This window comes from Oreochromis aureus, linkage group 5 (assembly GCF_013358895.1).
Source record: "Oreochromis aureus strain Israel breed Guangdong linkage group 5, ZZ_aureus, whole genome shotgun sequence".
NCBI lineage: Eukaryota > Metazoa > Chordata > Actinopteri > Cichliformes > Cichlidae > Oreochromis > Oreochromis aureus.
This window is the reverse complement of record NC_052946.1, coordinates 12,724,742-12,796,830: the sequence shown is the minus strand read 5'-3', so window position 1 is coordinate 12,796,830 and position 72,089 is coordinate 12,724,742. Positions and strand designations below refer to the sequence as shown.

The following is a 72,089-nucleotide window of genomic DNA, read 5'->3' as shown; positions in this document are numbered from 1 at the left end:
TTGCATCAGAAAAGTGGTGCAGTTCTCTTTTTACCACATCTCCAAACGATGCAGGAACATAACATCTGTTTATTTGTAACCTTTTCAAGTTGTGCAGATCTTCTTTCCAGCACTGCCATCGGGGGTTGAGATGTTCAGGGAGTGGATCATCCCAGTCTGTACCTTGGCGGCACATTTCCTGTAGGATTCTTTTGCCGTTGAGAACGTGCGAACAATGAAACCCAGGGGTCAAATATTGCTGCGACTGTGGACAGGATGCTGCGTCTGGTTGGGGATGGTCCTTTACAGCTATGTTGAATGTAAAACAATCCTTTTCTACATTCCAATACATACCGAGTGCTCTTTCTGTTTGTGATTCACTGAATGTCAAGTCCTTTGTTTTTGTGTCTGTTGCATGTTCTGAAGTAGGAATGTCTTTGAGTGCAACACTGTTGTTAGACACAAACTTATGTAACCTTAGTCCACCCTTGGCACATAGCTCACGTGCTTCTCTTGTGAGTTGTACAGCATCTTTCACTGTCTCAACGCTTGTTACCCGTCATCGACATAGAAGTCTCTGGTTATAAACTGTGCCGCTACGGGGTACTTGGAGCTGTTCTCTTTGGCTAAACGTTTAAATCCGTAATTTGCACAACCAGGTGACGAAACAGCGCCAAAGAGATGTACAGTCATTCGATAAGCTTGAGGTGGTTTGCTCATGTCTCCTCCTTTCCACCATAAAAAGCGCAAGTAGTCGCGATCGTTTGTATTGACTTTGAATTGGTGGAACATTTTTTCAATGTCACACATTAGCGCCACCTGATGTTGTCGGAAACGGACAAGCACGCCAGTCAAGTTGTTTATCATGTCAGGGCCATTTAGTAAATGGTCATTAAGGCATGTGCCCTTGTGTCTGGCTGAACAATCGAACACCACAGCGTGGCCGTTCTGGTTTCTTTGGGTGATAGATGCCGTGGTGCGGTATGTACCATGTCTCACCTTCAGGTCCATTATCATCAGTCTCTTCGGCATCACCCCTTTGTATAATGTCATTCATATATGTGACATAGTCCCTCTTGTATTTTTCATCGCGCATTAGTTTGCGTTTGAGCTGATTGAGTCTGCTCTCGGCAAGTTGTCTGTTATCTGGCATTTGTGGCCTTTCTTTAAATGGCAATGGCATTTCATAATGTCCTTCTCTGTTTGTGTTATGCCTTGTTCAAGTTTCTCAAGAAACCTAAGGTCGTCTTGAGACACCATCTTTTCGTTTATTTCGTTTTCTTTAAAGTCCTTTTCTAGTGCACGTATTGCATCTGCGGGGAGTACATGGAGGCATTTCTTTAACAGTTATTCTGTGACAGAGACTCCTTGTTGTCTCTAATGCATTGCATGGCACTGAGTTGCCAACTATGCTCCATCCTAAATCAGTTTGGATGGCATATGGCTCATTGTCTTTACCTAAGAGTACTTGTCTGGGTGCCAGAGCTTGGGGACAAGTATAACCAATCAGGAGACTCACCTCACAACTGAGGAGTGGTGGGATCTCCTCTACAATGGGCGACAAATGACTCCACAGTTTTGCCGTGTCACATGTAGGTATGTGTTCTCTATTTGCGGGTATGTACTCCTTTGTGTAAGCAGTTGGGAGCCTTAGCACTGTTGCTGAATTGTAACCTCTCACTAGAAGATCACACACCTTTCCGCTGCTTACTACTGCATTTTTACCCATCATTGTGGTTAGTCTGAGTTTTACAGGGCACACATTTGCTTGCAGTTTCTGCGTTACATCCTGATCTATAAAAACAGTGTCACTCTGTGTGTCTAGTAGCGCATAGACTAGTTTTTCCTTTGTGGATTAGCAGCCGTTGAGACCCATACTGGGACTATCATGGAGGTACTGACTGTGTGTTCTGCTCTAGCGACATTTAACGCCATGGCTGTTGCACTTTCGGGTGAGTTCCCTTGTGTTGCGTTGTCCATACTCACTTGATCTTGCCTTTCTCTTTGCAGACTAATGCTGTAGTTCTCATCGTGAAGACAGGTCGGTGTCTCTTGGTGCATGTTTCACAAGTGAGGCGCCGTTTGCAGTCCTTAGCACTATGACCTTGCTTTAAACAACCATAACAATGTTTATTATCCTTTACATGTTTCCTTTTCATTTCCAGGGTCATTTGCAGGAAGTTTGGGCATTTTATAAGTGGATGCGACTCTGGGCACAGTGTGCATGAAGAACTGTTGTGTATTTTAGTCTTTGCATCTCGTTCAGTTGTGTTAATGTTGAATACACTTGCCTTGTTTCTTTTGACTTCTCTTGTGTTTCTTTTGTCATCATTCGTTTCCGTGAGCCGAAGTGCATGTATGGAAGTGACTGGGTTGCATGCTACTTCTGCTTCAAGTGAGAGAAAGGAGGCAAATTCACTGAAGCTGGGGAATTCACCACCGTCCATGAGTATCTTTGTTACATGCCTGTTCCATCTTGTGTTTATCCAGTCTGGCAGTTTATGCAACAGTTTCTGATTTTCTTCACAGTCATTGAGTATTTGTAGTCCTTTCACATGAGGCATGGCAAGTGTGCATGCATTCACAAAATCAGCAAAGTTCCTTAGCCCATCAGCATCTCTCGACTGTATTTTAGGCCAACCAGATAACTTCTCTCTAAATGCCCTTTGTAGCACAAATGGCTGGCCATACCTTTGGTTTAACTTTGTCCAAGCGTCGTTATATGCTTCTTCATCATTTCTGAAGAAAGTCCTTCAAGGCACTTAAGAGCTGAGCCAGTTACATACCTTTTAGATAGTACAGTTTATCTGCTGCTGACATGCCAGTTTGTTCAATAAGTGACATGAAAGTGGATTTCCATTCAATAAATTTTATTGGCTCACCACTAAACATTGTTGGTTCTGGCGTGGGGAGTCTATTTATTCTTATGCTGTCTTGTACCGCCTGCGCAAGCTGGCTGGCCTTCTAGGAGGGGCTGTTGGCGCCGGTATGGTGCATGATGGTACAGTGTGTTTGGGTGTATGCTCTGGGTTCACCCTTTCCGTCTTTACTGAATATGCATCATCAAGTTGCGATAACTCTCTGTTGTAGACGTCCAACCTGGCGCGGCGGCTTCCACCTCCTTTCGGCTTTCAGGCGTTCCAACTCTGATGTTTGAACTGCCATTTGTTTCTTATGCTCCTCTTCTAGAGCCTTTATCTTTTCCTTTTGTCTTTGTTCCTCTTGTACAATCTTGTACTCTGCTTCTTTAAGCTAGTTTTGCTGCTGCATCTGCTCGTTTTGAAGCAAGATGTGAGGCTGAAGACAGTTGGCTACGTTTCGATGCTGCAGTTGAACCATAGATGGATTGGGCATAATCATGTTCTAATAGTCTGCGTGACGTTTTCTTTCATATTCTGCATCAAAGTCTCCATCTACACCACTTATTCTTTCCAGGATGACTTTCACAATGTCATGAGTAACTGCTTCACATGCATCGGTTTTTCTTCGTATGTCTGATGAAGGTGCAATGTGACTTCTCATTTCAGTGTACAACTTTAGCAGTTCATCTTTTCTTTGCTCTACATCATCTGCAAGATCTGCCATTTCTTTCTCTGAAATGTCCAACTTTAATCTTTCTCTTGTTTCTCGACTCGTATTTTCCATTGTTCATAAAGAGTTAATAGTCTTTTTTCTTTTTTACTTATCTCTTCTCTCTGATAAGTTAGCATTTTTTCTGTTGGCACCTTGGCTCTTTCTGAACGCCTTGGAATCGCGGAGTCGCTTTGAGCTTTATCTTGCAGCTCATTTAATATTTTTTCTTTGTTTGCAAACTGTTCGTTAATGTCTTCTTCTGAATCCTCCATTTTAACTTTATTTTCCTTATGCCTTTCACCGCTTTTATTCTCTGACCTGCATCTGCCATCCGCTGGACGTCGTGGGAATTGTCGTTAAACCTTGAGCCTTTGTGGTGTAGCAAAATGGCGGCGGTCAAGTTCTTACTGTAGCATCCAGTCGAACTGAGAAGGCCAGAACTGATGGTTGTTGAATGACCTTTATTGTTCCTTGCCGTGTATCAGACAACGAACCAACGTAAGAGCTAGACAAACAAATAAAACAATTGCCATGTTATTAAGGTAACACCATTTTAACCGCTCATTACGCTGGTCTAACCGTTTTCTATTAAACTATACATGTCATGCGTTTCACATTACTCAAATTAAATCATGTACATTACAAACCTTGTTCCCCTGTCGACTGTAGCTAGAACCATTGATTTTATACAGTTTAACCGTGTCCTTCTCTCCCTTTTCTCCGTTAGCATTAGTTTTCCGCTTTCTTCCGTCTTTTTGTGCATCAAGCTAGTTACCGTTACATCGTTCACTTCCGGTCACACAGGAAGTTACCACAATAAAAGCACAAACGTTATATTACGTGTACATGAGCTAGCTTTACATATCCGCCGTTACAAGAAACATGAAATGAAAGTAAAATTAAAGTGCGCAAAAATCTCTCCCGGGCAGGATTATCACTCAGTGTTGACAAACTTACCAGCTAGTAAAAAGGAGCATTACCCTTTAAAAATGAAGCTAAAGGACTACTGGATAAGTTAATATATGTGGTTCCGACTAAGCTTCAGTATGTATAATGCTGGGATTGTAATAAGAGAACAGATGTTTATACGTGGCCTTAAAAGAAAAAGAATCCGGTTATTCACAGCTTTAAGCTTTCCTCTTCAGTTTGCAGTCTTATCTTTCCGCTGTAACTATCTCATTAAATGCTCGAGAAGCATCCCAGCAGTACATAAGTAACCAGTGATTCCCCAATGATGGGCTGGGTAACAAATTAACACAGCTATTGATCTTCTTTTTGAAGGCAGAAACGTCCTCTCATTATTAAATAACTGGACTCATGGAGAGAGCAGACTCTGTTTAGGCCAGTTTGGCAGTTTCACAGTTTTATTGATGTGATGTAGAACTACTTTAAAATTCAATGGGTTCTTCCTTTGTACATGCTGGAAATAAAATTCCAAAGTTTCACTTGGTAGTTTTTGTGTAAACGTGCCGACAAGCAGACAGACAAAACCCTGCAGTCGACTTGCTGAAGAAAAAAAACAGAGCCTTGCTGAACCTGGATGTAAAGTGTGAAATTGCACCAGGTCAGCAAAATTCATATTTAGCAAAGGATGACTGACAGTTAGTTAAAGCTCTGGAGCTGACAATGTAAAAGTGAATGAAAGAAGAAGGCAATTAACCTCTTTCTTTAGAAGGGAATGCTGAATTGAAGCAATATACAACCCATAAAGGAGCAGCTCTGAGCTGATAAGGTTCAGAGAGAACAGAATAACAGCAGGCAACAAATCAGATTTCTCTTTCACTTTTTTTCTTTCATTGTCTTTCTTTAATTCTATCAGTCATCACTTTAAATCATATAATCCCCATATTAGACGAACGTCAGCCTCTGGGTTATGACTTCACTTTTGTCACATATCCTTTGTATTTTGCCTAAAGCTTTGCCCCTTTTTCAAAGTCCATGCTTAAAATGGATTCACACTAAAGGAATGACTGAACTGAACTGAACTTTATCTTGGATTGAACAGTAATTAACGTCCTTCAGCAAAACAAGATTTTTTCTGTTACTTAATTTCTTCCAACTCAGAGAATAAATAGGGCACCTATAAATAAGCAGGCAAAGCTGGTATTTAAGAACGGTTGAACACAACCCGTCTTGAATACAACACCAACTTTCTGAGTTCTTCTTCTAAATTCTGAGTGAAGCACACTTTTGCTGAAGTCAGAGTGGAAGCTCCTCTTGAACAGGCCCAAGGCAGAGAGTACCACCTGAAATTGAAGCTGTTTGAAGTTTTGCATTTAAAAGTTGTGCACCTTGACCTCCATTAATTCCGTTGAGGACTGCGGAAAATATTACAGTCATGTAGAATTTGAAGCGATGGGAAAAGATCGGTGTCCAGTGCTTGAAGGCTTTTAGCCAGCAGACAAGAAAGATATCTGTTGGTGTGGGGCATTGGAAACATAACAGCCGCAGGCAGTTTCAAGGCTACTCTTAAGTCCTTTGAATGAAGTTTAAGTCAAACCTCGAGGTCTTTTGGACCAGGTGGGAGCCAAGTTTCCATTCAATCTCAGAATCATAATCAGAGTCAGTCCCTAGTGTTTAAATCCAAGCACTAAATAGAACAGATGAGTTAAATAGACACATTTTTCACATTCCATCAATGTCTAAATAAAAATTATGAATGCACAATGACCCAATGTCTTCTGTTTTAATGAGATGGGATTACACCAAGTTTTGAGGTGAAGAAGATCTCACAAACTCTTCAGTTCAATTCAAACAAACTCCTATGCCGATATGAAAACCTTCCAGTACTATCCTTGTGGTGTTTGGTAATGTGTGTTTTGCAAAATGACAAAGAAGAATAATCTTAAAATGAAAAATTTTGTTCATGGTTAGGTTTAATTATGTTGGCAGCATAATGCAGAAACAACAGCCTTATGCTTCTAGGCTAGCCAAGAACCCAGATTGACATTAGCTGATTGAATGCCAACCCCTTGTTATTTACTTTGGAATTTCCAGCATCATATGCTTCATTTTAACTAGCCTAGCATTCATGATTTTTAACCATTAGATGGCAGGTCCTAGGCCAATCCATAAAAACTGACAACAGTCAGGTGAATAATGTATTCTTTCCTAAAAGATTCCCTTTAAAAATAATTCAATTATGAGTGATTCGGTAATTTTATGTGAAATTGCAATCAAGATTTTAACTCAAGCTGCCTGCATTAATTATATCAAGTGAATAACTGCAGTATGTTTTGCATAGAATTTCTTGTTTGCAGTAGTGAAGCTGTGTCAGGGGTATAGCAACAAAAAGTAAGTCTTTGGCACCAAAAAGCACGTAAAAAAACAAACAAAAAAACCAAACCCTGATCTGACTTATTCTGAAAACAGCTTTACTTTACGTAAAACCTGAAGTGGATTCTTTTACAGAGGCAGGTGGTGGCTATTAACATCTTTTCTGCAGATTTTATTTTCTTATTTGGGAACTGTTACCGGTTGACAGAATTAAAAATCTGTTAACCCTACTTGCAAGTAATTATTTACTTATTTAAATTGGTTATTTTACTTGTAAATAAATGTAACAGTGTTGCTACATGGTAAACGTCACAAAACGGCCGGAGGCTCAGTACCAAAACCAAACCCAAGTACAGAGGACCCAAAGCAGAGGCTAAGGAAAGGTTTTAACAGTGTTTTATTAACCAGCACAGAGATGATATTTACAATAGCACTCGACTTAAAGCTTGATAAACGGGGCATGGGGACTTGGCTTGGAGGGAGGAGAAAAAGCAGAGTGACAGGTCCAAGGAAGCAATCAGAGCTGGACTAGTAATTAGGTAATTAGGAAGAGAGGAGAGCAGTGTTAAAATGGTAGCCAGTGAGGTGTCTTGGAGAGAGTGGATGCTATGAATATTTTTGTCTTACTGTGCAGGTGGGAAATGGAAGCACTGAAGGAGAGGTGCAGTCCGGGTGGGTTTGGTGGTGTGTGTCGGCTGTCCTGAGCGTTGAAGGTTCCGTGGTAGTGTGAGGGCAGGAGGGCAGGCAGGTGAGGCAAGGAGATATTTCCGAAGAGCAGGCAGGTGAACCAGATTTCCAAGATGAGTAGTTCAGTGCCATGGAGTATCCGGGAGCAACTAGAGCACAAAATCACAAGGTAAGTAAAGCACTTGAGAACTAGAAAAATTTGCATTTCCTGTGATAATGCTGTGTGGATGCTGTAACGCTGAAGCTGTCTGCTGAAAATAGCTGAAAAGTTGCAAAAATTGTAATAACTTTGCAGAAGCATAGGAACTTAGGAAAAATGTAATTACTTAGCAGAACTGCAATAACGAAGAGGAAAAATAATACTTGGCAGAAATACAATAACTTAGCAGAAATATTTTAACCTAGAAAAAGTTGCATTTCCTGCGAAAATGCTGTGTGAATCCTGAAAACAGGTGAAGAAGAAGAATTTTTGCTGAAAAGAGGCGAAAAGCCAAAAATTCTGCTGAAAAGGGGTGAAGAAGCTGAAATTTGTACTAAAAAGAGGTGAAAAAGTCTAACTGTCTGCTGAAAAAACACATTGCTATGAGCAGGTTTCAAACCCGGGCCTCCTGGTCTCAAGGCAGCTACTTATCTCACTGAGCCAAACTGATTATCAGGTCGTTGAAAAGAGGTGAAAAAGCTGAAAATTCTGCTGAAAAGAGGTGAAGAAACTGAAATTTGTGCGGAAAACAGGTGAAAAAGCTGAACTTTCTGCTGAAAAGATGTGAAAACACTGTAAAGAAGCAGAACGTTGCGCTGAAAAGAGGTAAAAAAGCTCAAGTTTCTGCTAAAAAACAGCTGAAGAATCTGGAATTTTTGCTGAAAAGAGGTGAAAAAACTGAAAATTCTGCTGATAAGGGGTGAAGAAGCTGAAATTTGTGTTGAAAAGAGTATAAAAAGTTTAACTGTTAACTGAAAAAAATGTTGCCATAAGTGGAATTCGAACCCTAGCCTCCTGCTCTGAGAACAGCTGCTCATCTCACTGAGCTAAAACACAGCTCACCCCGGCAAGCAAAATCAGTGACCACACCGATAATGTGGTCCATTCATTTCAATGGGACAAAAAAATTGCATTAACAAATTTAATGTCTCAAAAAGTATAGAAGTTCACACAACTACTAGCATGAAGCATGAGACCTGGTTACCAACAGAGGGCCATTGACAAACTGGTGAGGAAGCAGTGTCAGCGAGGAGCTTAAATCTTCAGCCTAATTGCCTCAATCAGCTCCAGATGAGGGAGGCTGTTGGCCCTGACCATGGGCAGATACCAGGGAAGCTCAGACATCCAGTGGAATTTTACAGCCGCACACCCGGACCATGACAGTAAGAATGTAACAACAGTGTTACTGGGTTGAGAATGTTGTTAACTGGGTAAACTGGGTTAAGAAGAATGACAGCAGGGAACACTACTAAAACTTTTATGAATATTTTGTTTCCAATCCAAGAGACATGCAGCCTTATCTATATTACATAAAATATCCAAAAAGCAACATCACTGCAAATGAGAACAGTGTCTATATCAAAAGGTAGAGTGGGTCTTCTACTTATTGGAAGGTTGGTGGTTTGATTCCCTGCTTCCCCCAGCCTGCGTATTGAACTGCAAAGCATAGAAAAGTGTAGAGAAAAGCACTTGTATGAATGGGTGAATGCACCTTGAAGTAAGAAAGCTCTTTTAGTGCTCAAGTTGATTCAGTAGCGATGGTAGCAAGTAGTAGCAGTAGTATGTTTAGTAGCACTGAAAACGCAACATTCAAGCTACTTTTGTACTGTTTTTTTGTTTCCTCCTTTAATTTGTCCCTCATTACCCATCACAACTCTCCATTTGGGTTTGTAGTCTGATGCAGTTGGCCTAAAGATACAGCAGATTTCAGATTTCTAAATGTCTTGTTTTCCAAATACATACAAGGAAAAGAGAGCCAGCTCATTAAAAAAAAAAAAGAGACCCATTAAATATCAAAAAGCACACCCAGAGGGTTTATCTTGTAGTCCATTAATGCAATCTTGGATGCAGGTTGGATGTGAATTCTTAAGAGAGGAATCTTCTTTCACGCCCACAGCAGGAGCATTTAGAGAATGATCCCTGTGGATCATTTTGTAGGGAAATATGGGCATTATTATTTTGCCTTAGAGAACAGTGACTTTGTCTTGTGAGAACAAACAAGAAACAAAAATTACAAAGTTACATTCGATCACGTGGGGTGACGGCTTACAGTGAATTGAAAGAGGACACAAAGTAGCCTCCAGGATCTCAAGAAGCTGTCACATTGATGCAGTACACTCAGATAAAAACATTTTGAGCACATAACTCCCCGGCCTCTAAAGTTTTGTAGTGTGGAAGACACACACACACAAAAAACTTTTAAGTGCAACCAATCACCAAGAGGTTTTTAATGTGGAAAATTTTACCAGAGGCATCAGATGCAGCCCGTTTGATCTTGTGAGCTGTGTTCCTGTGCTGCTTTGTTTGTTTTTGTGGTTGTGTGTGTGTGTGTGTGTGTGTGTGTGTGTGTGTGTGTGTGTGTGTGTGTGTGTGTGTGTGTGTGTGTGTGTGTGTGTCCACGAGTTTGTGCATCTCTGGAGGATGATAAGCAAGGGATTTAGGCCATGGATTTCTAGGTTATACCTAAAAGCCACCTGTCTGTCTAAAACACAGTTGGACGATTTAAAATATTAGTACAAAAATAAGTGTTCATGTGACTGGAGAGGAAATCTCTTTCTCTCTCTCTTTCCCTCTGTGTCATCCTAAAAAACCAAAATAACCTACTTTTCTCGCAATAAAAAGCCAGAGCCCGCTGCTGACTGTTGCCATCTGTCCATTTAATTTTCCTAAGTAAATCTTTAAGTTATTCAGAGATGCAGGTTTAACATTCATCAAGGTCTTTTAGCGAAAAATGCTGACACACTTCAACTCTTACAGTGACATGAAAACCAGCCATTAAAATCCCGCAGAGCCAAATGAGCCCATGAAAAGCCTGTGTGGCAGTATGTTATTTAGACTCATTCACAACAAACTCCATCTTCGGATTTTAAGTGACAGTCTAACTTCCATCTTTTAGTTTTAGCATAATGATAACTGCAGGGTAGAATATTTCAGCCTGCTTGTTTGATCGGCACAAAACAGTTATAAAGAAGCAAAGCTAAACTCAGCGCTGGTTGTTGTCACAAAATGCCTCATTATCCCATAACTTCTTCAGCAGTCAAAATATTACACCCGCAAAGGAGACGCTTCAACTGTGGGCCTGCAGTTTATGGTTTATTGTGCACATGTAAAGGGTAAATTTAAAGAACCAAGAAACCAGCTGTATGATTGAAAGTGGTCTCACATTTTTTTGTTTTAACATTTTTACATAAACAGAGCGAGCACAGTGTGTGACAGTCTGCTATGCTACTGACAGGTGAACTGCTGTCTGTGTCTCTTAGTGAAAAGAAGCCTTTTATTTCAGGTCATTATTATTTGGCTATGGTAATGCTTTTGTGCTTTTGTGTATGTTTGTAGGTAGAGCATGTAACTTCATCCCTCGCACTCACCAGGCCAGTAGTCCCTTCTCTGCTGCTTTCCAGAATGTGCAGCCTCCTCATCTGCAGAAGTCCAAAGAGAGCCAAATCCTAACCACTAGAATACCAGGGAGCTATGGGAGACATCACCCAACTATGTTTAGTGGAATATCTGGAATTTATAGTACGTAATGAGTGTGGTGCAGGTTCAACTCACTGGAAACTTTATCAGTAGTGGGCTAGACCACTAAAATATGGTTAGACTGTGGTCCTAAAGGGATGGACATGGTCAGCACCAGTACTGACTTAAATTGTTGTGTTTAAGCCAATAAAAATGCCTCCCACACCGCTACACCATTAGCAGCCACCTGAACTGTTGATGAAAGGTAGGATGCATCCACGGTTTTATGATGTTTACACAATCAAAACCAGGCAATGCTTTTCCGACCTTCTGTTGAATACATGCTGGTCTTACACATTACACATACTATTATAAACAGTGTTGGGAAGGTTACTTTTAAAATGTATTCCATTACAGAATACTGAATACATGCCCCAAAATGTATTCTGTAACGTATTCCGTTACGTTACTCAATGACAGTAACGTATTCTGAATACTTTGGATTACTTAATATATTATCATGCTGTTTACAACTACGTGAATGTACTATTGCTGTGATTTATTACTGTTACTGAAGGTCCGCGGCTCCGAAACGTAGTAAAGGGACCTCTGGCTAATACGGTGGGTTCATGTCGGGCTGGTAGCCGAAAACTAGCTTTACTTTGTTGTCTGGGTCAACTTTGCTTGCCAGAGACAGAGAGAGGCGTTGAAAGGCTGCTCCAACGGAACTTATTTTTTCCGGAGGAAAACACGAACACAGTGTACAGTTGAGTCTTAATAGCTTACTTACAAATGGGCTCGTCAGGCACTCTTCTTGGCTGCAGTGGTTATTATTATATTTGCATGCTTCCAGCTCCCGTTTTTGCACCGTGACAGCTCGGACTTTTCCTTTCTCTCCCTCCCTCGCTCACAGACACATAACGGGTATGGTAGTCCATTCTCGCTGCAGCACGGACTACACTGCCCATCAGGCTACATTCTTTAGAGCCATGCCTGTAGCATTCTGCCTATTAGCTTAGCACAACAACAACAACAAAAAGGCGCTCTCTCACCCAGGAAACACGCAGAGAGAGAGCGTCACCCTGTAACCATGGCAACCGTAACGCTGCCGCCTGGAACAACAGAACATAGCTGTCAAACAAACCCAAACAGTCCTGACCCGCGACAATATGAAACAGGAAGTACCGCCGTATTCCATTTATTTCAACAAAGTAACTGTATTCTGAATACCACCTTTTTAAACGGTAACTGTAACGGAATACAGTTACTTATATTTTGTATTCTGAATACGTAACGGCGGTACATGTATTCCGTTACTCCCCAACACTGATTATAAACACCTATTATAAACACCTACTTACATTTGCATTGCTATGCAGATGATAACCAGCTATGTTTATCTATGTAGCATAGTTCTCATAAATTCAGACAGAATTTAGGTTATTTGGCTCTAAAAACAAACAAACTCAGCACCACATGTCTTAACAGATACTTACTTTGGATGGCATTACCTTGGCCTTGAGCAACACTTTGAGAAATCTTAGGGTCATCTTTGATTAGGATATGCAAATATTAAACAAATATGTAGGCCTTCTTTCTTTTATCTGTGCATTATTGTTAAAATTAGAAACTTCCATTCAGAAAAATGCTGAAAAACTAATGTGTGCATTCATTACTTTTAGTCTGGACTGCTGGAGTTCATTACTATCAGATTGTTCTAAAAGTTCCCTGAAAATTCTTCAGTCAATCCAAAATGCTGCAGTGGAGAGGCGAGACAAACTCTGTCTCTCTAGTTTTAGGTTTAAAACTTTTCTTTTTGATAAAGCTTATAAAGCATTCTCCAGTTATACTGCTAGAGGGTCAGTCTGCTGTAGGACCGGCCACTTTATCTCCACTCACTTTTTTTTTCACTCCCAGGTGTTTATATTACCACTGCAGCATGCCATTAAATTTATGTCTTCTCACCTTCCTTAGTCTCTGTTTTGTTCTGTCACCCTGTGCACTCTTTTTTCCCCTTTCCCCTCATCGCTCAACCAACAAGTTCAAATTTTTTTTTCCACTTTTTCACATTTTATTCTACAAGTTCTCACATTTTGTAACATATTTAACTATATACTCTCAATCTTATGGGCAGACCTCTCTGTGACTAATGAACAGATTCTCTCTGCTCCCTGTCAGTGGGGCAGTTGGGATTGGGGTGTTGCTGCTCATCATTTGCACATTTCTTTGGTTAATTACTCTTTAACTTATTACAGTCTGTTTATTTATGATGAGATGCTAAAATTTTATGTGACATTATTTATGTGTTTAGGTTGGAATAACACACCAGAACAAATGCCAGAAATAGACATTGTTTAAAGCCCCTTCTGTTGCTTTAAAAAATGTTTATGTTCATGTACATATTCATGCACTCACATGTCAAAATCTAAAATAAGTCACAATAACACAGTAAAGCCTTAGGGACAATTCTTCATGATGCAAAATAATTATCGATATAATTTATAGCTGAAAAGGATTTTAAAAATTGTGTGTGTTTGTGTGGGGTTTCCCCTTCACCAAGCCTAATAATTTATCTTTCTTTTTCATCACTAGGTCCTCAGGTTCCCGAGACTGTTTACAAAACTGTGCAGTGAACATAACACTGATCTCTATAGTTAAGGAAAAAGTCTAGACACTGGGATTTGCATTGCAAATTTCCACCACAGGATCCACTGGCACACCTGTCAAGGACACCCACCATCAGCTTAAACTGATTAAAATTGTATTCTCTCTCCACTCATTTGTTCTGCCAGTGGTGGGCATCTCACAGCACTGCTTTTGCCACTCTGTGCAGTGTAAAAGCCAGATGTCAGTTTAACTCAAATGTAGTGAAAAAAAATCAAATTTGTTGACATAATTTCTGGAAGGCACACTCCACCCGATTTCACCACTTGCAGATATAATGAACATTTTAGTGCACAGGCATAAAATAGGTTCTTCCAGCCATACAGATCTGAATATTCTCCAGGATGGAGAGTTAATAATCTATTACAGACTGTGAAGTGTTTCAAGAATTTCAAGGTGAACAGGTGGCCACTTCACATTCACATTTATAGACTAAGGTTTGAAATAGTTTAAAGAAAGGCATATTTGTAGCTCACCCTCAACACTGCATGGAGAATGTAGCAGGAAGCAAAGTAAAAAAAAAAAAAAAAAATCTCTGAGCTGCCAGAAAAGCTGTAACGAAAATTCACTGAAGTGCCCAAAGTCAATTACTGCAGTGAGACATTCAAAACAACAGTCTAACGGTGCAACAGTTAATCAAATGTCAAACTAACATCTGGCAAACAGAAATTTAGCACCATGAAATGACTGATTAGCTCTGGGAAAGCATTTCTATATACCTAGCACTGCTGTCAGTGTGTTTATGCACAGAGGGAGGTATAATTAATAGGAGCTATATTGGTATTATGGTTTTTAAAATAGCAACAGTTGTGCACCACTAATGTGCACCTGTATAGCAGAATGGAGACCAGCTCTCATAAGATCAAGGCTGAACTTGAAACACAAACACAAATGAACTTACTATTAAAGAGGTTAGATGATACTATTTCTTACAATGAAAATACAATGCAAATTTTTACACTGGCAAGACAATAAGTACCTTGACATTTTGTAAGCTAAACCACATTGCTACTAACCTAACTGAAGATATGAATAGCCAGAATAGAAAGCAATCAGCTAGTTAGCATTTATGGATCAAATGAAAAAAAGAGAACTAGCTAGGCTGGCTCCACTAATGAAATTAGAAACATAAAAATGTTAATCTGAAAATCCCATTGATCTGATCATTATCTGATCCAGAATCAATTATGGGGATATTTCCTTACCTGGATTATTGAGCATGAATTAAGACTTGGATGTTGCTTTTTACCTATATATATACTGTTCTAGTTTAATCTAGGACAATTTGATGTCACTTGTTTCATGTTGTAAGTGATGGCTGCAATCAGAAAAAGCAAAAACAACATAATCAACATACAAAAAAAATAAATAAAACTTATAAAACTTCACAAACCAGATGTTTGGATTTTATCCATTTATTGTTTTCTAATTACCAAAATGTGAGAGAACAGTTTTTAAAAATAACATTAGGATAGGGTTAGGTTAGATTTATTCAATTCGGACTTAACCCTCAGAGGTTAAAGGATGTGCTGAGAGAAAAATAAATTGTTTTTAAAGACAAACTTATTATTTTCAGACAGTATTTTAAGCTGACTTTGACCCACACTGCAGTTGTTCACGCACTGAAAACGTGGTCGTTCTTATGCAAACATCCCGTTTTTCAGTTTAATTGCAAGGACTTCTCGTGGTGAGGGCAGCTCAGGATAGGCCTGCACTCACAAACAAACAAGGAGAAAAAAACCTACAAAATACAGGGCAGGTTTTGTACATTGACAGTCCTTCAAAGCAAAAAAAAACAAACTGTAATACACAATTACGCTGCACAGGCTCACATTTGAAATCAAACATAGTTACATGATTCAAGGATTTTCATGTAAATACATGAATAATATTTGTTATAAAAAAATAAGCAACCATTTTTTGTCCAAACACATTTCCAAGACCTTGAAAAATGTGGAGAACTACTTAATGAAAACACTTGAAAAAAGATAACAGAAGTAAAACAGGATAGATACTAACACTGAAATAAAAATGGACAATAAAAGGGCAAACTGAACATCAGCTTGTTTGTTCACAAGCCTCTCAGTTTGTTTTAGAGCAGCTGATGTGTGAATGATGTTGTGTGGTCCGGGTCACATTTGGAGGGTTATATTATCCACCCCACTGTGGCAATGTTTGGAGACGGCTATATTTGAGTCTGACATCGTCTGACTGACCCAGCTCTTCACTGACCCTGTAGACACTTAAACTGAGAAGCTCTTACCTTTGTCAATATAAAGCCCTTGAATAAAGAGCTACATAAAGAGGTAGAAGCTGTGTCATCCATATTCCACACATGCATGCATGCTTGCACGTATCTCACGTCTCATGTTTCTAGGTTTTCTTTCTGAAATCAGACAGCTTCTGCCCAGAGTAGCAGAGCATTGATCGTTGGATCAATATACGTGAAAGGCCTCTGTCATGATGTCAATTTGGCCTCTATTTTTAAACTTTGACAACTGATCCCGCTATTAAGCCAAAGGCTGTCATCCTTATCTCTTTTTATTGTCGTGTGCAGCACAACCTGACATGACACCTCATTGTTCACTTATCACTCCTGGGCAGCTATGTGAGTCAGGGTTACTTAAACGAACTGTTTGGCTGCCTTGAACGCCATCTGATCTTTACAGTGGACTTGGGGAAAATATTGTGCTTCTGCAAGAGTAATTTGAGTCTAGCAACCCCCACAGCCTGTTACCAGTAATCCTGTAAGACTGTAGGATGCAGAGATGAAATGACAACCGCAGCCAGAGTACCCAGGATCCTCCTGCTCTCCTTTAACCTGTGGCCTACTTTCAGCGAGAAAAGAATGCTCCCTCTGTGGTTGGACTGTTTACACGAGTCGGAGGACGCTCAGCACGTTAGAGGGAAATCAAAGTCAGGTAACAGTGTGTTCAGAGTGGTTCAAATATTGCGAATACAAATATGAATTTATGTGATTTTTGTGAATACACTTATTTTGTTTGGTCCATTAAATCACAATTATCCTCTATAACACGAATCCCAGAAGAATTATTATGCGGAGAGCTTCTTGTTTCTCGCTGAATCATCACCATTTTTGAGCCTGTGCTCAAAAATAGGTATTCATCAAAATACCTGCGTCACAAAAACAGCAGCAAACAATAGACACGAGAAGGTACATGGAGGAAAAACTGCATCAGCAATAAAAGGAGCCCAAAAAAACAATAACATAGCTGGATGCTGGGGAAACTTATATTGCACTAAAGAACAACACTGTCAGATAGTGACAGCCACGACAAAGCTCATGAGGTCATAAAAAATACAAAAATTAACTGAGTGATGACGTGGAATAGCACCAGTGATTATTCTTTTGAAATCTTTTTAAAACCATAGCACGCTAATTTTAAGGATTTTATTCCCATTGTCAAAACAACATAAAGAGTTAACACAACATTCACAGTTAAAAGCATGCACTGATGGTGGTGACATAGGTAGTAAAATTGTATTTTGCTATCTGTGTATTTTAGTAAGAGGTATCCTGGTATAATTCCTGGAAGTCTCACTTCCTGGCCAAAGTTACAACATGCAGTGCTTCTAAAATGTTATTTGAACTAATCATCATATCTTATGAAATACTCTATGAATGCTCTTTTTAAAAAAAGAACTATCCTTTTTTATAACTGAAGTATGGACCAGGGCCATAAGGTGGTTTTAATAATTTATCCTGTGGTGTGCTCGGACGGCAGACTGAGGGTGGTGGACAGGCTCAATAAACTGATCAGCAAGACCAGCAACACTGTGGGCGTGGAGCTTAACTCTCTGACTCTCTCTCTTAACTTTCTAACAGCGGTTTATAATTGCAGCCAACACTGGACAATACTTCACACCCTTACATCTCCTGCTGGACAGCCACAGGAGCTCACACAGTGACAGATTCGACCACGATGCACCACAGAACTTCAGGAAACCCTTCTTGCCTGTGGCCACCAATTGACACCTGGGCTATTTCTTGTTATAATTTCTTGTAATATTTTGTTTAGTTTTTAATATCTAATCTAAAAGTGTACTTTGAGCTTCTTCCTTTTATTTTTTTTTGGTATATGGAGTTCACATTTTCCATCTTTCATATTTATATTTGAGTACTTAGAGTACTGTGATTCTGATTTAGCATCTGTTATCACTGAAGCTCTGCAGAACATGAGTCACTTTTGTACAGTGGGTTAGTTTTCATCTAATTACAGGTTACAGGAAACAGGATCTGTTAAGTGTTTACACGTACAGTACATGCACTAAAGAATATGTGCTCAGCTGCTGCACATACACTACAGCTCACACACTCACCCAAGTGCAACCAGCATGAAAAGAGGGACATGTTACATCATTGGACATTGGTGTTTCTTGGGGATTTGGTGTACCAGGTCATACTTTCAATAATAGTTGGGCAATGAAGGAGGCAAAGAAACAGACACAAATGACCAACAAGTCCAGTTCAATTTGTTGTGTTTCTGGACATCGCTATCTCGACTGTTGTGCGAATGTTGCACTGAAAGGGTTTAGGGCCGCTGTTTGAAGGCTTGTGTTTTTGTTTCAGACTGTCGGGGGGAGAAAATCAATGATTATCAAAAACTCTGTTGAAGCTTTACAGATTGTTTGGTATTGGCAGTGGCGCTGGGAAGCCAGAAAAGCTGAAAACATAAGGTCAAAGACAAAACAATCAAAAGGGATTGAAAAGATTATCAAGTCATCCAATGGCAAGAAAATTACAAAGGCATGAATAGACCAGCCGATCAATTTTGAAACCAAGTCCTGGATAACTCGGATATTAAAGACGCCAAAATATAACTTAAAAAGCAAGAAAAGCTCTGAGCAGCAGAAGCATTTCTCAGAAGTAAAGCCTGTCTGCAAGAATTGTTCTATGTTTCCTGGGTCAACAAAATCATAAGCAATAAAAGCAGGATCACCTTGAAGCCACAGCTTTTCTTTAAGACTCAGGCACATAGTAAGTGGGTTGCTTTAAGTAATACTTTTCCGCTCTAATTGATTGCACATTGTCAATATCTCACATACACGTACATAACAATGATGCTAGGCCAAGTGTCTTTATCTTCCAGTGAGTGAATGACCTGAGCCTGAGCTGTATAATTATGAAACTGGGAGAAATGCCAGAGTATTACATGACAATATGCTCATTCGCTAAAAGGTAGAACAACATTATGAGGTTTCAATTGCATTTAACCTTACTGTCATGGTCATGAGTGTTTTTTGCCCAGTGTTTTGTGCTATGGTTAAATATATTCAGTTTGTTTATTAGTTTGCCTGTGGTTCACATTTTCACCGTTGTATCTGAGTTTGTTTTTGTTCTCTGTCAAGTCCATGTTTCTGTTCCCAAGTTAAGTTACAGTCTGTGTTATTTTGTCCACTGTCATCTGTCCTCACAGGCGTCTGTTGTTTGCTCTCATCGCCTTTTGTATTTATTCCCTCAGTTTGACTCAGTTCATCCTTCATCGTTCTGTCTTTCTGCTTTTTGTTTCCTTGTTCCTGGCCAGCCTTTTTCGTATTTTGTTCCCATTAAAGCTATTTTTTTGTTATGCATTTGGGTCCAAATCCTGCCCGCCACACATGACTCTTACATTTAACTTTATAATGAAGCATTTAACAAGGGATCAGATGGAAATTAGCCTTTGCCAATTCTGTTTCATATGTTTGTTCATCAGTTACCACTATGCCTGGAGCTGAATAAATTAAATGGACCACAAGAAAATAAATACTAAAAATAATTATACTAATACCAAAAATGTAAAATATTTAACATATTTATATGTCAAATATGTTAGTTTTTATATTTTAGTTGTTTTTCAGATATATAGTATTACTGTATCATGTAATGTATTTATTATTTTTATTGTCAGAAAGCTGATAGGAAGACTGACCCTATCATCTTATCTGTCCATTCATTTGCCATGAAAGCAACTGACCAAATAGTTTAGTGTTACATAGACACGAGACACCATGAAGTCATTGCATATGGTGGATGTTTGTTCACAAAATGTGACATACAATGTCTTACACCCTGCAGGAACTTAACTTTTTCAACTGAGCTCTCACTCTATGTGCTATGCAGCAACACTAAGTGCCTCCCGGCTTCAGCTAAATGTTAACAGAGAAGAAAATACATGCTGTTTAACCACCTTTGTGAACCTGTCGTACATGCTGACTAAGGCAGCAGTCAGTCATGATCTAATGAAGCTCATGAGAAGATAACAAAGATCTGTGGTCTACTTCCCAGGTCTTTGGTGCTAATCGAAGCTTTTCCACACTTCCACTTTCTCACACTGTCAAGCTGATTGTGACATCGCAGATCTAGTCCAATTATCTTTCTCCCAGCTTTCTTCAGGCCAATCAGCATTCACTGTGCATCTGTCATTCTCGCTTGCAGACGCCTTCTTGCTACCGAGCTCCTTCAAGCCTCCATCTTCATCTACACCACCATCGTCTAGGCTCCCTATCACCGGTGGGACTCTGTTCTGCTGTGATGGGACATCAGAGTCTAACCGCCAAATACCTCAAACACGGATAAAACATGTTCAGTTCCTTCTTATGATCTCTCCTTATACAGAAAGTTTTGTTGCCATACTTCTTTGCACTGCTTTTTATCATGCAACTATTGTGATAAAGCTGTGGTGTGTCTAGGTTCAGGTTCATGCCAGATGGCTGCCCCTCCCTGAGCCTGGTTCTGCTGGAGGTTTCTTCCTGTTAAAGGGAGTTTTTCCTTCCCATTGTCACCATCTGGGAGCCATCTGAGGGAGTTTTCTTTTTATTATTGTATGTGCTTTACCTTACAAAAACACCTTGAGGTGACTGTTCTTGTGATTTGGTGCTTTTTTAATTGAATTGAATCCATTTATATCTTTATTCATACATGTTTATATCTTCTTTGAATGATAGAGTTTTTATATGTATTTGTGGATGATACAGTGAACTGTGTTCACAGATGATCAGTGATTTTTGGAAGTGTTCCTGAGCCTATGCAATGATTTCCATGATACAATCTGTTTTTAATGTTTTTAATGCTAAAGACACAGAAGCTCTCCCCGGGGCCCACTTAGGACATGAGTGTCGACACATAATGTGCCCTTGTACACAAAAGAACATAGGATGGAGCAGTCATTCAGCAACAATCCCTGGCAAACACAGGATTACACTGAAAATAGTACTTTGTTTCACTACGTAATTCAATCCCACCAGTACTTGGTGGTTGATGATGTATCCAGTTTAAGTAATTGGTTCAACTGATAAGAAGACAATAAGGATGACTTGCTAATAAAATGTCAGTTTATGTTTGTATTTAGTGCCTGAGAAAAACTAAATACTGGAAAACTCTATGTTACAGTTTCTAGATTATTTGTCCACGTAGCATTTGAAATCCTAAAGGGAGGGAAGTGTATTAACTTTCCTAGCCCTACAAAGGTTTACACAGCTGAGGTTTCTAGTTTCACACTCCTCTTTGCTGAGCCACAGGCCATTTAAGGACTCAAAGAGTAAGGCAACAAAAAAAGACCCTTAAATTTAGACCTTATTTTTCAGTGGACAAATGAATTATCACCATATAAGCAGCTATTTCAGTTATTCTTCAGCCTGCATTTCCAGTTACATACAACAGGTTGTATTTAATACCCACTTAAATGGTGTGTTTAGATTTGGGAAAGAAAAGAAAAGAAAAGAAAAGAAAAGAAAAGAAAAGAAAAGAAAAGAAAAGAAAAGAAGAAGAATGGGCATGCCTGCTAACTTTATTACTGCTAACATTAATAGCACCCACAGCCAGATCCCACACAACATGTCGTGCTTGTTACATTCAGTATTTAATGCTTTTTGTGTGCTGCTTGTACAACAACCATGCAGCTGTCACAGTAAAAAGGATTTCTCCAAATTATCTCTTTAATCAAACTAGTGAAGTAAATCCTCTGTATTAATGCCATGACTGAAAACTTTAAGCAACTGAGTTGCAGCAAAGTGATAAGGGAATGAATATCTTTCTTTTTATTTCTTTCTAAAACAGTGATACAAAAACCGCAGCAATTTAAATGTATTTGTAATGTTTATTTAAAATGTGGGGGACAAAGACTTCGCTCCCAGTTTCAAGCTGTCATGAGACATCTGTCTCTGGAAATCATAAGCCCATATAGATGTCAAACCTGTACTCTCTTTCGTTTATTATATTTCCATTTGTTTATTTGTTCAACAGTGAGTGCATAAAAATATTAACTTAAGCTCCTGACTGGGTTTAGTTTGATAAATAGTTGAGTGTTGTGTTCTTTAAAGACTAATAGCATCCTCTTTTTTTGTTTCTCTTTATTAGATATTTAATTTTTGTAATTTTTGTATTTTTTATTTATTTATTGTATAGCAGTAGTTTACACAGAATAATTTGACAGCTCCATGGGAACTGCACCATGGCTTAGTAATATCAAGCTCTATTTGTCAAGGAAATGTTTTGCACTGCTGATCACACGATCTTTATAGTGTCAGAAATGAGAAGCACTGAACTTATTTATTATTTATTGAAACCATGAAATGCTTCTTTCAGTCAGGTCGTAGATTTTCCTGCTTTTTTTTTCACTCTTCGGTTGATTAAGAATAATTCTTCTCTCCAGCCACCCCGAAACTAAGGTTGTTATGGATAAAATAACACATCCATCAATGACTAAGAGATACATAACAGTAGATATTAGGTAGCTGCCTTTGAAGTCATTATAGATGAAGAATGAATTCATGGATCTAGTGCTAAAAGAATTTTTCAGATTCTTCCTGCTTGGAGAGGAAAATATGCCAATGTCACTCCCATATGCAAGTGTTAAATTTCGGGTTATGGTTTGCACCCATTTTGCCTTATATAAAGACATGTGCATCAAATTAAGTCAGATATAATGTACTTATCCCAAAACTTGGAAAATTATTGTTTCACAGCAGTCAAAACTGGAAGAAAACAGGTTAAATACATTCAAACAGCTCAGTATATTAAGTACATAATAATCCAACAAGGTCAAAATTACAACGTTGTGCTTAGCTGTTCATTCAGAAGGTGTGGAGGGTGAGGCAGGGTGTAGAGGGTAGGCTGGGTTGTTTACATATTTGTTAAGTTATTTATTTATCTATTTACTTATTAATTAATTTAGGCCCACACACAGGTGCATAATTATCTGCTACCGTGCTACCAGAAAGGGCTTGCAACCTGATTCCTTAGTATTAGAGGTCATCAAAGCCCGAGCCAGCATCCACTAACCTGCCACCGATTCCTCAGTCATCACAGGTCAACAGTCAGAGAGGCAGCACCACCTCTGCTCTCTGTCACCTTCACCCAGCCACTTCAATGATGACACAGTGTGGGAAGTAGGCCTCTGCTTAGATTGCGAGCGGATTCTCCAGGAATTATTCCTTATCAGACATTTAATTTGCTCCCTAGCTGCAGAACCAATTGAATTATTTATACTCAGCACTAGGTATAAAAGAAAATCTTTTACCTGCTATCTTCGGCATTCTCTTTGAAGTGTTGTAAAAAAAAAATTCTGTTGATGTAATTGCTTGTGGTTTATTACCTTCTTCATCTAGATGCATGTTTCTTCAGAGGATAGGATACTTCTGTTATTCTGTACTAATATAAAAATAGGAATGCCGTGGTTCCAAGATCAACAGATGTCACCATAAAAAAGCAAACAAGTGAACCAAAAAAAAAACAACAACTATGAAATGTTCTGAGTGTGTTCAACAAAATACAAAGACTTTTGTTTTTTTGTGTTACCATGCAGGCATGATCAACACACGAGACTCATGTGTGATGATTATATTCTGCATTTCATGACGTTTCACATTAAAAAACTACTTGACCCGGGGTGGTTTGTTCGCCTGGTGGATGATATTGCATTTTCACCTCACTGTTCAAGACTAATGAAATATTCAGTTATTACCAAATCCAGTGTAATCCCACCAGTAAATGTTTTGTTGTTTGTCAGTGGATCAAATTTTGATAGTAATTACCTGATCACTGTGGGGACCAGAGGAAACAGGATACAGTACAGTACGTACCTGACGCATCAATGGCGTCATGAGTTGTGGTCTTGTGGGGACTGAATAGAAATTAGTAACAAGCAGGAAACTATCTCAGATTGCAAATGCATGCATTCGGTCAGCATAAGCTGCAGACTAAGAAGCTAAGATCGCTAATCTAAACAATTAGTGTCTAATGGGAATTGAATTGAAGGTTGTTGACATACTGTCTCTCTCTCTCTCTCTCTCTCTCTGCATGTAGAGGCAATCACAGTATCCTGTTTCTGTAGAGAGCATTAATCCAGAAAAAAACAATTGTTTGCTTCATGAATAAAATAACTGTATATGTGGGCAGATGGAAATATTGCAGGAAACTGCTGAAATCAAACTAAAGTGCATGACTATTCACTACAATCTGCTGAAACAAAGGCCTAGACAATGCAGCCAGCTTTCATTTTAAACTCATGTGTTTACATTTTGTATACAGTACTGTGGAAAGGTTCTGAACCCTCATTTCTTTGAACTTTGAAAGGAAAATTGGAAAATTGGCAGCAATTTATAGAAGCATGTGCAAACATATATGAAACTGCAGTTTATAAAGCATAAGCAAAGTTTGTATAGTTCTAATCAGCTTGAAAGTCAGTATTTTGCATGAACACCTTTATCCTTCAGCACACTTTGCATGTTGCAGCTTTGCAGCTGGCATTGCATGTTGGATTTAGATCTGACCGTACTTTTCTTACTTTTCCATCAGTATTGCCACACTACACCATTGTATGCAAAAAGTTTTGACTCTGAAAGTATCACAGTAATGTGCCGCAGCAACCGTTTAATCAGAATAAGTAAACTTCAATCACGGATCAGGTTAATTGTTCATGAATTTTTAATTTTTGGAGTTTTAGTCAATTCCCTCTCAGACAAAAAGGTGCCCTTTGCTGGAGCTTAACTGAATAATAAGCAGGATAGTGAAGTGATGTGGGAGGAAAATATTGACATTGTTGAATAATTTTGGCAGACGCGAGGCTTGCCTTATTAGAGGCACCGGTGGGATTAGCCACTTTCACACAGGACTCCCTGATCCCCAAGGATTACATGCAACTTTGGTCAAAGTTGTCATGGAGCTGTCAAAGCAAACCCTGCAGCTAGGAAGTAGATAAAGTAGTGGAGTGAGTGGAAGTTTGCCTAATCTGAACTGGTACAGTGCATAGCAATGTACAGAGGAGCAAGAGATGATGTTTAGAGCTTAAGAATAAATAATCTGTCATTTTAAATCACATGTATTGTAGGTATTCTCAGAAGGGTTTCAAATGGTATTATATGTAATTACTCTGTTATTACAGGTTGTAATGTCAACACAGTTGAGGACAAACTTCATATCTTGCTGCCTAGAGCTATAAGTATGTGTTGACCTGTGCTGTTAGCTGTTAGTGCTTATATAAAGGCTAACTGCAGGGGTATAATGTTAAGCATTACGAGGATTCATGAGTACAAACAGACTTAAGTATCTCTTTGTTCATCTAAAATGTCACGTTGGTTTCAGTTTTTTAGAGCACTTGGTGAACTTGTCCTTTGCAGTTTAAAGTGGGGTCTTCTTCACTCATGCCCATCCATAACAATGTGAAGAATGTTCTTCTGTTTGCAAATTATACTTTTTTAAAATTGTCATCCAGATTTAAAGACAATGACAGATAAGTTTAAAAAAACAGTCAAATTAAAAGGTGGGTTTATGGTATTAATCTATCCTCTACAATTATTACTCTAAATGTGTGATTTGTTATTGAGACCACGGGGCTCAAATCAAAGGGATCATAGTTTACACTGTGAGATTATTTACCAGAGACAAACTACTACTTGAAAAATACCAACACATATATGTGTTGACCTTTATATATGTTACATATATAAAGCTCAAACAACTGTGACTGTTATTTCAAATAACAGTATGCACATACCTCATTAAGGCATAAATCTTTAAGACCTTATAATTTTATTTAGTAGTCATATTTATGAACACACACATTGCTGTTGCTGTTATTTTTAACAATCTATGAAAAGAAAAAGAAAACAAAAATAGGGATCCCTGTCTGAATTTATGCTTGACTCATACTTTAGGACCAGCAAATTACAGCATATTTGTTTGCAACACCGGTAATGGAAAATATACAATTAAATGTGTAACAGCTGTTATAAAGCCACTGTGTACATTAACAAGTAAAGTAGGAGTAATATGAGTGAATGAAGCGAAATGAGCTTTGTTAAGTAGAGTAAATGTTAGAGCCAAAAGACAAATAACTGCACTAAATTATATAATCACACTAGAAACTGTCATACTGCTCACAGAGATAATTTCTTAAACGCACTCTCAGCAGAGCCTAACTCAGTTTGGTCCAATCAAAGCAGCTGGAACAAAGTTTCACTCTTCTGCTTCTGCCCATCATCACAGGAGGAGATCAGACCAGAAAGAGACTATGACTCATACAGGTCTGCCATGGAATAATAGATTTTATGCTAATCAGTGCTTTAAGTCTCCAAGTGCCGTCACATTTGTCATTGTCTCGTAGCGAGATTGCACCATCACCTTTGTGTGCAGTTAACCTGAAGGGATGACCTGCGTTACGGGAAGTGCTGAGTCCTTTCCCTTGAGAAGATGGGGGCATCATCCAATGTCTTGTATTTCTTTAAAGTGTTTTAGGATATACACTCACCAACCACTTTGTTAGTTATGCCTGTTCATTTGCCCGTTAACACAAATATCTAATTAACCAATTATTTGGCAGCAAACCAATGTATTTATCCTTGGAGATATGGCCAAGACGTCTCCAAATTACAAAGGTGATCTAGGTAAACGTGATATGCTTGTGGGTATCAGATAGCCAGACAGGTGCTGGATATATGGCTGTACATCATGCTGTCATGTCAATATGGACCAAAATCTCTGATCCACGTTTCTACCATCTCATTGAATCAATGTCATGAAGAATTAAAGCAGTTCTAAAAACAAAGGGGAGTGCAACCTGAATCTAGCCATGTGTACCTAGTAAAGTGTCTGGTGAGCATGCTTAAGAAATTAATTTTGTTTAACTTACAGTAGAGGAATTCCTTTGACAAATGCCTCTCTTTTAAAATCTTGTACCAGAGATGGCTTCACCAGAAGTGCCAGCAACGTAAACAGCTGAAAAATCTATTTTACAGTTTTGCCCTCAGCCCTCAAAGAAGTGAAGTTTCATTTTCAGACACCTGCAAACCCCACAGACATATACTTGTTCTTATTAAAGCATTTTATAGCTTAGTTGTCCTCTGAGGATAATATTTATACCTATATAGTTTACAGATCTACACTAAAATATCTGTTTCCCTCCATAAATTATAGCATATTTAATATTTTACACTCTTCTAAAAACTGATGATGACACTTATCATAATGTCTCTTTTGCAATTCAGTGTCCACAACAAAATGGAGGGTAGACAGATCCACGTGGATCTGCACATACACCCACTGATGATGACATTTATATGAAAGTAAACGCTTATTTGCAGCACCGTGACTTTGTCCCCCTCCTGATTTCTTATCTGTGTCTGTGGGTTTTTTGTGTGGGGGTAATAACTTCTTTTTTTTTTGCACTTTTAAAGGCATAACTGTTTCTTAAATAAAGCAAAAGTGCACTGCTATCATAAAAGCTCCAGGGATGATTTTATGCTGAAACATAAATGATTTTTCTTTTAAATCTCTAAAATTCCTAAATAAGATCAAAATATATATACTATTTTTGGATTTTAGTTATTTGTCCTAATTTTATGAATTTAAAATAAATAATCAAATAATATAATGTTTTTTCTTTACATGTTTAGTTTTATTGTGGACACCATGTTTTTGTTGGACCCAACAAAAGACACAATCTTTGTAGTTTAGTCCCTGTTCACCACCACGGTAGATTTGAAAAAGAAACAATTAGGATGTGATTGACATGCAGACTTTCAGCTTTATGCAAGGAGGTTTTTACCCCCAAAAATGAATTAACTGTTTATATATTCCAGTCATCCTATCTTTCCTTTTTTCCTTACATAGTCCCTCATTTTCAGCGTCTCCAAAACAATTTGACACTTGACTGACAGGCAGTTTCATGGCCAGGTGAGGCTTGTTCCCTTGTTATTTCATGACAAATGGAGCATAAAGTGTTGAATTTGTGTCTTAAAGCTTTTCGCTGTAATTTGAAATACAAGGCCCAAGAAAGTGCCGTCATTAGGCCTAAAAACCAAAAGTGACATAAAACAAAACTTTCTTTCAACAAAACCAAAAGATCTGAAAAACCACACAAGACAGCTACAATATAGTGGATAGGTAGGTATGAGTTTTTCTTAGATGTAGATCTTTTGCATTAAACAGTAACAAAACAGGAAAGTGTGAACTGTTTTCACTCTTCTCTTATACCTAAATATTACTCAGAGACTTCTACAGTCCGACCAGTCCAAACATAAGCAGTAGCAGCAGTAACACCTTTTACAAGAGGCCGTAATAAGCAAAATGTTGTACATAAAACAAATAATAAAGTGCTGTAGCTGAAATCAAACATTTCACATATTTCAATCTACAAGGTCATAAAACAATATTGGCAACTTAATTAGTGACATGGATTAAAGTGATCATCTACAAAATTAAAATAAGTCCAAATGCAATAACTTATAGTGTAAAAGTTTTGACAATTTATAAATCATTGCATGTTTTTATTTAACGTTTTTAATACAGGGTTGTAAGATCAATTAAAATATCTCCTTAGAAAGTATTTAAAAATCACATCACGATGTGAGGGAGACAGCTCAAACTGAAACAAATGAAATTATTCGTGTCCATAATTAACAGTCAGTCTTAGCTGATAGATGGCCTCTTGCTGTTCAATTCTAAAGTGTTACAAATGTGCACCTGACCGTGTCGCGTGAACTCCAATTTTCCACAGAACAGATTTATCTGAACGACGTCTGCTAGATGACAATAACAAAATGCAAGGCGATGAAGAGTCACAGAGCAAAAGATCCACACATTATTGATTTTACAACCACCAGATCTTAAAGTATTGACGTAAAGCCCAGATTTTTGTACTTAAGAGCCCCACATCACTGCTTTCCATGCAGCATTTTCCATTTTATGCTTTCATCCTCCTTGTAAAACTACATAACACCTGCCTCAGGGCCTTCATTCCCATATGGAGTCTGGCAGGTGATTCACACAGTGGTCATTTTGATGAAACAATTAAATTATACAGACACATGACTATTTAAACCTGAATACAGTTTTCAGTAGCTGATTTCTCCGCAATTGATTGCGTGAATATTTTTCACCTCTCAGAAGAAGATTATGGAAAGAAACAATATTTCTTCCTCAGTTATCAATGGAAAAAAATTCATGTAATTATGACTTTTGCATATCCAGAAATTACCACAATATTTTCAACAGAGGACCTCATAATTATGACTCACCATGCCATGATTACAACACTGGAATTTTTTATGTCTTTATTGTGATAGAGCTGATTTAATTATAAGATGAGGCTCCGTCAGTTCAGTGTTTTCCGTTTTTTTATTAGCGCTTCAAGAATGGGGATCTTTTCTCACAATAAAAAGATATTTTAATTTGTTGGTTTTTTTACTATGAGCAGTATGGTTCTCTACATTTCTGAGAATCAGCCAGTATTTATTAATATTTTATTCATAGTTATATAGAATCACTTTCTTTTTTTTAGTACATTGTAATGATGGCTGCTCACAATGTCAGCCCTCTGTAAATTTTGTTTTGTTTTCAAAATGAGAGCAATCTGGCTTCAAACTTGCCGTATACTGGCACTTGGCCAGGATCCCTTCAGTAGGAGTCACTAAATGTCTGGTACAGACAGCATTACTGTCATGGGGAAAAAAATGAAGTTCTAGTTAATGGGGAAAAGTTTCATTTTTAAGGTCGATTCCAGCCAGTCTGTGCGTTGGTAAGATGCTATGTTGCACATCCAGATGGCCCTTATGAAAATAATTTATCAAACTTCCTCACTGTTAAAATGTTAATATATGTTTGTCTCTGCTTTAAGGTTTGATGCATTGTGTATTCAGATGTGCTCTTGTGCATACCTTTTGTTGTAACAAGTTGTTATTTGAGTTATTGTTGTGTTCCTATCAATTCATTTTTATTTATATAGCACCAAATCACACCAACAGTATAACAGAATAATATTTAGAATAATAGCATTTGGCTAATTCTAATAAATAAATAAATACTGGCAACTACTTTTCCCCCTTAAAAGTGTATATTCTTGTTCTTGTGCTTTTAGAGTATTTCCTGTTCCGTCCCACTCCTTCAGAGAGAAACTGTTTGTACTGAAACCACAAACACTGCAAACTGAGTCTTGCCTCAACATCACCTGTTTTGCTGTGCCCACGTGAGAGTTTGTGCAGGACATGGAGCCTTTTGGGAAAATAGACACCAGTCAGTCTCTGCATTCAAGCTCACCAGAGTAACTTAAAACCTCAGACTGCGTCAGAGAGAGGAAAAGGATGGTATGGCAGCAACAGTTAAAAGAAAGTGTCAGAGAGGAATGTCTGATCTTCAAAGTTGAATTGTTCTAATACAGGTATGCAACAGTGTTTTGGTGATTTGAAAGAGAGCACTTCTTTAACAATGCACTTCAAAGACAGCCTAAGTCAGAAAGTTTCTTTTTCATCTCGAGAAGAAAAAACATGCAATTGTTAAAATTTAGGTGGAGCTGAAAGAGTCATTGTCTAAGTGGAACATGACAGTGTCGGAGATGGAGAGACATTAATATTAGTGAGATTTCACTCAGAAATGTTATACTGATCTATATTATCAAACAAGCCTACTGCAGTCTTGGGGTAGATGAATGCAAATTATAGTCTCCTAGAAAAATACAGTCTAACTTATTTCAAGCCCACTCTACCCCGAGGCTAACTCAGAACTGAGTCACACTGGTAACAATCAGTGACTTCTACCTACTAATCATGGCATCAGACCTAAACAAGCATTGCACAGCATAGCTTTTCTTCTTCAAATTAAAAAAAAATATCATGATATTAATTCCTGCCAAATGTTACCTGTGCTCACCTCCTGGCTGTCACTTGTCATGTCCAATTTTCTTTGGTGGGTTCCTGTGATTGCGCAGCTACCCTGAAGTGTCAGTGGAGAAATTCCGGTAAAAAGCATCAACATTGCATCATGCATTTTCTTTTTTAATCTTTTTTTGAAGAAGTTTGATGTTCACGTCAGCTGCTAGATAAACACTGTTCACCGCCGCTGCAAATTTCCTGCCATTTATTTTCATTGTTGTTGCACTCTTTACTGATGTTTTCCCTGTAAAACATGCTTGTAGCTGTTTAATATTTTCAAAGGGAACACTTTTTTCTTGACGTAAACAGTGTCAGGCAGTTTGAAGCAGTGACACAGTCAGCCATGTCTTTCAGTTTAAAAAAAAAAAGTCAACAAAGCTGCTTAGCTTAATACTTAATTTTCGACGTTTTTTGGAACTTGATTTTGAAACTGCCATCTGTAGGTAGTGATGGGTTATCCCATAATACAGGACAGGTTTGAGTTAGGGTAATTAAAGGGTCCTTTTACCCTGCTTGCAGCTCACACCATTCAAAAAAGGGAAAGAACAGCTTTAACTGCCTCTTCTGCTTTTCCTAAGATGACTGGAATCTTCTGAATAATAAGGAAAAAGACATGCTGAGAACCCAGTGAGGGAGTGAAATGAAAAAAAAACAGTAGTGTTTTTACTTTCTAGCAAGGTAAAAAAGACAGATTCGAGCAAATCGCTTGTAGCGGTGGTTTTGAATGTTCTGAATGCGTGTGCTTCATGTGGCTGGCTGCGTGTGCGTGTGTGTGCGTGCAGAGTGATTTTGATGAATGTGTCCTGACGGATGGTGTAACCCCCCCTAAAGCCTGCCTCTACTTCCTCTCCAGCTCTCCTGTCATGCCTGTATATCGAGGTCAAACCACCTTTCAAATCTGTTCCACACTGCAATGGCACAGCACAGAGAATGAATAAACACCTCGTAACCTGGAATTCTTCTGCTTCCCTATTTTTCACTCATTTAATGAATGAATGCTTTAAAAAAAAAAGCCTTAAATATGTTTTTTTTTTTAAAAAGACATCAATTTTGTGTCATTACTCCAGTGTCAGTTCAAGTAGATGTCATAACCCAGGAAATCTGACATCAAAACCTCCTACTTTAATTATACCCGTGATGCAATTAATGAAAAATGAAGGGTCAAAGTGCATCACTCCTTAAGCCCTGAATATGATGGTACCAGTCACTGCTAAATCATCAGTCATAGTGATGTGTTGTTGCTGAGGTATCACCTACTTTTCAATTCTGACAGAAGCAGCCGGTTTTATCAGTCCCCTCCTGCCATCACCCGCCTTTCATCCAAATGAGAGAAACACTGATCAGCAATGGGAAGGAGGTGGTAGGTTAGTATAACATTGAAGCGCAGCCTCGGGGCTCCAGTTATAACAGGCTTTCTTCTCAGTGTCATTTAACTGTATTCCCCTGGCATCTGTGTGAAATTTTCTCTTACAAGGGAACATAACTTAATTTCTAACAAAAAAAAAAAAAAATGTGTCAAGGGAGACACTTTGCAGAAGAACAGCTGTGTCATTTAGAGCGCGTTTGGATATCTGTGTGGACGTAGATTATTTTTTCCTCCATCACTTGAGTTATAACATTAGGTTTGAGACATGCAATGAGGCTTTAAACTTCTGTTTTTTAGTGTTGTTGAAATATAAATTTTCAGCTATGTCTTGATATTCTGTGTTGCCAACAAAAGTGTATGTCTTTCCATTTTGTGCTATCATATCTTACCTTATTGTAATTGTTAGCAGTTAATTCTACACTGAAAATGTTAAATCACTTATCAAATATAAAAAAAAGAACTGCAGAGGATTGTATCCAACATTATTAAATTGGTTGAATAAAACTGGTAAATAAAATGTGACTGTTTAGACATCAAAACATCTATTTTTGAGTGGTTTATTTAATATTTGAGTTATTATATAGCGAAATAAGTAATAGTATTTAAGCAAGTAACGTAAATATAGTACTCATTATTCCACTATTTTCTTATATTTTACATGGAAAGCCTATTATAAACTCGTGATACAGTGGATTGATTTAGATTAAGTAATTAAAATACAACTACAGCTTTTAAATTATTTTGAAGGCATGACTGACTGAAGTTAAATGCAGTGTTTTCTCTTATTTAGTGTTGGACTCCTCTAACGTCACCAGACTCAGAATATAAAGCTTGTGCTTTAAGCAGCATGAAAATCTTTTTTTTTTTACTCAGTTTTCTTCCTTCTCAAAATCTGCTTGTATTACCCACAATTTTACCAGCTTCAGTTTTCTCAGAAATGTGAGTGTCTGACGCCAATAGCAGCAAATAGCCTCAAGCATACATGAGTAGCCCCGCATGTTGTTCTGTTTGTTTGTTTTTTAACTTGGTGTCTTAAAGTGACACCTCAAATAAAACCTCACAGATTTCATGCAGAATTTGTTTGCGTCTCCCTGCCAAGAGACAAAAAGATTCTTTTTTTAGTAGATGGGTTACAGGAAGCTGCTTACCAATGTGGAGTTCCCATTTAAGTACACTGTCTAAATAATTCTTCCACCACTGGCAGCATAAATCAGGTAATGAATTACAGCAAAAAGAACATCTTGGGTTAATATTAAAAACCTGAGTTCATACAAAGTCAAAAAGAAAGTTTTCAAAAAATGCAAATGAAGTTATTTGGGAATTAATTATCTTGTGTTTTCTGTTGTACATTAACATGTTGCAGTAAATAGCTTCCTTGTGGTATTGCAGATTTAATATAGAAGACTGAGGAATCTGAATTATTGCCACAGACTTTCTTTTGTTGATTATTTATACAGCTATGATATGCATTATGTACTCTCTGGCAGTCATTGCATTGTTAATCCCTCCCTATTCGCATATTCCTTTGGCCAATACTTGTCACTCATCCAGAAGCCTAGTAAAGCATTGAACCAGAGGTTGATGTATCCAGAATTCAAGTCAATTTTAGACGAACGATTGAGTTGGAGTGCATCAGTCTAGATAACTGTGGCAAAAATGAGCATTTTCTGTTTACTTGTGCCAAATGCAGGGATCAAACCATGAAGGGATTTTCACACAGTGGCTTTTGTTGGAAAAAAGGCTAAACTAACAGATGTTTCTGGCAATTCAAACTTTTGCTTCAGATGTATCGTGTTATTTACGAAGTCTAAACACTGATTGATTTCTACATTAAATAAAAATATTGCTTCAAAGAAAACTAAATTGCAAGTACAAAAACGAGCTGCTTCGCGTCCATGTTTGCTCTTTGTATTGCCTTACCTACACAACTGTGCCACTCAGACTTCAAACCTTTCTTTGTGTGTCAGAGAAAATACACCAGCTGCCCAAACCTGTGGAAGACAGGTCAAATCAAGGAGGTGTCTTGGTGGGGCAGCAGCTTGTATACCATGTAACCAAGTAACCACAACGTTCTTCATTTTGAGTGCACTTCTGGTGCATGTCATGTCCCCTCACTAGCTGTTTCTCTGCCAACACTTCCTGTCACTCTCAGCCGTTAAGATGTTCAAAGAATGCAAAATACCAAAAGAAGAAACACTTCAAAAGAACGGGTCAGATGTTGATGTGCATAAGAATGAACTCACTTCCTATTATGCTTAAAATAAAATTCTCCAAGCTGCACAGAAACCACCTGGAAATCCCGTTAACGTGAATATCGGGTTCGCGAAGATACCAGCTCACTCTGATGCTCTCAGCATGACAGCATTTTATTAGACAAATGATGACACACTTCACTGTTTAAAGGACAGTAGTATACATTCAGATCAGGTCATCTGTACAGTACAAAGATAAGAGAGAAATGTGGGAGAGGTGATGCATGACATCCAGTTGTGTTGGGCCAGTGGCCTCACATGTATTTAGGCTTCTATAGTAACATTTCCTCTAGCTGACATGACACTGTACCCTTGTTGTGTCTATCAATGCTCTCCTTGAAGTCTTTGGTCAATCTTTCTCCTTTTAGTTATTTCAGTCAGAGTTGAATCGGGCTCATAAAGCAGAAGCATTACAGTAGTTTTGGCCTCAATGAGAAATAAATGATCACAAAAAGTAGTAACAGTTTTAATTGTTGAAATTACTCCGATGATTCATAGTCACATGCACACAGATTCCCCTTTTTTTGTATTTATAGCATTAGATTATGTGATTTTTATCATCCAGGCATGTTGAAAGAGTCACTGGGGTGGGTGCAGTGGCAAAACGCTTTAATACTGCATTTTGGCATCGTGTAACTTCAATTCTATAGGACACATTCCTTTTATGTCTCAAAGCTGTTATTTAAATAAGCTATAAGGCGCTGAAATGACTGCATTTGACTGTCTTGGTTTCACTGTCTGTAAGGCTTTCCCCCAGTTTTCATACTCAGTGGAAAGGCGAACACTGGATACACATGAAGTTATTAAGCAGCAAAGAGTCTTGTTTTTACAAACACTTTCCCTCAGTGATGATGGACATTAGATGATGATGCCATTAAAACCTCTGAGTAAACAACAGCTTTAGCAACACTGAACCTTCAACAAAGGAACACAGACTTCACTTGTCATTTAAATAAACACCTACACATCAAATTTGTTTCAGACAACAAGACAACATCACATTTCATGTCAGGTTGGCCTTGTGGCTGCAGAGACATGCCCCTGCTTAAGTGTCCGTTAGAGGGTTCCAAGACAGCCCTGAAACCAGAAGCAAGGGCTGCTGCACAGAAACCTCCTGTGAAGAGGCAAACAGCTGAGTGAACAATGAAATTATTATCAATACATCCAGTTACGCACGGGGAGAGACAAGGTGTGGAGTCAGTGTAATCCATTGGGTGTGAATGGTGACATCCTGTCAAGGCTGATGTCTGCCTCGCAGTCCTCCAGGTCACAAACCGAGTCGGTGGCGTTTTCGTGGTTGTGAGAAAATTGTGAAATCCTGTCGAAAGTCTCCTCATGCTCGATACATTCAACGACATTGGGGATCATATTCACATAAGCGTTCGCGATTTCTTTGTGGATGAGGGTATCTTGGTTATACGACACCAGCTCGTTGCTGATGTTAACAGTTTCCACTGGCGTGTTGGAGCAGAAATAGCGGCAGCCCAAGAGGCTGGCGAAGGCCTTCCTGAACTCAGCGTTGAAGGCGTAAATGATGGGATTCAGGGAGGAGTTGGTCCAGCCGAACCACACGAAGACGTCAAAGGTCGTCTCGCTTACGCACGGAAGACCCGCATCCCGGTCTGCCGCCGGCCTGTCGCAGAACGGGACCATGCAATTTAAAACGAAGAAAGGTAGCCAGCAACACACAAAGACACCCATGATCACCGACAGAGTTTTGAACACTTTGGTTTCACGTTTAATCGACGTTTTCAGTGTGTTGTGGTGTTGGCACTCTATTCTGTTGGTCCTGCAACTTTGCGCATGTTCTGCCGCTCTCTCCAGAGAGGCTATTCTTCTAATTTGTATTTGCGCAATCCGATATATCCTGGTATATGTTACAATCATAATTGCCACTGGGATATAAAAACTTATCAAGGAGGAGGATATCGCATACTCTCTGCTCAGACTGGAGTCGCAGTTTTCCTCTACCTGCCTACTTGTGGAAGAGTTGTGCGCCCCAACCATGTCGTCACCGCTGGCTTTGTGCCAGTTTAGCTGGACCGGTATGAATGAAATGAGCACAGACAACGTCCATGTGATGCTAATCATAACAAAGGCAACTCGCTGGGTCATTTTCCTCTCGTAGCGGAAGGGACTGGAGATGGCCCAGTATCTATCCACGCTGATAATGCAGAGGTTAAGGATGGAGGCGGTGGAGCACATAATATCAAAAGCAACCCACACATTACAGAAAGTGCCAAACGGCCAATAGCCAGCTACTTCTGCCACGGCTTTCCAGGGCATCACCAGGACGGCCACGAATAAATCCGACAGCGCTAGGGACACGATGAAAATGTTGGTGACTTTGGTCCGTAGGTGCCGAAAGCGCAGCACCGCGGAACAGACCAAGATGTTCCCCAGCAGGGTCCATAGGATAAGCAGAGAAAGTAGACAGCCCGTCACTGTGCGTGCCACCATATCCCTTCTCCCGTCGCTTTTTGCCTCAGTTTCAGTGCTGTTCCACATAATCTCTCCAAGGGGTGCCCGCGCAGAGTCAATACCCTGCACTGACGAGAGATACTTTGCTGGATTCTCCATTTGCCTTTTCAAGTAAAACTGAAGTCCATTGCTCCGTGCGCGGGGACGGGCTCAGTTATCGGCCAGCCATCGTTTTGTCCCCAATGATCAGCCTGGCTGCCAGCCTCATGTGGAGTGCGAAACAGACGGGACGAGACAATTGCACGCGTTAAAAGTGAGCCAGGCGACGTGTCAGGTGCGCTGAGGGGCTGAAACGCAGCACGTAGTGGCGGGCGCATGTTGCAGCCTTTACGGTCGGATCGTCTGACCTGGCTTCCACTTTGAAGCTTTCTGCACAAGATATCCTGAGCGTAGCGTGGGTAAGGAGGGAGTCCCAACACACTAACTTAACCAGGGCTGTGCGCATACACTGACACTGCCGTGCGTAACACGTGCATGTTACGCACAGCAGTCCACTGCGTCGGGACTGGGTAGAGAGGAAGGAAGACTTCGGCATTTTCAGGGATTTTTTTGTGTGTGTGTGTGTGTGTGTGTGTGTGTGTGTGTGTGTGTGTGTGTGTGTGTGTGTGTGTGTGTGTGTGTGTGTGTATACTCCAAAGAGAGCAATTACAAACTTCCTATCAGCCGCGGGTTTTTGTCCAGTTATGGATAGTGTTATAGCCTGGTTTATATTTGAGCCCTATTATTACGGCAGACTTCAGAGAGACAACATTGTGCATTTCTGTCCAAGATTAAACTTCATTAAAAGTCCAGAGAGTGCATTTACAATCTATAGTATACACACAAAAGCACAACATACGCCCATGAAGTGACATTGAAAGAACGGAGCCCCACTCGTAGTCTAACAGTGCAGAACTGTCCGTGGTGCTGAAAGCTGAGAACCTCATCTATCTATCTATCTATGTAAAAATTTCAGTGAATAATGAAAATAATAAAACCCATCTAACAAATCTTTAGGTATTATGACAGGCTACTTCGATACTTTCAGGCTACTTCGATAATTTTCAACTATGGAAGAATTCTTTCATCTTTTCTTTTTTTTTTTTTCGGTTCTTTTGTCTCCCGACGGCAGCGACTGAAGGTCATAACCCACCCATTTAACCGAGTTGTCCGAACAGGTGAGTCACATTCACACTCTTAGGGGGCATGTTAGGCCGGGAGCTGCTCTGCGTCGTCGTGTGCCTGTGCAGCAGACGCGCCGTTTCCGGCTTTGAAACGTCACGGATATTTTTAGACGCCTCCGCCTGCCTGTCAAATCGTTCTGACACAACGTTAAAATCATCCCCCGACGCCCGATGCCATATTCTCTGAAGTAGCATAAACATAAGCTCGTGATGCCATTTCAGGAGACAACCTGTGTCCGACACTGCATTTACTTTTTACGCAGATATCACACGTTACTATGTTATCTATAGACGGGTTGGTGTGGAGGTCACTGCAAAAGATGACTGATATTTCGCAAAGTGTGTTTTTGCGGATTACTATTTCCAGTTTAACACCAAACTATAAGGACTTCTATTTTGAAGTCACAAATAGAAGCACAGTTGTGCAGTTCTTCGTTGCTGTTGGTATGCTTTGCAACTTTGTATGTCTTCAAATCTAAATCTATCTTAACTTTGTCGTGCATTTTTTAAGAAATCGTAAAGCAGTCATTTAAATGAAGACTATCAGGCAGTATCATTTGGATAGCCCAAAGCAGTCTCAAGAAAAGACATAAATACGTTGCGCCATCCTGTGGTACGCAGGCACACTGCATCTGTTACCCTTTCAGACTTTTATTGAAGAGTGAACAGAGTGTGTAGCAGGTTAAGCAACACGAAATGACATAAAGATAGTTTCTGTTTATTTCAACAGGAAAAAGATATGAAATCACCACTAACTTTACACATCATTTCTCAATAGCACCATTTAACTGAAATTTCACAAAATCATAGCACACCCTCTAAACGATTTTGGTCAGTATAACAGTATTTACTAAGATGGCAGAAAAATCTGCAAAACAAAACATTTTGCACAACTTGGCACATATTGGCACATAACCTGCTGAATGTCTGAAATTATTTGGTGATCTGATACAAACTTGTACAGTACTATTATATATCTGTGCTTTTAATAGAAGAGAAGCAAGTGTTGTCATTTATGTCAATGTGATGGTTTTTATTGCTGGTTCTTCAGATGTAAACATCAGTCCACGGTGCCATGCAGCAGTTGTCACTGCAACAGTTTGTTTTGCAAAAATCCCGTCCTTAAGCACAATCCTGTTAATGCACATTAGTTCAGTGTTATCAAGGTCCAGAAGAGAAGCCTTTTTCAACACAACTTCTTGATTAGTTCAACAGAGCAGCAAATGAGAACGCAGTGAGACACTGAGGAACCTTAAATGGCTGAGAGAGGGAATTAAGTGCTACATCTGAGAACTAATATCCAACTCAAAAGATGATTTAATTTGTTGTGCTTAGATTGGCACTTACAGCTTAAGTGTTCACTAACCTAACTACTTAGGCAAGCAAATGAGAACCTTATCCATGTAAAGTATGAACATTTTAAATGCAGATAAAGTAAGGGTCAGGTGGCACACCGCTGAGCTTGTGGCTGTTAAATACAGTACTATTGGATATTGAGACTAATGAGTGTTTATGTAGTTCCTCTGCAGTCTTTTTATATATGGTAATCATGTTGGTAGGCTGTTATTTTACAATAGTAATTATGTTTTCAGTCACTAATATGAAATAATACATAAAGTGTATGTCAGCTAAAGCATATATTGTACATGATCCACCTGTTAGAAACCCCACTGTAATGTTACTACAATATAAAAAGTATAAAGCACCCTTTCTAAATTTATAAAACCAAATATTTTTTTCATCACTAGCTTTAACAACCCTTGCATTACACAAGCTAATTCTTTTAAGGAACCAGGTCTAATAGGTTTGTCCTCCTCTGCAATCCCCACAGTGAGGGATCAACGTTTGTCTCCACAGATTACTTTCAAGTCTGTTGGACTGTGATCCAAACTGCCTCCTGAATGGTTGACCTGCGCTGTGACACACTCTTGAGAGCCGGTGGTGACAAGTGTTCGTGTGCGTGTTGGCATTGTCAGTCATCTGCTATTTTGTCAGACTCGGGAGAACACCTCGAAGAGGGAGGCGACTGCATGCATGCGATAGAAAAGGTTCAAAGGGATGGCAAAATTGAGAACTGTGCTCCATATGCTGAAGCCGTATGTCTCCTCTTCCAGTCCGTTGTCGTACTGTGGCCTGCAGCCAAAGGCAGAAAGAATCCACAGCTGAAATGAAAAAAGAGAGAGCTCTAATTACATACACCTGAATTCATATACTTTTAGCTACTTTGGAGCAGAACAACAAGGTAGAAACAGAACAGTGTCATTTTATAAGGCTTAAAGTTGCCAGTTCATACTATTATATTTGCAAATTAGTTTCCCAAAACAGCTCTAATTAGTCTCCATTACAACTCCTTTTACTTTGGCTACCTTCACTCCTGAGGACAATATGTCAGTGCTCCACTACCTTCACCACAAGCTAAAGCTCCTCACTTTTAGTTAATAATAAGTAAAAACTGTTACACGTCACATTGCATTCAATGGATTCTCAGAGTTTTGTATCTGTTGTTGATAAAAGTAGTGAAACGAAACCAAAAACAATACAAATGTGGGTTTAGATAGGGCTTAAGCATATTAAAATGAGGGTGATTGCCATGGAACCCCTCTTTGGATTTACCAATATGGGAATTGAATTAAACGTTAATGCAAATATATTAAGTACAGAAGATTAAAATGAACAAACAATAACTTCTGGCTTTTGGGAGTTATCCTACTAAAAAAAGAAATGCTAACGTCAAATTTAGATGGGTAAATATACACTTAACCAAATTCAGTTTAAAATGGTTGATAGACATTTACATCAGCTCCACTAATTAGAAAACTAATCATCACAGACCGATTAACCAGTGCTTACCGAAATGTTACACATAATAAGGAAAACGGCAATATTCTTCAGGATCTGCCTCTTTATATTTGGGCGTTCCACTGTTTCGTTTCCCACAGGTGCTGGCACATCTGAAAGTTTCCGTGGGCATCCGTACACCTGCTCACTCTCCTCCTGCTCGCTCTCAGTTGTGACACAGCTCCTGTCTGGTGATTCAAAAGTTCGGTTGATGATGCCATTGTACGGCGGAGCGAGAGAGGAAGTGACCGAGAAGACTTCTGGAGCAGCTGGTAACTCTGGGTCCTGCCTCTCTCCATCCTCTTGCTGGCGATACAAAGACTCTATGATGAACAGATTCTGGACGTATTTCTCCAACACAATAAACAGAGAGTAGACTAAATTTGTCCAGCGGTAAGGAGGGTTGCTTTCGGTGCTTAGCACAGACACTATGCTGCACCATGACATGAGCCAGGAGCCAATGGAGGATCCAAACAGCACCTCCGCATCTAGCTGTCTTGACGGGTTCTTGGAGGTGTCCAGCGGCATGTGGTTCACTCGGTATATGAGCAGACCCGAAGCACCGGCGATGCACATGACCGTCAGCATGACAATGGCATAAATATAGAACATGGAAACGGCTGATCTTCGCATTTGGATTGACTTCTCTACATGAGTAACATAGACCACCAGTATCCCGATAGTACTGGCCAGGGCAAGTAGACCCACAAGAGGACCTAAGATCAAGCCTGGGTTTTTGCCAACCTGCCTTTTATGGTTTGAAGTGAGGTCAATGGTGCGCCCAATATTTCTCCACATCACAAAAAGCAAGACAGAAACAAAGATGTGGTATTCAATATTGAAGGGGTAGAGATAGTAGAGGCTGGTGGCAAACATGGAGCATGTGCTGGTGGTGCAGTTACACTGTGGTTCTGAGTACTCTGGAAAACAGTTAAAAATGTGGGTAAACACATGAGTTACAGGGAAATAGTACAAAAAAAGAAGCTGACTATGCCAGTGCTGTCCTACATTAGTACAGTCTGTCTGTTTTTTTAAGATAAGAACAAAATGAAAGACATGTTAGGCAATAATACTGGTCTGAAATCTAAATGTTAGAAACAATTTAAATGTAAAATAGAATGAATAGTAAATCTTTTACAGGTTGACGATAACAACAAAATGGATTATATTATCATAAAAAACATAAACATACACAATAATCATTCAGATTCCACACTACAAGTATACACACATTTGCCATAACAGAATGTCTATCTTGAGGTTTAATGTTGTCTGACTCATCAAACAGGTCATGTGCAGGTCAAATAGCAATGTACAACCCCAATATCATATCATGTTGGCACAGTGTGTAAAGTGTGAGTAAAAACAGAATTCAATGGTTTGAAAATATCATAAACCCATATTTTAGTCACACTAAACCATATTAAAAAATTAAATGTTTAAAATGATACATTTATCACACATTTATTACTTCATTAAAAATATTTCCTTATTTTGAATTTGATGGCAATGACATGTCTCAAAATAGTTGGAATAGGGGCAACAAAAGTGTAGAAAAGTAAGTGGTACTAAAACGAGACAGCTTGAGGAACATTTTGCAACTAATTAGGTTAATTGGTAACTGGTCAGTAATGTGACTGGGTAGAAAAAATACATCTTAGAGAGCCAGAGTTTCATTTTGTAAACTGTATCTACAAATTATGGAACTAATTTAGAATAATGTTCCTAATAATAATGTTAAAATTGAGAAGATCTTGAATATCATTAAAAGATTCAGAGAATACTGATAAATCGCTATGCGCATAAGAAAAGGCTGAATTCAATTTTGGATGCGTCTGACCTTGGACCTTGCTTCCAAGGTCACATCCTTTTGTATTATTAAATTTCACTGTGCCATACACAAATACAGGTTAAAGCTCTACTATACAAAGAAGTGGCCATACGTGAACATAACTCAGAAACACTGGGATTTTCTCTCATGCAAAGTGCTTTTGAAAACGGACAAAGTGGAAAAGTGTTTTTACGAGGCATTTTTTGAAAAGATGGAGGCTGCGTTCTCCAGGTTAAAGAAGAGGGAGATGAAGGTCAAAAGCCTTCATCTGTGACAGTATGGGCATGCATCAGTGCCTATGTAATTGGCAGCTTGCACATCTGTAAAGTGCTGAAAGATGTATACATGATTTAGAGCTACATATGCTCCAATCCAGTCAATAACATTTTTCAGGGAAAGTCTTGCATATTTCAGCAAGCCAGCTAAACCACATAGTGGATCTATTACAGCAGCATGGTTTCACAGTAAAGTAATCCAGGTGCTGAGCCTTTCACCAGTTGAAAACATTTGCTACATCGTGAATAAAAAAAATATGATGATGATGATTCAGGACTGTTGAGCAGCTAGAATCCTGTATAAGACAAAACTGGAACAACATTCCTCTCTCAAAACTCCAGCAGCTGGTCTCCTCTGTTCCCAAATGTTTAAAGCAGAGGGGATGCTATGCAGTGGTAAACACTGCAAATAACTTTTTTACTCATTTTGCTGCCATCGAATTCAAAATGTGACAATATTTTTATTAAAAGGTATGTCTCAGTTTAAACATTTGATATGTTTTCTATGCTCCATTTAAATAAAATGTGGGTTGATAAGATTTGCATATCCTTGCATTCTGTTTCTACTTACATTTTACACAGCATCCTAACTTTTTAAACCAGACTCACATGAAATAACAGAGTGCTCTGTTTAGGCTTATTCCTCTCTTTAGATTTTTAACCATAAAAATATTATTGTTTAGGGCTTTGAGACCAATTTTAACCTATTGAATTTTACTAATCTTTTCTTATGAATGTGTTGACATCCATGTGCTGCAAGGCACTCTTATTTATGCAGTTATACTTCACTATGACAGCACATCCCAACTTTTTGGTTTGTTGCAAAACCCTTTTCAGTGCATGTGGTTTGTGGAAATTGTAGCATATTGACATTTATCCAAAATAGAGAAAATACTAATACTAATACTACTAAATAAATAAATAAATAAATAAATAACAATAATAATAATAATAATAATAAAGATAGGAAAAAACAGAAGAATAAAAGTATTATTCTGTAGAGATTTGTAATTCTCTTTATTCAACAACATTGGTTTTATGATGACTTCTGGCATCTTGTTGCTCGGTTTTACAGGATTACAATAATTTCAAAGTAAAAGATTTATTTTAAAATAATTTGTGCCTCTCAACCACTATACCACCCACTGTACTTACTGGTACACCCCCTTTTAATGTGCAATTTAAATATTTATTCAGCTTAACATATTTATTATTGTATTAATTGTTAAGTTACCTTATTTCTTAATATGTTTTATGCCTTTTAAGCCCTTTAAACTTGTATTTGTGACACTGAGCTATGCAAATAAAATGAAATTGAACTAAATTAAAATAGTGATTTTTATTTATTTAATTAATTTATTAAATGATGAAAATGCCAATATGTTTTTGTGTGTGACTGTTTGTTTGCGAGAGAGAGAGCAAGTTTTTGCTTTTGAGTATTTATTAATCATATTGTATTAATTTGAAATTTCATTCATTAGCTGAATACAAATGTCTTGTTAAATCAGTGCCAGTGGCATTGTTGCATCGCCACTTCCTATGGTTACACTGTTGCCCTGTAGGTCTTAAGCCCCCTCTCCGACTCACCTGCCCCCACCCCCACCCCCACCCCTTTCCCCCTGAGCCCACTACTATGGTCATGCACCCTTTAATTAAAAAGTGAACAACAGTCAGGGTGCAGCCAGCCTCACAGTCAGCCGGATATGAAGAGGAGTAGCAGAACCCCTCAACCCTAGGCTTAGATGTATCAGTTACTGTAATTGCAGTACCCTTGGGACTAAGCAGCCTGGGGACAAAGCCGTCTGAGGTCAAGTGGGGGGTTGCCAAGGAAGGTGGTGGTGGCTGAAGTGTGGGGAAAGGACTGGGGAGGGGGCAACAATACGTGTCTTCTGAAACCTAATAGAGAGACGTTCGACACAAACAAGACCCGCTGAGCAGCCAGGCTTACCTCCCTTGCACTTCCAAGCCCTCCTCTCTTTCCCTTTTCTTTCATTCACTGAAGTGAGCTCTCAAGCGGACTATTGTACTTTTCTTCTAAGAACAAGCCTGCAATCGACCCCCAGGTCCTTACCTGTAGTGAGGTTTATGAGACCCAGGGCAGAAAGTCTTCTCTTGTGGTTGTTCAAGAAGTGTTCAGCCTCTGACATCACACCACTGCACCACAGGAGGATGTTGGTAAAGACTGCATGGATTACACCAAATCTGAGGAGACAGCAGTTGAAAATAAGAAACCCAATCACCTAACAGCAAGTGTAAGTGACAGGATTTAGCTGTGTTGTTGAGCTCGTTTCATGCCAATAATTTCAAAAAAAAACTATGAAAACACAATTTTCTTATGATTTGCAGGTGCAAAAACTAATAAAGGAGAAAAAAAAAAGGATATATTGACTAATGGCCTAGGTTATAGCACATTTCACACACCTCTCAAATGTTTCAAAGCTCTTGATGACATCCTTGATGTGAAACCAGAGAAAATGCACCTAAATAAAACCCAAACACAAGTCTTAAAAAAGCTTGACAAAGTCATATCCAAAATGCAGTTTAGTGATTTTATCAAGCTTCAGAAATACACTTCATAATATACTAAGTACATACTTATTGTAAACGTAATTCTATTTATTTGCTTAAGTCCTTTCATCTAAAGATTCCCACTGATATATGCAGTTACACTCAAGTGACATGGATAATGATCGGATTATACTGTCGCAGCAACGCTCTCTACTTGCCTTAACAACAAAGAGCATATTATTCTAAGATCTTGAAATGGTATATGGAGCAAAAAAAACAACAAAAACAAATACTGCTGAAAGATTGTCACTTTTTAGAAATTAAACCTAGGCTGTGCACTTACCTGTGCCATAGTGTGAGTTGCGTGGATGACAGGAAATACCACGAGCACCGCCGACACACAAGGCTGAAAACCAACATACTGCCCAATTCGGAAAGCATCCATAATCAGTGAAAGAAGTGCAAGGAGTGTCAAACCACCTACCGAGAAAAAAATCGCGTTATTAAGCGCAATGATCAAAGAAAAAAAAGTCTTTGTGACCAAACATGTTAACGTTCAAGTTCTCTTTAAGTTATGAAACAAACATACAGTGGTCACGCGCATAAAGCCCTTTAATTTTCACACTAACGAAAAAAAAAACAGTTGCATAAATAATGTGCGCATTTGCTTGCTTAATCTGGCAAACTCACCTCTTATCCAGCCTGAGGTGGCGTGTACATCTTTTTCTGGCGGTGCGCTCTTTTGCCTGTCCCGCACCAAGATGTACCACATCATCCAGAGCAGCTGGAGGATCATGAGGCAGGTAGTGAAGGACCGCAGATCCTCTTCTTTAACGGAGGGGTTCTTGTTTGCAATGGCAAGCATCAACGCAGCCCCGATCAGCAGCAGATTGGTCCCGTATTGCCCGCTCAGGAACTCCGCGTTCTTCTTTGGATAGTCTTCAGACAAACTGAGTTTTAGTTTGCTGAAAATCTTCTTGTCCTGCTCGGAGCTGGACGACGACGAAGAGCTGTTCCTATACTTGTTCAGACACATAATATCCAGGCCGTTAGGTTCCACCATGGTGAGAGGCATGTGCAAAAGGCGCAGTGCTGGGAGAAGAGGAAAGTCAAAGCTGTGCAAAAGCCGTGCGCTATAAGTGCATTTGAGGGAGGCGAGACGAGTAACCTGTTGCCTCTAGGTGGGGATTCAGATGGATAGGTACCGTGCCAAACATGCATTCAATCTTCAAGATCCGGCTCAGTGGCCACGCATAGTTTGAATGGGCTTGATAGATGCCATTGTCATCTTGTATCCCTGAAACAAATATCTGGTCGTGTACCAGGCTCGCTGAGTCACTGAAAAGTAAAGATTGTGTTTCAGTCGTTCCGAGAACGCGGTCTTCTTGGAACTCCCATACGTTTACAAAAAAATAGCTGAGTCTGCTGTGCCAACCATTCAGCAGGCTACCTAAAGAAAAAAAAAAGAAAAAAAGAAAAAAAAAAACCTCTATGCGTGGGCTTGGCCACAATAACAGAAACAACTGAGCTGTGCCCAAATCCACCTCTTTAGAGCAGCTGCCAAACAGTCCGTCCAAGTCTGCTATCAGGTGTTAAGCGTACACGCCTGGATAAGATGAAAGAGAACATGACATTTCTCAAATCTGAGATTTTTACAGGCTGCAGGAGAGTGGCCTGTTGTGACAGTGACTTAAATCTAAGTGCTCCTAACACAAATCCACTTGGGTCTGAGATGTGGTTAAAATATTTGCTTTCAAGTCGGTTTAAAAAGGAAGAAGAAGACGAATCAGATTTCAGTGGTCAAGTATACAATGGCTTTTTGTGAGTGGATGTCAGGGAGACCGTGTAGGCCATGGGCACTAAGATCTCTTAAGGATATGACCGTGTAACCTATTAAATAACATCCGGGCGGACACACGCAAACAACCAAGCAACAGAATAGCTGCTCAAACCGATCGAGATGATTAATCTGATGCAATATTGTTTAATAAACAAATTTTTCTTAAATAAATATATAAAATGTAAAAAATTAAAATAACAAAAAACAAACAAACAGCTAGTGTTTCTATGCAGAAAGAACGGTGGCCTTAGTTCATTCTAGTCAAGAAACATGGACTTTAAAATATTTTTCAAAACTAAATAAAACTGGAGAAATTTGTTCATTTAGGCTCTTTTTTTTAAATTTCACCAATAGTTGCTTTGATATAAGTCTAACATTTCCGAAAATTCACATTTCATCAGTTGCGGCCAGCAACACAACGAATCAACCCTTCCACGAAAAGCAGTTTTAGTCTCATCTGCGTGACAACTTCTTATAAGAAGCTGTAAGAGATATTGCATGTTGCTAGCAGCTCATAACAGACAGCCATCGCGCACAGCTGTGTTTTGCATTGAACTGTCTTCTTGGCAGAAAGACAGTGAGACTGGTCGTTTTAAGCCTGTCATTTAATAAACAAGGCTTAAACATACTTTTTTAAGGAAAAAAAAAAAAATTATGATTTTTTTTATTCTCTTGCAATCTTCAGACCAAAATTGCAGAGCGCATCCGCTGACTGCGGTGTGCGTCATATATAGCCTAACTGTTTTGAAGTTGGCAATCAGTGAACTGAGGAAGACAAACTCCCTCTTTCGAGCCTTGTGTTTCTGATTAGCTGAGATGTCCATTATCCTTTGACGCAGCACTCGGGACACAATGGCATCACGAGTATGCAAAAGATGATCACGTCAGGGTCCATCTCATTTGCTGAGTGGACCTTTGATTTCTTGATTAGCGATAAAAACGCTCGACAAAAAAAGAGTAAAATCTGTTCTTTATCTGGACGCTGTGATGGGCTATTGATCGGGTCTAAAGGTTTTGATTGAATTCGAAAATACTCATTTCAGCCCTTTGTTGATTCCTCGTCTGGATCCACAAAAGCAAGCAACGATCACTAAATTTCAGAGTAAATTGAGGGAAGTTCTGTAGCAATAAGATTTACTGTAAAAGCCCCTTTTCAATATCTTTAAAATGTTTTTAAAAGCGTCATTTGAAATTATTGTGTTGCATGGTTATTACTATTATTCTTTTTAACTCCACTACACTGAATTGACAGCAGCTTTTAGGGGTCTCCTTTTTGAAGAGAAGACACTAAAAGGGGCCGTTCTGGTCACTTTAGACACATAACTGTATTTTCTCTGTACACTTGTATAAATGATTAAAATCTTGACTCCTTAACTGCTGCAGTGAATAATGTCATTATAATCTGAAAATATTAATTTCACCATCAACAGTAGCTATAGCCCTGCTATGAACCCTGGACAAATGAGTCACAATAAAGGTGGTTTTAAAAAAAAAGAAGCAAGATTTGACCATTTCAAATTATCATCTTCTTATATTGTAAAGCCATTCCTTCAAAAAGTAAAAAGTAATTAAGTGCCAGTTATTTTATTGCACTACAGTTTGCCACGTTAAAAAATGTTTGGTCTTCATTATTATTTACATAACTCACATATGGTTGCTATTATAGACCAGGCGAAAGAAAAACAGGGCTACCATGTAGGAGCTTTTTATCAAGTTGATCCTAGACTCTAAATTTAGGAGCTCAGTCTCGGTCCAAACTTTGCTACAATGGCTTTAACCTCTGTGGTATCCCGTCGTGACTGGCATGGAGATGGTGGGACTGCGGATGACAGCATCACTGGACTGGGCTTGTTCCAGAGGATGCTGCAAGGTTTAATGGGATCTTGGAGGTTGGTCAATGCATTTGGTTTCCTGAGTAGTTTTTTGTGGTGAGGTGTGGGCCATTATCCTCCTGAAGTTGTGCTGTAGCTATGGGAGGGTGTGTTTTGTCTGAGAAAATGTTTGCTTGGGTGGCATGTGACAAAGGGTTATCCATATGAATGCCACGACCCAGCTTTTTCAACCAGAATGTTGCACTGTAACAATATGATCAATGTAATTCACTTCCGCTCCTACAAGTTTAAACGTTTATGTAATGTTTGCATAATCTGCAATAATAATGCCATTATTTTATACAATGCATTTCAAGAGACTCAAAGAGTCCTGACATAAGTGGAAAAAATGATTGCAACCACTAAAAAGCAAAAATATATTAGTCACATTAAAAGCAGTTTGAAATAAATAATAATAATAATAATCACTCAATGTCTGGTGCTTGGTCTTGACAATGGAGATTGACAGATGGCCTCGGAGCACGGAGGTGGAGCAGATCAAACAGGACAAGGATTTCAAATTGAAAGGATTGTTAGACAACTTGACAGTTCTGAATGAAATTCAGCTCACTATTGCTTTTCATGTGGTAAAAATGGTCTGAGCTAAAAAGGATAGCTTAGTGTAAGTGAACCTTAACAAAAGCAGAACAAAGAGGTGAAAGACATGAAATGCAAATGACTATTACTGGAAAGCCAGTGTGTTTAATTTGCCCTGAAATTGTCTGCTGTAAATGTATTTTTTTATTAAATTTTACTGAAAATGCTACATTTGGAACATACATAAATTTATCTTATACACTGTAAAATGTAATATTGTGTTTAATTAAAAATATTAAATAGGCTGAACTCAGTTTTTATCAATTTGTTATTAGAACTCAATTTAAATAAGTTACCAGTACTTTTTATGCAAAAACGCTGATAAACTCCATTTATTTGAGTTGTCTTAACTTAGAAAAACTAAGTAAGCTGGAAGTTTTGCTTCTCAGTGCGGAAGGATGAAAGATGTGTTTTGAAAATGCCACGTGACTACAGTCCTCCTCCTCTCGGATCAGTCCGCATGTTCACGGTGCATTTTTATGGAATATGTTGAGCAAACCTGGAGAAGCGTCAGCTCAAGATATTATTGTTGTCATTGCTGTGGATCTTTACCTGATACACTGACTTGGTGAGTAAATGTTTACTCTTATTCAAACTGATTTGTGGCTTCTCTTAGTTTAGCACCAGGTTTAAAATCTTGCTAGCTAGTTAGTGTTAGCCTAGCGTTGCTGCTGCCGCTGGGCTCATGTTACTTAAAATTAACACCACAGCCTTAAAAACCTTACATAAAACTATGTGGTGAAATTTTCTGTTGATTGTTTGAAATAAATAAGTGAGATAAGAGCCCAGACAAAATTCTTCGGGAGGTGCAGCCGTTAGGGGTGGGGTAGGTGTGGGATGTGGGGGGTGGATAACAGAGCTCTCCGAAAACGTGGAAGCACTTTTGCAAATATGTGATATTTTGATAAATTAAGTAGATATTTGAGCATTACACAGCTACATTCTCGCCTGAAAATATCTTAAAAGGTTATTTTGTGACCCAGAAAGGGTAGTCTGGGGAAAAGGAGGATCGCATTTGTCGGCCACGGTTGTCGGAGCCTGTGCGTACTTGTAAGCGCGGCAATGGCGGAGGAGCGCCGCTGAAAAACTTATTACTTTTTCTGGGTCACAAAATAAACTTTTAAGATATTTTCAGGCGAGAATGTAGCTGTGTAAAGCTCAAATATCCGCTCGATTTATCAAGACATCACATATTTGCAAAATGCTCCGACGTTTTCGGAGACGTCTATTTTTTTTCATGCTTTGTGGCAGCTTTAGAACATCTGTGGCATCTATTAATGTCAAATCTAGCCTTTATTTAACAACATAAGCAAACTCTATGTTACAATGATTGCACAGCCATTAAGGATCAAATCAGTTTCTGAAAAATGTTCTGTTTTTTCTCCTCTGCTTGCTTCTTACTGTCTTTGAGGCCGATCGGGACCAGCACTCCTGCTGTTGGACAGAAAGACATCAACTCAGTGGTAAGTATTTTGGTTTTCCAATATATTAGCAACTGTCAGTGACATTTATATTAATCAGGCTGAACTTTAATCATACTTTAGATCAGCCTGTTTTACTTATTGTTTTATTTGTGCTTTGGTTTGGGGAAGTTGTTTCTTTACTGATCTTTTCCTGTCTTCTGTTATTAGACTTGAGATATGACTGCACTATGCTGTTGCTGGTGACTCCAGTTAATTCTACAAGACATGCTGTGTAAGTAAACAAACAACAACAGTTTAGTCTGCATTTCTTGAAAGATCACATCCCCAAACTTAGTTTAGAGGGTCTACACTGTATATAGTGAAGTCTGCAAGTTTTCTAACAGCAAAATTTGTTTTGTGCCCAAAATCATTTTGCACATCATTAGAATGAAAGTTATTGGCCATGTTTGCATAGCCCTTTTAAAATGATGCTTTCATGACATTATTGTATGCTGGGTGGTGGTCACTATGCAGACTGACAATTGGGACATTGAATGTCACCTCTCCGGTGGGAGGGAGCCTGAGATCGTCTAAATTGGAGTCTGTTCTATACCAAATGCAGAAAAAAATGTTTTAAGAAAGCAATTAAGTTCATGTTCCAAAAAATATGACTATTTGCTTGCAGGACACCAGGAGAGATGAGTCCTCCGTCACAGATGGTGTGGTCAGTGAAGATGGTCGCCTGCAGGTTCAAGCTCATTGCATCTCCAACCCACATCCACTGCCAGTGTACTTAAGGGAAGTTAAAGACTTTCTTCTGCACCTACATTTGGATCACCTCGATCCATGACAGTCATTCAGGCAGTAATGCCTGGACTGGAAACAAGCCATCCTTAAAATAATACAACATTCCAGCTCATGTGTTGGAATGCAAAACAAATGTGTTGTTTAAATTAGAGACTGCACTTGTGACAGAACAATAAATATTTTATTCTGATTATATAAGTAATGTAAGTACAAAACAAACTGTGGTAGGCCTAAACTTATTTTCAGAATAATTACATCTGAGACTTTGTTTCATTGTAAGATTATAACAGTGATGGCAATATAATTGTTTGTTGTTCAGCAGAACAGTGTCCAGTATGTTGGCTGTTGTACTTTGTGTTTGAAAATAAAAGTTGGGCTCATTTTAACATCATTACAAAAATTGTTGTTAATTATTTTTAATCATATTCATGTTACCACAAATTGTTTTTTCATTTAGTTGAGCTTAACATTTTTGTCAGTAGGTAAACAATTAGTATTGTACAGTCAGAAATATCAAGTTATTGTTAATACTGCAGACTTGCAATGTATAAGTTGTCCTAACAGTCATCTTAAGTAAGCTTTACTTAGTTTTTTTTTGAGGCAACGAGTTTCCATAATTTTTTTTTGAGTTCTGGGAACTAACAAGGCTGTACAGTGTACTCAAAATGAGTAAGTTGCCCTAACTTGGTCATCTTACGTAAACTTGATCCAATTTTTTTGAGTTCTGGGAACAAATGAGCTTGTACAGAGTACTCAAAGTAAATAAGTTGACCTAACTTAGTCATTTTTAGCTAAGCTTTACTCAATTTTTTTGAGGCAACGAGTTTCCATAATTTTTTTGAGTTCTGGGAACTAATTAGATTTTACAGTGTATAGCCACCATATGAATATCCATAATATTCTACATGAAGCTTGCTGCTACATGTGTTTACAAAAAAAATATGTGTATAACATGTTTTTGTGGGAGTTTATCTAGTTTCTTAAAATTCTGGGAAACTTTAGCACTGTCAAATAATGAAGGGTTTAGGGTGTGCCTCATTTGTTTACATTTTTCTAGTTAAATGGAAAACAGGCAAGCAATATGTTTTTTGAAACGTGTGCAAACATACATCCAAATACATGATTTAGTTTACGAAACTTTGCAAATTAAAAAAAAACATACAAAAAACAGTGGTTTTACTTAGAACACTGACACAATATGCACACAGTACAAAATGGTAAGTTGACACTTACCTACTCACTCCTCTTACATCAAGCTGGCCCAATTTTTCTGAAAAGTGAAATGTTGAGTTATCGCATCCTATTACAGTTTGCTGAATCGTCTGCAGTTGTTGCTCCTAGTCCTGTGCTTCTTACACTTTCATCCAAATAATAAAATAGATATTCATACCTTTTTAAAACATTTATTTTTTTTACAAAATCACTTAAAACAAATATTTTTTTTTTTTTTTTTAAAAACTGGTGTGATTTAATTTTAAATACATCACACAAACTCTACTTGTCAACTTAATATACCTCAAAACAAATTGGAAAGGAGATATCAGAATAGGATCAGGATTTTTATCCACTAGGTTATTGCAAAGCCTAGTGCATAAAAAAAATCTTCTATCATAGAAAAATAAAAGATAATAGTGCTTATCCCACGTTTCCTTGGAGTAGCAGTTACCAAAGACACTTCGAGTGCAAACCTTTCAACATGAATATTACTGACATTAAATTATAGCACACTAAAACACACCTAACACATACTTCAGCCAACTCATGAGCCCATTCAGTGATTAGACTGCAACAAACTTTCCTGTTCCTATACTATATTATATTAAAATAAACTCAATAAAAGATTGCAAATAACTTATTGTGAGATTTCAAGCACTGCAGTTTGAATTCAAGTCTATGACTCCAAGAGTTTGGTTCTCAGCATATGAACTAGAGGGGAGCATGGGTTTCTGATATATTGTAAATGATATAAATATATTCTACAAGAAATTACTATTTTATGCCTTCACTTTAAAATGTCATATTTTGTTTTGTCACTTGGTGAGAAAAATTCATGGACGTGGAGTCATGGAGGTAGGTTATATATTTGATTCATTTTTCTCAGTCTTTCTCTCTCACCAGCTAGTCTTAATTTTAGCATTAGCTAAGTTTAGCTAAGCTAACTGTGGAATATGACCTTCGCTCACAGTCTGTTGCTACTTTTTGTGACCAGGTTTTTGTTTTAAAATCATAAACTTTGACTGTGGAGGTGGGAGACATTAGCTGTAATCAATTAAAAATAGGATTTCAGAGGAAAGGTCTTTGTGGTTATAATTCACCATTTCCTATTTCCTCCCTCAGAACGGACTCTGCTGGACGTGGTATCAAAATTATTTTCAGTTGTTAGTTGTAGGTGTTGCAAGTTGTCTTTAGCGCATTAATAATACTGCTGGAGGCCTCAATTTCCAGTGGCTGGCGTGTTCCGGTTTCTCGGTGGAGTTAGAGTTAGTTCTCAGCGAATTCACCCCTCTCTGCGTATGTGTATCATGGCGAAGACATTAAAGATTTGCCTCTTTTCAGCTAGTGCTAACCCAGCACTACTCGACTTGACTGAACTCTACTGGGTTTGGTTCGTTTTTAATTTCCATAAGTTAGTGCCAGCTAAATGTGGGTTGACTAGTTACACCACAGCAACTTGAAAGCCTCATGATGTCATTTGTTTGTGACACAAACAGAACACATTCTGTCATCAGCACAAAAATGTCTACACCTTGTCAGTGGACCATGGTGTCGGTTTCTTCTTTGCCAGGTTTCAAAAATAGGGGGTTGATTCTTGTGAAGCTGCTCCCATCACTCAACCAAACTCAACCAAGTAGGTACTAAAAAGATACCTGAGTCCCAGGTACTAACACTTAATGGAAAATTTAGGTTGTAGGTGCTAAAGGAAAAGTGCCATTTGAAACGCCAGAGAGGAGCTCAAAGACCAGGTAAATTCTGAAAAATTGCAATTTTCTAATGTATGTATGTATATACTATTTTACAAATAGCAGAATATTTACTTAGCATGGCTTTAAGAAAGAGTACTTGTTAAGTCTGGTCATGCTTTCTGGTCTATCTAAACTTTGGCAAGTATTGTCCCTTAAATGTTTAATGTGGAAGCATTAATATGTGTTAATGCTCAGTAATCTAGGTAATTAAATCCAAGAAACTTGAATCTGTTTATCTGGATGTAGCATTTTCAGCGGGGGAAATGTTTCATCAGTCATCCAAGTGACTTCTTCGGTATCAGCTGACTGCAGGTTTCCACAGTTTCCCCAAACTTATAAAAAGGTATAGTTGCATAACGGACGAAACTGGCACCGGTGACTGACAATGGGCTGTGAGTTCAGTTTCATGATCATTAATATGCAGTTTGTCATGGCCATTGATCAATGGCCACAAGTACCATTCAGAGAGTTGAGGAATTGCTGCAATCACAGCATTGTAAGGACCAGGGATGCAGAATAACATCACATCAAAGAGGCACTAAATAAATATAAGCTGGGCATTTGTCAAATGTTGGAAGGTACATAAAAAAGCTCTAAGCGGTCCACGACAGAAGGAGGACAATCGCTCCCCCCCTTTTTTTCAAAAGACTGTGGTTTTCAAACACCAAAATACGCTAGGCCAAAAACTGGTCCATCCCAAGTATCAGGTTCAACTGCCCCAAACAGAGCAATATGGTGTTTGCAGTTAAGTGCTAAGGGTTAAGGGTTAAAGTGTGCTGATATTCTCCAATACCTAAATGCTGGGTTTTTCACATGTGTGTGAGAGGGTGGGTGCCTCTGTGAAACAATGGCACATCTGACTAATTAGTCTGCTGAAAGATTATGTATTCGTAGGTTGAATTTGCTGCAATCTGGAGCAGCTTTTTTTCTTTCTGACTGGTTCAAGGACTTCTGTGGAGCAGTACCTCAGGAAGGAATAATCACATAATACCAACTAGTTATTTCTAGTTAATTTAGTTAAATGTAGTTAATATAGGGCTAGCATTGCCATGAAATCAATTTGATGAGATGAATAAGAAAGACATTCAACTTCAGAAAACTTAACAAGAAAAAAAAAAATAAAAACAGACTAAAGCAATACATTTTAAAAAATAACAGGACAATGAAATTAATGAAAAATAAAATAAGTCATGAATAAATATTCCTAAATTCACATTTTTTTTTATTTTTTTTTTACGTGGGTGGCAGGTATGGAGCATTAAAAAAACAATGGGATAAGGAGGAGTATCAGACAGATTAAATAAAGTTATTGAACAACATAGTATTGCTGTACAGAGGCAATGTATGTGTGACACACTATCTTCATACTGGAAGATAACAAGAACAGCCATAGAGAGTGCATTGTGGTTGCCCTGGTGTTGCAGTTGAGGAGTCTAATGGCCTGATAATAAAAACTGTTCTTCAATCTAGTAGTCAATGTAGCATGACCGCAACAAGAATAGCTGGTGTGCTGGATGGATATAGTCTTTGATAATGCCGTGAGCCTTGTGTAGGCACTACTTGAGGTAGATGTCCTTAATGGCAGTAAGGCTCTTGCCACTGGTGTTTTCTGACACCTCTGGCACTCTCTGTAATGATCTTCAGTTGTTGGCAGAGCAACTCCTATACCAAACTATCATGAAGTCCATCACCAGGTTCTCGGTTGTGATCCTATAGAACATAGACCAGATGTTAGAATTCATGTCAAACTTTTTAAGGCCCCTTAGGAGGTATAACCACTGACAAGTGTTCCTGACCACAGTGTGTTTGTGAAGGATCCAGGAGAGATCCTCTGTAATATTCTTACCAAGGAACATGAAACTGCTGACACTTTCAATCTCAACACCACTGATGTGGATAGGCTAGTGTTGTTTTCTTTGTAGATTTCTGTATTTCACTATCATTTCCTTTGTTTTGCTGATGTTGAGCGAGAGGTTGTCCTGACACCAGATATTTAGTGCCTTTCTCTCTGTAGGCCTCTCTGTAGGTCTGTGATAAGTCTCACAATGGTCATATCATCTACAAACTTAATGATAATGTAGGAGCTGTCCTTAGCAACACAGTCATGAGTGAAGAAGGAATGCAAGAGGGGAATAAACACACAGGGTTATGGTGTTCCTGTGTTATGAGTGAGGAGGAACTCTCACTTTCTGGGTCGTATTTGTGAAGAAGTTGAAAATCCACCTGCAGGTGGACAACCCAAACACAAAAGGTCAGTGAGTTTGGAGACAAGTTTCAAAGGGACGATGGTGCTGAATGTTGAGCTGTAATCAGAAAAGAGCATTCTCTAATATGTCTTCAATTTCTCCAGATGGGTTTGGGCAGTTTGTGTTGCCAAAGATGCTTTGATGGCATCATCCATGGATCTGTTCCTTTTGTAGGGAAATTAAAGAGGGTCCAGTGCATTAAGGAGGGAGGAACAGGTGTATCGTTTCACCAGCACTTCATGATGTTCACTGGTTTCATCATTCCTGAAGACAAGAATAATGGTGGACACACTGAAAGATGTGGGAACCATAGACTACTTCAGAGAGAGGCTGAAGATGTTGGTGAACACCTTTGCCAGCTGGCTTTGAGAACATGACTTGGAATGCTGTCTGGTCCCTTTGTTTGTTTGCGTTGACCTTTATGAAGGACCCTCTTATATCAGTCAACTGTAAGATCAGTGTGGCAGCCCACTAGATGGCTGCTCTTTGTTGGCTGGGGCACAATGAATGTGGAAGCTGTTTAGCTCATCTGGGAGCAACATGGTGGGTTGAACACTGATAATTATTATTATAGTCAACTCCCCTTTGTCCTAGTAGTCCTTCTTGGCCTTTATGATTGACTTCTTGAGGGGTTTTTTTTGGCTGCTTTGTAAGCAAGCTTCTCAGAGTTAAAGGCAAAGGTCCATGTCTTGAGCTATGCACACAAAACAAATTATTTCACCAGGGTTTGTGGATGTGCAGACATTGGTTTTAGTAACAGTTTTGCCAGTGCACCTGCTTATATAACTAATGACAGTGTCTGTAGATTCATTGGTTTTTCCATCACCTGTGTCGTCAAACAATCAGTTGTCTTAAAGCCGTCCTGTAAGACGCTCTCAGCTCCACTGTCCCATTTGTAAATGTTGCTGGAAACCTGTTTTTCTTGTTTAAGTCTCTGTACTCAGGCAAGAGTATGGAACAATGATCTGCTTTCCCAAAAGTAGGGTGGGGGAGGGGTTCGTAACAGGCTAATGACTCCATGAAAGTACTGACAACTCAACCAGGCTGCACTTCTTCAGACAAATGAATGAGTTTAGAGACAATACAAGGAGTTCAGGTGAAAAGAGATAAACTGGGAAGAGAACCCTAATCTGCAAAAATCAAGGACATTTATTGAATATTTCAAATGTTACTGTCACACTTGAATTGTTGTACTTTAAAAAAAAATACACCAAATAATATTTCATAAGCTGGTTATCACAAGGAAGAATTTACTCAAATCCTTCTGACTGTTCAATAATCATTAGTGTATGGGGAATAGACATGTTCTACTACTCATATTCTGAAAATGTCATCTTTTTTCTTAGCACACAACTGCAAAAACAGATGACCTGTCAGTAAAAGGGATTATTTGCATTGTATGATGGCTTGACATGTTGTCACTGACTGAAACTGTATTGACATAACAAGGTGTCTCGTGTGTGTCAGCTACCGTCAGCTTTTTCTTTTGCACATTGTTATCACAGATTTCTTGCAATTCATTCAGCGTAATTTATGCTTTCAGTAATTTTTTTGCTTAGATGCATTGTTATCTGTTTAGTTATCATTTTAACATCTTACAATGCAAGGGCCATGTTGGTTTATCCTGTATACTCTTTGTCATTTCTGTGAAATTATTTGTTACTAAGGTTCAGAATTCTGACCAAGCTTTAATACATTTTATACATTTAATTAAAAGTAATGGATCAGCTCCTTAATTATTTTGTCATGTCAAAGGTTTATCTTGTGCTTAAGAAAGAATGAATTTGGATTATATATTTGAAATCTGAGCAAAATCCGAACAAAAGCTGCCTGTGCTCAGTATGCAGGATTTGAAATTGGTAAATTAAAAAAGGACAGTTAAAAATCAAAGCATGAGAGTCGAGATAAAGATAGATTTCAAGATGCTGAGTAATATAAATTGCAATGTATCACCTTTTTTCAACTGCACATTATATCCTCAAAGTTAAATTTGTTCATTATCCATTTTAGTAACGTAGAAAGTTAAATAACTTTAGCCATTTTTGCTAAAAAATGAGACTGTCAGACATATCAAAATTATCATTAAAACTTGCCATAAATGCTGTCATATGACAGAGTCAGGACAGCATTAGTCTATATCAGGGTCCCATCGAGCTGCAGCTTTTAGATGCGTCCTTGTTCCAGCACACCTGAATCAAATGAATGGCTCGTTATCAGGCTTTTGCCAGACTTGATGGCATGCCGAATTGGTAATCCAACTATTTGATTCAGCTGTGTTGGAGTAGGGATGCATCTAAAAGCTGCAGGACAGTAGCTCTCGAGGACTGGGATTGGGCACCCCTGGTCTATATCAATCTGTGATTGAATGGAGTCAAGTTGGCAGCAGTTAACCGTAATAAATTATTTAAAACCACATTCACCAACCAGGCATAAGATTATGACCACTGTCAGGTGAACACTGATTATCTCTTCCACATGTCCATGTTAGTGGTTGGACTATATTAGGGACTAAGTGGACCTTTTTATCTTCAAAGTATATGTGTTAGAAGCAGAAAATTGGGCAAGCATAGGGATCTGACCTAGTTTGACAAGGGTCAAATTGTGATGGCTAGCCGACTGGGTCAGAGCAACCCTTGTCAGGCAGGGCTCTAGACTAACTTTTTGACATGGGCGCACCGGTACGCCTAACTTTAAAAATTTAGGCGTACCGGCACAAAAGTTAGGCGCACTCAAATTTTTCAACCGCAACACTTAACACCGGTTTTACATGTGCACTTTCTTTGGGGGGAAGTCCATACAGACAATATTCATTTCTAAATTATTAACTAACAAACTTGTGCTTAAATTGCTTTGTCAATATTGTAGAAAATGTTAAACTTAATCATCATCTTGGCTCCTCTGACGACCTGTTTGCTGTTGCCTGCTGCTGAAAGGCAGTGGGGAGAGGGGACACTTGGGCAGCGCATTTATTGCAGCATATAATGTGTTTTCTGGATACACTGCTGTTTTTTCAGCATTCAGAGATTGATGGCACCGTGTCAGAGCTGGCTATGAATTTCAGACGGATCAGGCCTTAACTTAACACAAAAGTTATCAATAGTTCTTTTCATCTTTTCTTATTACCCACAGCTACATCCACTTCTGTCAGGCCTAGGCTGCTCACTAGGGCTCCGTATCATCACTGATTTCTATAATCCATTCGATTCTGGTTCTCAAAGTCCTGATTCGATTCAGTTTAGCCTCAGACAGTCAGAAATATTATAATTCTGATCATTTATCAGTACTGATACATGTGAGACTTCATCAGAATTGTGAACATCACAGCAGATGCCTTTGTGTCAAAGTAACTGAGAATAAAACACAGAAAAACATGAAGGAGATTTTCCTGGTCTGGCGTTTTATAGCAGATAACCTTAAAAATATTCTGCAATATTCTGCAACTTTGCATAATTTTAAGAAGTTTAAATTTCTTCAGTATTGAACAGCAGAAATTAGGCTTTCTTGTCCGAGGTCATTTAAGTGAAAAAAGAAAAAGAAAAGAAAAAGACAGCGGCCGACAGCGCTGTAAACAACGGTAGACTGGTGGGTAATAAGCGAATAAATGATGCAGAAAACAGAGATTTGAGACGGGAAACTGTTCTTGAAGTACAGAGAGAGAGAGAGAGAGAGAGAGAGAGAGAGAGAGCTGTGCATGAAGTGGGATTTTTATCGTGGTGGAAGCAAAACAGCAAAAGTCAGAGGGAATTCATGAAGACATTGATCAAATGTGAAGCGTAGTTTGCTGCTTCTTTTGCTGCTGGCTCGGCGAATTTTGGTTGGAGAAACAAAACCTGCAGCTCAGAATCAGCGCAAAAAAAACGGAAACACAGCGCGGACCCGACGCATCAGAATCGCTAAGCTCCGACAGCGTGTCCGTGTTCGGGCCGTGGAGTGAGAAAGCCGAGAAAGACAAAGCTGATTCTGATGCGTCGGGTTGCTCTATGTTTACGTCTTTGTGGGGAATCCGTTAATGAATTGATATCGCTTTATTCAAGCTACTCACCTCTCTCTTCCATCTGCACTTTCAACTGGACCACGGCCAATCAGAGAGGTCCCGCCCCTGACTATCTCTGATTGATTTAGTCCACGATAGGGGCATAATGTGTGTCTGTTGTTGACCACACGGAGAGTTGCAGAGATTTTTTATTTGTTTTTGTTACCCGAAAATATTTGGTCGCACCGGTGCGACCAAATATTTTTTTTAGTCGCACCACTGAAAAATTTGGTCGCATTTGCGACCAAATTGGTCGCACTCTAGAGCCCTGTCAGGTGTTCTTAGTCTGCAGTGGTGAGGAAAACTGGTCCAGGGAAGGAATAGTGGTGAACCAGAGACAGGGTAATGGACAGCCAAGGCTCACTGATGCGTGTACAGAGCAAGGCTGGCCTGTGTTTTCTGATCCAACAGAACAGCTACTATAGCTCAAATTGCCAGAAGTAGTTAATGCTGGTTCTCAAATATACAGTGCATCACACTTTGTTGTGTATGGGGCTGTATAGCCGCAGTCCAGTCAGAGTGCCCATTGTTGAACCTTGTCCACTGCCAAAATGGCCAGCAATGGGCACGTGAGCATCAGATCTGAACCATGGAGAAATGGAAGGTGGTGGCCTGGTGTCATAAATCACGTTTTCTTTTACATCATGTGGATGGCTGTGTGTGTGTGTCACTTATCTGGGGAACACATGGCACCAAGATGTAGTATAGAAGAAGTTTGATGGTTTGGGCAGTGTTCTGTTTGGAAGCATGGAGGTAAGGCAGGTGGTCATAATGCTATGCCCAATAAGTAAAAGTGTTGCTGGCATGTCCACGTTGGTTTGTGCCTTTGTTGTAACCATTCTAAGGAAAATGCATTTGTGGGTTGAGCAGCAGCATTCAGTATGTGGGTTGGGTCCATAAAGACTTGCCAAATCTTCTCTGCCAAACAGCAGAGAAGATTGTTTATTGAAATGGATGATCAAAGTCTGAAGAAACAACACATACTGGCAATTAAACAATTTATTAATTTGAATGTCACAGAGAGGTGTCTGATAAGGAAGGTAGATACTTATTAATTAAAGGGAAATTGGAAAATAAACTAGTCACCCTGGTCAATATCTATGCCCCACCAGGAAGTAAGAAAAGTGACTTCAAAGATTTATTCAATTTAGTGACACAAGAATCTGAAGGTCTGGTGGTATGTGCAGGGGACTATAATGTTGTGTTAAATCGGAACATCGACACAACCAGTGTTGCAACATGTAAACATCGCCTGACAAATTTTATGAACACAGTATTACAGGAGGTGGGATTGATTGATGTATGGAGAACACGCAACCCTCAAACTAGGGACTATACCCATTACTCTGTCCCTCATGCTACATATTCGAGAATTGATTATTTTCTAATTAGTATTGAAGAAATTCATAATGTTACAGAATGCAAAATTGGTGTGGCCGATGTTTCAGATCACAGTATGATTAGTTTAGAACTCAGCCTTAATAATAGGAAAAGATATACAGCATGGAGACTTAATTTGGGTATTCTAAATAGGGATGAATATGTTAAGAAAATCAAAGAGTACATTAAAACGTATATAGAAGACAATGATACTGGAGATGTGAGCCCAATCATACTTTGGGATGCACTAAAGGCAGTCTTATGGGGAAAACTAATAGCTCTAACAGCAGCACAAAAAAAAGGTGCGACTGGCTTTATATAAAAATTTAACAGAAAAACTTAAACATCTTGAGGAGCACAAACAATCTAAAATTTCACTAATTCTAGAAGAAATATCAGATATTAGAAACCAAATTGATGAATTACTAAAAGAAGAAGTAGAAAAAAAGGCAAGGTTTATGCATCAAACTTATTACGAATCAGGGCCCAAAGCAACTAAAATACTTGCAAGAAGACTGCGTAAAAAGCAGACATCAATGATTATTAACAAAGTAAGAAACTTAGACAGTAACAAACTACATTATATGCCCAATGAGATAGAAAATGAGTTTAAAAAATATTACACGAGATTGTACTCACAACCGGCTGCTGCAGACCTTGAGACAATTAAAAATTTCCTTGATCCGCTCGACTTGCCCTCCATAGGGGATACCCAAAACAAATTATTGATCTCACAGATTATTGATAAGGAATTAGATACAGCTATTGTCGAGCAGAAAACAAACAAAGCCCCAGGAAGTGACGGCTTTCAATCTGAATTTTATAAAGTGTTCAAAGAAGAACTCAAGCCACTTCTTCTATCCTCTTTTAACTGGACTCTGAAACAGGGAATAGCCCCACCATCATGAGGAGAAGCCATCATCACAATTTTACCTAAAGAAGGCAAGAACAAAGAGTATTGCAAGAACTATAGACCCATTTCCCTTCTTAATAATGATTACAAACTGTACGCCTCGATTATTAGCAAAAGACTTGAAAACTTTGTACCGGACTTGATAGAAGTGGACCAAACAGGATTCATTAAGGGACGTCAGGAACAGGATAATATAAGGAGAGCCCTTCACATTATCAACAATGCAGAAAAGACCAATATCAGTACTGTGTTAATAAGTTTAGATCAAGAAAAGGCATTTGATAGTGTTAGCTGGCTCTTCCTATTTGAAGTATTGAAAAAATTTGGGTTAAGGACAGTTCAATACAATGTATAAGGACAATTTATAATCAACAATCAACCTACAGCCAGAATCAAGGTGAATGGTAGCCTGACGGACAGAATTCGGCTACATAGAGGTAACAAAACAGGGCTGTGTCTTGTCACCAATTCTTTTTGCTTTATACGCCGAGCCACTAGCGCAAGCAGTGCGGCAGCATCCAAATCTGGAGGGGGTAACTCTTGCCGGACAAAAACACCTTATTGGATTATTTGCTGACAATGTCATTGTTTTCTTATGAGATCCTGACAAGTGCTTCCCAACTTTGATGCAACTATTCCATACCTTCGAACACTTGTCGGGCTACAAAATTAATGTATCCAAAACACAAATTTTATCATTCAATTATACACCTTCTCAAAAGATTAGAGATGAATATAAACTAAATTGGCACTTGAATACCATGAAATATTTGGGCGTAATCTTGACAAAATCATTATCTGCTATGTTTGACACAAACTACAATCAGGTGGAGGGTAACATAAAAAAAGATCTAGAACGGTGGTCAACAACACCTATAAACTTTTACTCTAGAATTCAAATAATAAAGATGAACGTTCTCCCAAGATTGATATACATGTTCCAATCACTCCCACTTCCTATACCTCAAAGAAAATTTTAAATATGGGACAAGATGATCTCAAGGTTTATATGGGATGGGAAGAAGCCCAGAACAAGGCTAACAACATTGCAACTCCCGAAGTGTAAGGGAGGGATGGCTTTGCCTAACCTAAGGGAATACTTTTACGCAGCCCAATGTAGACCTCTTGTTGGTTGGTGTAGAACGGAATATGAGGCACGGTGGAAGGAAATTGAGAAAGAAATTGAGGGAACCAAAATTCAAATTTTTATCTCTGACAAAGAATTAATGACCTCTTACAAAAGTAGAATGAATCAAATTGTGAAATTTACATTAGACATATGGCACACAGTAATAGAAAAACATCAGTTAAAAGAACAATTATTTTTGCTGAGATGGTTTAGACATGATAAAAAATTTAAGCCGGGACAATTGGATCAAACATTCAAACGGTGGGAGTTAAAAGGGATTACAGCAGTTTGTACTCTAATAAAAAATGGAACACTAATGAGCTTCCAACAATTAAAAACTAAATACAAATTGGAAAATAGAGATTTTTTTAGATATTTGCAAGTTAGGGATTATTGCGTAAAGCAAATAAAGTCTGACTGGCTTGAAAAACCATTGGGTGTTATTGGAATAGTAAAAAATTGCTATGAACATAAACAATTCAAAGCAATTTCCACTTTCTATAGATCATTAGAAGAAGATAGACAGGACACAACCTTTTACCTTAAAAAGAAATGGGAAACTGAACTGGCCATAACTATAACAGAGAAGGAATGGGTCAGTATGTGTGAAATACAACATAGTACAACAAATTCGCTGTTGTGGAGGGAATTTTGCTGGAAAAATTTGACACGTTTTTTTCATCACACCCAAAATTAAAACTAAACAGACCTCAAGTCCACAGAAATGTTGGAGACTGTGTGGAGAAACAGAAGCAGATCATTCACATGTTTTCTGGAAGTGCATAAAAATTAAAAAGTATTGGGAAGACTTTAAAATGACCATGGATAATATTCTGGGTTATGCACTTCCAAACACCTGCCAAGTGATGTATCTTGGAAACATAAAGGAACAGATACAAAAGGAGGACTTATATCTAGCAAAAATAATTCTAGCCGCAACCAAAAAAGCAATCACAAAGAAGTGGTTACACCCAGACCCTCCCACTCAACGAGATTGGATTAGTATTGTAGAGGGTATCTCAGAGATGGAAAAAATAACATTCAATATTAGACTGATGGGATGTAAATACGATAGACAATGGAGGAAGTGGAAAGCATTCCGAAGTGGCACCAAAAACACAACATAACAAGAAATTTGCATGTGACAGAAGAAAAAAGAAATGTAAACTCCAGACTGTTTGTATGTTTGTATTTTTCTTTACTGTATGGTTTTCAATGTTAACTAAAACTAATAAAAATTAAAGTTATTAAAAAAAAAAAAACAATTTATTAATTTAACAAATTTTCAGTAGCATTTGGAAGACTCAGTGAGGAAACGGCTGTGGCGTCATCTTCTTCAGGCGCCCACTTTAAAGCCTCTTTCTGACAGGTACTGACTCCAGGTGCTGACAAGCAAGAGTCAGTCGCAGAATAAGCTGTTTGGAAGAGAAGAAATGGCAAGTTTTTCATGGGCATAACACACATACTCAACTCTGCTGCTCAACCCACAAATACAATTTCCTTACAAGGGAAATAAACAGGCGTTCCAGTAGTATAAGATTTATTGCCAAGAAGCATTGTTACACCAAAGAAAAGGCTAAACACACCTTTCTTTTTGTGCTAGGTTTATTACATTTGAAGTTTGCAACTTCCTGTTCCATAGGAATACAACCAGAATACAACCATTTGGCACTGAGCCGAGTCCCCTAAAGTTGTATTCAATGGCAAAGATTGAATCAGACAGCAACAGATAACAACATGTTGTCATGCTACATTTATAAACTAGACAGCAATTATATGCAAACCTTGAACAATCTCTGAGTCATTTCAGTCAATTCATGTCAGACTGTAAAAGGGTGCCACCTATCAAGTGACCTGTACAATTGTCTTGCAATAAAAACTGGTTGTGAGTGTGCAGCACCCTCAAGCAGTGGGAAAGCATTTAGTTACCACAAGCATTTAGTAGCAGAATATGAGAAATAAAATACACCTTTGTCAAACTAAGTAGGTTGGATTTTTTTTCCGTGGAGCCAATTTAATGTCATTTTGCTTAGCTAACATCATGTCAGCATTGTGGTGGATGAGATGAGATGATGATTTGTCCTCCTCTTGTCCAGCATCTGAAATTTAAGGACATATTGCACACAGACTTCAGCTAATATCTCTAGAAATATCTCCAGGGCTCGCAAAATTTCAAAATCCCTGGTAACCCTTCGGGCAGGCACTCTTCATTTTTTGGTAGCCCAAAATAAATTTAAGTAGCCCGAAAAAAAAAAAATGAGAACAATTTTTTGATGGATGTTTTGTTTCCTTTACAGTAATATACATTAAAGTATAATATTGTAAAGGAAACAAAACATCCATCAAAAAATTGTTAAAACACAAATTACAACAATTGTATAAAAATTACAATCATCGACTCAAATATTTGGAACTGTGTAGAACATAAATCAGTATGTGTCAGATCCTGAATCTGAAATTTCCGCTTAAGTCCTGGGTAAGAGGTAAGTGGAACCAAGATCTAGGCCATTTGCTTTTTGAAGTTTGCAGATACTGCTACATTTTGCCAATGGTATACTCTTTGGAACATAGTACACTGTTCTAAACAGCTTTTTCAGGACTTCTTGTTGTGCTTGGTTTATTTTTAGTATGTTTTTGCAGTTGGTGTTTGTTCTGGGAAAGATACTGCAGACTGAGCAATAATGCATTTCTCATGGATTCTGATGGGGTCTTTCTTAAAATTACTGGTCCCAGTAACAAAGGTGCTTGTCGACTCAGATATCGAGGGAAACTCACGACACACCCGGCAGAACATTAAGGTATTTACATTGTCATATTCCAGCCACCGAAATTCTTTTGTCCATGAAACCAAAAACGCTATGCTTTCCTTTTGCCTCATAGTCTGATTTGTCATAAGTTTTCCGTTTTGTGGTAGGCTTTTCTTTGGCTGTCCCTTCTTCACCCTGACCAGTCTTATTTGGCTCTGCAGAACTAAAATTCCTGCGTAAACCCATCTGTTTTTACACACGTACTTACATAACAGTCAGCGATTCTCTGCGCAATCAACCTTTATCACATGTTTAAGTTTGCTGCGGGAAATTTCACTTGTCACGTTTGAATAGTAAGCTAATGAGTGATAAGACAATGTCAGAGGAATTGGTGCGCAATTAATCTGTCACTCACCAATCAGTACTGCCGCTCTCTATACACAGTTCGCGCGATCGCAAAGTGAAAGTGTAAGCCAAAAAAGAAGAAGCGCAAATTCAAACTCGATTTCACATATTGACAGTGGCTCATCGATGCCAATGACATAATTACCCAGCTACATTTGCGAAAGAATGGAACAGCATTGACATACATTTTTCCTTCCTATGATAGCCCGACCGGCAGGGCTGAGTTAGATTTTGGTAGCCCGACTGGAAAAAAATCGCTGGCCCCGGGACGTCGGGCTAGCAATTTTGCGAGCCCTGATCTCACATTCAAAAACTTGTAGATTCGTAGATTTAACTAAAGAAATGGGGTTTAATACCTTCCATATTGTGCCAGGCTGCTACCAACAAAGTGCATAAAGATATAATTTGTTATAATTTTTCTTTGGCAAGGCAGCCATTATTACTAGACACAAGACTCTCTTGAGTTAGATGCTTTTTTATGGTCAAATGACTAACCAGTCAGTGCAAAGCAGCTTAATGAACCAAAAAAAACAACAATACTTCCCTAAAATTGTTAGGTACAAGGACTGGACTAATTTAAATGAAAACCTAGCAAGTCTCCAAAGAAAAATGTCAGAAAGTCTGGGGAAGTATTAAATGTAAGCAATGGAGAAATTCTTACAAAAAAAAAACAAAAAAAACCCACCTGTAGTGAACTGGAGTTGATAAGGCTGGACAACAGACAAGACTGTTGAATGGTTTTAATCTTTATTTACCATTTTGCTAGACATAATGCACTGTGCAGCCTTTTTTGTTTTAGTACATTTTTAACACAGAGACAATACAATCTCAATTGTTTGATAAAAGACATTGAAAATTAAAATCTTTACAGCAGTTAAAAACAAGCAAACAAACAAACAAAAAAACAGAAACATAAAGCAAAGAGATGAATATAATTACACGCCCATGAACTGTGTGGAGAGGATGAGTGAATAAGGACCACACTGGCCATCACTCAATGTTCAACTCAGTGTTCAAGCAACAAGACAAGTATTGAGAAATGTCTGAATATTGAATATTTAAAAAAATATTAGTTGCATACAGAAATTGAATATTTGACATGGTGAGAAAGAATCTGAGAACATGTGACAAGGGAAAAGAAAAAAAAAGCGAATTTCCAAACTTGCTTACTTCCTTTTAGGCTGCCTACATCTACATTTTGTTATTTTGGTAAGCGTGGCTTTTTCTATGCATTTTCACCTTTTGTATCCATGAAAACAGACTCTCTGAAAAACTCTTCCCAGGATAAAGATTTTCAAAAGCTCAGGTTCTCCATTTATGTAGCAAACAAAAAGGGATTTTGTCAAAGATGTGTGCCTACATCATCTCTTTTGACATTGGACTGTGCGCTATGTTGGCTGTTGATTTATTCTCGGTTCAAATGTTTTTGAGTAGAAGTGGTTCCTGGATTCTACTCACTTCTATTTGAGGTGCTCTTTGGAAGGGATGCATAAATACTGTCAATAAACACATAAACATAAATGTCAAAAAACTCCAAGGCACTCCTTTTTAAAAAATAAAATTAAAATGCCTTTATTTTCAAAACAATGTCATGTAAAAACTCCAACATGTTTTGGCGCACAGGCCTTCCTCGGGGAATAAAACGGAGTCCATAAACACACAATATTTTCTCGTGGTATTTCACCAATAGGGGTTGCCAACAGTTTTTATTGTTTTCCACCAATAGCAAGCTTCCACCTAAGCCTGAGTGAAATATTCTACCAGTGAAGCTCAACTATCAGGAAAAGCCTTCAGAACTGGATGAAAGAGCCTAAAGAAAATGTCAACATCAAGTTCAAATGTTCATCCAAATTCAATTAAAATCAGACAAGGACAAGAACACAAGACTGGCTTATCAGAAAAATACAAAGTTACTCATCTTAACCTGTAACTGGTGTCACATATGACATTTCTTTTTGTATCTCTTTCACCTACCGGATTGTGACATAGACTCTAAGATCTTCTGAAACTAAGGCGGGTTTAGGGAAGATTTGGCTCATTAGATCATGGCTAACTCTCAATAACACTCTAATTCCTACAAATTATTTGGGGGTTTCCCCTCCGACACCTCTGTAATACATGTAGAGACAAATACTAATTATCTTCGGTTGGTTTCCGAGCATTACTGTGTGGTAACATTCACCATTCCAAGGCTATATAGTGTACGATTTCTGCAGGGTAGTGTTGTCATATCCGTGTTCTTGAAAATGTGACACCATTTCCTCAGATTTTATTTCAAATCCCTTTTACTGGTCAGCGTCTTCTGACTCATTGGAATTTACCAAAAGGGATTGATTTTGAGGCCCAATAAATATAGTCTCACCTTGCTATACTCCAAAGACAGCTTATATTGTAATTCAGGTTATTTAAAAAGATATGAAAAGTTTGCAGGCCAAACCAAATATCACCAGTGTACCATTCCCACTGAACAATAGGTTTAAGGAAAAAAAAAAAAAAAAAAAAAAAAGAACATTAACTGGTGGAATATTCCATTCACCCTTAGGTGGTAGCTTGCTACTGGTGTAACACCATATCTGGACCACCCCTACTGGTGGCATACCACTAGAAACGATTCTGTGTTCATGGACTTTTTTATAGATTGTTTTATGTTTTTGCTTTTTTATGGGGGGTCATGTTGACTGACATATGTTTCAAAATGTACTTGGGGAAAAAAGTGTGCATGTGGACACAAGCTTAATTCATGTCATTAGTAACACCTGTGTTCACTCTACTCGTATCAAAACAGCTGCTCTCAAAAAGGTCCATTACAAACAAAAAGAATAAGCTTAAGAGATTACTGGTTCAACAACAATGCTTCTTTACATGTACTTGTTTCATACTGCCCCAGTCCAAGCTGAATCGCATGGCCTAAATGAAGTCAACAGAACTACACTACCTACACAAAGGAAAGACTTAATGCTAAGACCACCAAACCTGACATCCCTTGGCTGCAACTATGAATTCTGATCATAAAGGATATGAACAGGATTTGTGACAAAGGGCAGATATGGCTGAGTGCAACCCCCACTGAGAGAAGGTTTGACTTGCCAACAATGCAAACCATTGTGGTTATACAGGAACCGGATAGCCAGATATCCCAAAGGGCCTGGTATACACCACCATATTCATGAAGGCCCCCCCAGTGAACAAGGCTGAATTCGTTCTCCAAGTTTACATAACACATACAGGCTTATTGGTCAACTTTGCTTCAAATATCCTTCAGAAGACAAAGATCTGGTCCAGTGATCCATGAAACAACGAAAACCGCAGTGCTCCTGAATCCAAGATTTGACTAGCAGACGTACGCCCCAGAACCTTGGCAGACCCATCCAAAGAGGTTAATGTACGTGACCTCCCTAGAACATTCCCTCCAGTCCCCGTTTTTGAAGAGGGAAATCCACCTTAAAAGCGTTACATAGAATTTTATCATCCAACACAGCTAAATAACTCTAGACATTTAGGGTAATCGTATCTACCTCAGGAGCCCTGCCACCAAGTATTAAGTTTAATTACCCCCCTAACCTTGCTCCCTTGTGTTTAACCAGTCAAAATAATAATAAAATATCCAGTCTATTCCATCCCCTCAACATTAAACTGGTTGCACTGCCCAAAATATGCATCAAAGTTACTCCAATCCCATCAAACTATGGATCAACTTCACTCACTAGTTCAGGCTCCTTACCTGCTAGACATTTCATGTACCTCTAGCTTGTTTTGGGACTTAGCTAACGCTGCTATTTTATGTAATGCATTTCAAGACTCAAAGATTCCTCAGACAAATGAAAAAGACTGAAACCACAAAAAAGCAAAATGATATTGGACGCATTGAGAGCAGCTCTATTAAAAAAACAAAACAAAACCAAAAAACCTATCACTCAGTGTATGGTGCTTTGTCTTGACAATGGAGACTGAAAGATGGTGTCAAAGCATGTAAGTACAGTAAATCAAACAAGGGAAGGATTCTGAATTGAAAAGGTTCCGGGATAGCGAGGCAGGTCTGAATGAAATTCAGTCCACTAATGCTTT

At 38.6% G+C, this 72,089-nt stretch overlaps 3 protein-coding genes and 1 long non-coding RNA gene across 10 annotated transcripts in view; all 4 read right to left on the bottom strand.

Annotated features, from left to right (window-relative positions):
• Positions 1-7,261: 7,261 nt before the first annotated feature.
• On the bottom strand, positions 7,262-11,994 carry LOC120440143. The gene is made up of 4 exons (XR_005613011.1): positions 11,961-11,994; positions 11,083-11,183; positions 7,456-7,664; positions 7,262-7,356 (listed from the first exon to the last, which is right to left on the bottom strand). It is a non-coding gene; the product is annotated as an uncharacterized LOC120440143 (long non-coding RNA).
• A 22,737-nt stretch (positions 11,995-34,731) lies between these two features.
• drd5a (dopamine receptor D5a) lies at positions 34,732-37,370 on the bottom strand. The gene has a single exon (XM_031747898.2). The coding sequence runs from the start codon at positions 37,172-37,174 to the stop codon at positions 35,792-35,794; it is 1,383 nt and encodes a 460-aa protein (XP_031603758.1). The 5' UTR covers positions 37,175-37,370; the 3' UTR covers positions 34,732-35,791.
• A 2,836-nt stretch (positions 37,371-40,206) lies between these two features.
• On the bottom strand, positions 40,207-46,753 carry otop1 (otopetrin 1). The gene is made up of 6 exons (XM_031747676.2): positions 46,381-46,753; positions 46,034-46,170; positions 45,604-45,662; positions 45,254-45,384; positions 41,089-41,996; positions 40,207-40,400 (listed from the first exon to the last, which is right to left on the bottom strand). Exons 1-6 carry the CDS (start codon positions 46,751-46,753, stop codon positions 40,230-40,232), a joined length of 1,779 nt encoding a protein of 592 aa, XP_031603536.1. The 3' UTR covers positions 40,207-40,229.
• Positions 46,754-64,936: 18,183 nt separating this feature from the next.
• Positions 64,937-72,089, bottom strand: part of tmem128 (transmembrane protein 128) — a 16,461-nt gene continuing 9,308 nt past the window's right edge. For 2 of the 7 annotated variants that reach the window (XR_005613102.1, XR_005613103.1), the window contains 2 exons: positions 66,842-66,971; positions 64,937-66,287 (listed from right to left, as the gene is read on the bottom strand). Coding sequence is in view for 2 of the 7 variants with exons in the window: in XM_031747773.2 (XP_031603633.1) it covers positions 66,917-66,971 (55 nt within the window). In the remaining 5 variants the exon portion in view is untranslated. Of the gene's footprint in view, positions 66,288-66,459; positions 66,972-68,750; positions 69,521-72,089 lie in introns of those variants that run through there. The other 5 variants (XM_031747770.2, XM_031747774.2, XM_031747772.2 and 2 more) reach the window with 3 other exon arrangements.

Excerpts from the sequence above, each read along its gene's own strand:
- drd5a (XM_031747898.2), bottom strand. The coding sequence starts at position 37,174 with ATGGAGAATCCAGCAAAGTATCTCTCGTCAGTGCAGGGTATTGACTCT.
- otop1 (XM_031747676.2), bottom strand. The coding sequence starts at position 46,753 with ATGGTGGAACCTAACGGCCTGGATATTATGTGTCTGAACAAGTATAGG. Across the intron at positions 46,171-46,380 it reads CACCTCAGGCTGGATAAGAG|GTGGTTTGACACTCCTTGCA; the intron begins GTGAGTTTGCCA and ends TTTTCTCGGTAG. Across the intron at positions 41,997-45,253 it reads TCTCATAAACCTCACTACAG|AGTACTCAGAACCACAGTGT; the intron begins GTAAGGACCTGG and ends ACTGTTTTCCAG.